The sequence below is a fragment of the Schistocerca piceifrons genome, chromosome 1 (genome assembly GCF_021461385.2).
Source record: "Schistocerca piceifrons isolate TAMUIC-IGC-003096 chromosome 1, iqSchPice1.1, whole genome shotgun sequence".
NCBI lineage: Eukaryota > Metazoa > Arthropoda > Insecta > Orthoptera > Acrididae > Schistocerca > Schistocerca piceifrons.
The window spans coordinates 1,056,045,496-1,056,117,584 of NC_060138.1; the positions used below are offsets into that span (position 1 = coordinate 1,056,045,496).

At 44.7% G+C, this 72,089-nt stretch overlaps 1 protein-coding gene across 1 annotated transcript; it reads right to left on the reverse strand.

Annotated features, from left to right (window-relative positions):
* Positions 1-789: 789 nt before the first annotated feature.
* On the reverse strand, positions 790-46,887 carry LOC124743364 (early growth response protein 4). Its single transcript, XM_047248840.1, has 2 exons — positions 45,549-46,887; positions 790-5,132 (listed from the first exon to the last, which is right to left on the reverse strand). The coding sequence occupies exons 1-2, from the start codon at positions 45,904-45,906 to the stop codon at positions 3,721-3,723; spliced, it is 1,770 nt and encodes a 589-aa protein (XP_047104796.1). The 5' UTR covers positions 45,907-46,887; the 3' UTR covers positions 790-3,720.
* Between the last annotated feature and the right edge of the window lie 25,202 nt (positions 46,888-72,089).

Sequence of the window (72,089 nt, forward strand, 5' to 3'; positions counted from 1 at the left end):
GACACAGTGCTGTTGAATGATACAGCTGTGGCTGTTGTCTCGCAACGCCTGGTATTACAGTGTGATGTTCGTATGGGAGAATAGAGGTTCAAAGTCCCGACCAAAAATACAGATTTACGTATTTTGTAGTTTCTCCGAATTGAGAAAGCTGAATGGTGCCACTGTTCTTTTGAAAAGAAGACTGCCGGTTCATTTCTCTCAGCTTGAGTCATCCATACTTGTGTTTCGACTCTAATGATCTTAACGTCAATTGGATGTAAAAGTGTAATCTTCCTTCCACTAACAGCTAATAATCATTACTTACTGATTCTTGATGGATAATTTAATGTTAATTATTTTCTCCTAACGTGTCCTGCACATGTTGGCTATTGAGTCGCTACCATACGCTCTGTGTGTGTGTGTGTGTGTGTGTGTGTGTGTGTGTGTGTGTGTGTGTGTGTGTGTGTGTGTATGTGTGTGTGTAGCCACCGAGTGAAACACTATTTTATCTTACGCCTGTCTATAGCAATAAAGTAAACATTTTTTAATGAAATGTGATCCGTTTTTTGATCAGGTACGTCGCAGCTTTTACTGTGATATGTGAGTTTAAATCAATGAGTACAAATTATGTTATATCTGAGATGTTTACTTGTATGTTTCTCGACAGTTTTTAACGTACCCTATTTATTTTGATTCACTCTTTTTTTGCCACAGTTCTCATTGTTGTTCCATGTAATGTTGCTAATCAGAACTTTTTAACTTTTACTGAGAGGTTTAGGAAGTTAAGGGGTATTAAGAATACAAGGAAAATATTTTTAGTTCAGCATTTATATTCATTTTTTTTAAATTTGACAACATATTCTCCCATCGCATTGTAACAACACATTACAGCCATTTAAAGTGATCATATAGAAAACATCAACTTGTACATCTAATGCTCAGAGACAGGAGAATGTACAAATAAATATTTTGAGTGAGTGTTTCACTATTTATAATAGATACATGTTCATTTTAAATTCATCAATTCTTTCGTTTCCAAATATCACATTTATAAAAACAGCCTCACGAGAGATTTCAATAACCTGCATAGATTGTGACGAGTAACAGAATTATTTGACAAGGAGGATCGAGGTTTCTGCAGCATAAATTTTTCGGTGTGTTGTGACAATAAAACACTGTTCACATTTAAAATATTAAGTTTCACAATTTCTTTCACGAAAATACATCATCTTCACTAAGCACATGTTAACAATTAAACCACGTAACGCGGAATTAATATATGATTTTTTCTGTACAACAGTTAGAAACACGGGTAGTGGAGGCCAAGTGTGGCAATAGTAACAGCAGTCAGAAGAAATAGGTCAACAATATTACACTTTTAAAGAGATAATTTATTTACAGTTCAGTTTTAGTATATGTATATATATATATACACATTTCGACGATTTTAATCCCTTTTATTTGGCTACTATGGCATTTTAGGCCTAAAATTTGTACACTTCTTTTTTTTCGGGTGGTTAAAGTTCCACCATAACAACTGCAACACGATACGAAAAACTTTCTTTTCTATCTAACCTTCTATCCTGTACTCTTTTTAATAGCCAGTCTGCTTAGCATCGTTGTGTTTGGGATGAGAAGAAGCAGAGATCCATCGCGACTTTGGTTAAAGCTTCATCAACACACACATGAGCTTGTGAAGGGGTGCAAATTGACATGAAACTGTTTACACGCATGACGCACATTCGTACAAGTATGAATTAATCCAGAAACCACACGGGGCAAGTTAAAGCTCGCTATTGCCAACCTACGGCAGTCTTTAGAAAGGGAAATAGAGTGTAAGAATTTCAGCTACAATTTGTTGTCAGAGTGGAAACAGAAAGTTATTCATCTCGAACATGTATTGTGAGACTGGGGCAGATGGAGCAAGCTAGTTCACACACACTTATGCACGACTCTCTCAGGTTTGATGCACTAACTAAACGAGATCGGAAATATTTTGCAGTGCACGTCCGTGACCACAGAACGGTAACTAGCCACTGTAGCTGAGAGGCACCATGAAGACTTTCCAATAGGTGACGCTCAGACACGGAAGAAGGATCGGTACCGCACTAATTACATAGCGTAAGAATGGGTTAAGGGTGATAAATTGATCATTAACACTTAACGTTACCTGCACAGCTAAATGAAGTGAATGAATGTATTTTACAACAGTGAATAGCCCAATGTACTGGAGCCAAACTACTAACGGTATGCATGGAACCTGTAGGTGTTTTCTCTACAAGATCAGTAACTCTCGTGGAATGGTAAATTCTGATAGAAACACAGAGAGCCTTTCCTAGTTACAACATTGACAGCGCTAGTTGAAAATCTCTGTGGCCACGGACTGGGGACAGTTTGGCTCGCTACTGATGCTAAACACTCTGGATATGAATGCAGAATTTTAATAAGGCAAGTTCCCGGCTACGCCGGCCTGTTCGCAAAAAACAATGCGTCTTTCTCCACCATCTGTGCGTGTATGACTGTAGCTAGTAAAAACGACCACATCAACATTAATTTAGACTTTTAAAAAATTTACAACCACAGGTAATTTGAACAACCTCTTTTTTTATACACACTTAGCCAACTGTTTCTTTAAAATAAAAAAGGACACTAATTTCCTTTTGTGTAAAAAAATCTAATTTACGGAATGTTGTTTTGTGATAAAACATTTGTTATTTGGCAACACTTCAAGTATGTAACAGTTACAAAAATGTAAATACAACAGCTTATTCTTCTTTTTCTTACTTGTTCACCTTACTCAATTAATTAAAGCCATTTTGTTATTTTGTTTCTCTCTCTCTCTATACATGTTAAAGCCGCAAACCGGCTGGCATTAAAACAACTTAAAGCACGGATTATTACACACGGCATGTCAGAAACTGTAAAGATCCGATTAGCAAATGAAACTTGTACAAAAATAGGACTGCCGTGGCAGGGCGCGATTTTTGCACACACACACAGCCACAGGGTTCTTCCGAGAAGGAAAAGAAAAAAAAAATGCAGCACAGCGCCTTCCGTCGAGCCCATCTCTCTCTGTTTTCGTCGAAGAAGGGGGAAACTTCTCCACAGTCATCGAGTCTCTTGTATAGACATTACATATATGAAACGACAACAATAATAGTTTACACGTACACACACATTTACAACAACATCAATTCAGATATATTTTCTTCTCTCCAAATTGACGAAAAGAAGCGAGTGAACTGTTTGTTACACACGGAATTTCCGGAGTAGCGTAGTTCGCTCCATTACAACGCGGTAAAGTGTTTGTATGGTTCCGACACTTTCGGGGGGCGCTTAAGGGGTGGGAAAAGATTCTCGCGTTTATTTTTAAGCGTCTGCGGCGCCGTTTGCGTCCTCAGTCTCATTTCCGTTGTCGTCGGCCGCCAAGTCGACGACGAGAACGATGAGAATGACGCTCCTGAACCTGTACACCCACAAGTGGTTGACGGAGTCGGAGAAGAGGTGGATCACGGACGCAGAGGGCGAAGAGACGAGACGAGGGGCGGGGGTGTCGGTGGGAACCGGCGACAGGCGGGCGGCGGGCTCCGCCCTCGGTTCGGGGTCGCCTTCGGTTTCGGCTCCGGGTTCGGATTCGTGTTCGGGTTCGGAGTCGATCTCGGCCTCGGCCTCGACTTCGCCGTCGGCTCGTGATGGTGGCGGTGGTGGTGGTGGCCCGGCTGCAGAGCCGGCAGGTGGGGCTCAAAGTGACGTCGTGACCGGCAGCGCCAGAGCGTCCTCCACCTGCTGCATGCCGCTCGTCGACGCGTGGCCGTGTGCGTGGGGGTGGTGGCCGTGCGGGTGGCCGTGGTGGTGGTGCGACAGGTGGTGGTGGTGGTGCAGCGCCTGCTGCTGCTGCTGCTGCTGCTGCTGCTGTTGCTGTTGCTGCTGCTGCTGCTGCGCCGTCGACGTGCTCGTCACCAGCTTGCTCTCCTTCTTCATGCGCTGCTTGAGGTGCACCTTGGCGTGCCGCTTCTTCTCGTCGGAGCGCGCGAACTTGCGGCCGCAGACGTCGCAGCTGAAGGGCTTCTCCCCCGTGTGCGTGCGGATGTGCGTCGTGAGGTGGTCGGAGCGCGAGAAGGAGCGCATGCAGATGCGGCACTGGAACGGCTTCTGCCCCGTGTGGATGCGGATGTGCCTCGTCAGCTCGTCGGACCGCGAGAAGCGTCGGTCGCAGTTCTCGACGGGGCATGCGTACGGCCGCTCGTGCACCGGCGTTTTGCTCGGCCGGTTGGGGTACTTCCTCGGCTTCACCGGCACCAGCTTGAGCGGTACGTTCGACTGCTGGTACACCTGCGACAGGATCTCGTGGCCCTTGCTGGTGGACGGGTTGTACTCGGCGAGCTGCACCTGAGGGGAATACGCCTGCGACGGGCGCTGCGTCTGCTCGCCGCCGTTGCCCTGCGCCGACGGCGGCTGTTGGACGTCGCCGCCGAAGACGGCGGCCGCGGCGGCGGCGACCACCGCGGCGGCGGCGGAGGTGGGCGGCTCCTGCTTGGGGACGAGCCCGGAGGGTCCCGCCGCCGCTGCCGCCGCGGCGTACTCCTGCTGCTCCAGCCAGGGGTACTTGCCCGACGGCCGGCCGTACAGCTCGGGCTGCTGCGAGACGTCGCTGACGCAGCTGGGGTAGCCGGGCGGCTGCTTCAGCGGTAGGTTGTCCATGGACAGCCCCAGCAGCTCCGCTTGCTGCTGCTGCTGGGTCCGCACATCTTCGTACGCGCCGCTGGCCGGGCTGCCGGGGTACGACTGCGGCGGCGCCAGGCCGAAGAACTGCTGCTGCTGCTGCTGTTGTTGCTGCTGTTGCTGCTGCTGCTGCGCCAGCTTGTCGGTCAGCCACTGGTCGCTCGCGGTGGCCGTGAAGATGCCCCTGTAGCTGACCCTGCCCTGTGATCCGGGGTACATGGTGCTGCCGGCGGTGTTGCTCGACTCTTCGTCCGGCGTGGCGGCGGAGGCGGAGGCGGGGGCGGAGGAGGGCGCGGGGGCGGCGCTCGTGCCCGGCTCCGGGCTGAGGCGCGCCTCCGGCTTGGCGTCGACGAGGGCGGGACTCGCGGTCGCGGCTGACGGCGTTCCAGCAGCGGAGGGTTCCAGCGACAGCTCCTCGGGGTCCAACGAACCTGCAACAGCACAACGGTGACGCGCCATTAGCTTACTGCCTCTCTTGCCGTCGCCATTATTAACATTCGGCGATATCTTTTCGTTCAGTACTGTAACCGATACTGCTGTCTTTAGAAAAAGGAAGAAGGTTTAACGTAAAGTCGACGACGAGTTTCGGAAAACAGCATTGAATTGGAGAAGAAAAACTGCGAACATTGATCATAAATAAAGATGTTAAGTGGCAGGCAATGTGCAGGTTTAAGAACTAGTCTACAGCAACGTATGATGAAAGGAATACTGTTGTAGAGTGGACGACGAGTTGTTTACATTCCGTCCTGAGATGTCGTGCGAGCGTCATAAATGTGATTGGGTAGCTGTACATGTCTCGGTTGCTATAACGGAACCGTAATGTTTTACTAGAAAGTAAATAACGCGTTTCTTCACTGTTGAAATATTCCCTCACTGGTTCCTTAGTGTATTCCTTTCTGTGAAGTAAAATTAGTTTTTCTGTGTAAAGTTTCCCCTCTGCCACCGATCTCTTTTCACTATAATATATTGAAAATTTCTTGGGTATTCAGCAGGGTAGCGTCGTCCAAAAGGTGCGATATTTCGGCAAGACGACTTCTTGCCATCTTCAGACGATCAGGCCACTTCGTCAGAAAAATTAATTAAGTCGTGGAAATCGAAACTGGTAACATATCTAATGACTACCGAGCGAGGTGGTGCAGTGATTACGGCACTGGCCACGCTTTCGGGAGGACAGGATTTTGAATTTTGACTTCAGTTCTCCATTGTTTCCCTAATTCCGTTATCGCTGAACGCTGGATACTTCATTTCGATGAAAGACGGCCGGTTTTCGCCTTCACTCTTCCACAGTGAGAATTGACGCTCAGTCTCTAAGGATCTCGTCATCGACGGGACTCAACATCCTACTCATCCATTTTAGTGCTGTCCCAGTGATGTACGAGTGAACGCCATTAGGTCTTAGGCCTGTTCCGACTGACCAGCTGCTGTCTACAAGGTGGTACTTGAGGCGATCTGTGATCGTGGGAAATTTGATAAGTATGTTGCCAGTCCTTCCATCCAATATTACCAGTAGTTGAATCCAGATGATGTCGCGGATTTTATTACTCAAACAGCTCCTCATTTGGCCCGACAAGTCTGAGTAGACTTCGTCCCAGACCTCCCTGTACCAGAAAAATCCGAGTAGGTACCGAGAATCGAACCCGGTGGTTTCCGCGCCATTCGGTTACGGAGGTGGTCTCCATATCAAAACAAAACTGTGGTTCCAGGAGAAGAAAATATCGGGTCAGCACCTCTGCTGTTGGTTAGGAGCCCAAGCGTCTTAGTTCCGACCTGTGGCACATGTGAACGTCCGTCACTGGTGGTGTCTCGAAAACAGAGTGCCAACCAGCCAGACGGTCGGGCTGCCGGTAAGCGGGTGAAGGGGATGCGGAACTGGGCCGCGGGCCGCAGCCACCAGCCGTGACGCGCCGACCTTGGCGTCAGATCCGCGAGTGACGCGGCGCGGGACGCTGAGCCGCCAGGCTGCTCGGCTACCGGGCTCTGCCCTCCAGGATCACTGACCGTCCTCGCCCCAGAAGCGCTCCGGGGACTACAAGAGTGCAACAGTGGTGTAGAAAGCCGGTCACTGCGTTGCGAGAAATAGTGTGCTTTAGATATGTCGGAGCCCGGTACCTGCACTGACCACTGGAATTGGGTAACAGTTATCTCCTAGGGGTCTGGTGAATTTAATCAATATTTATTCCTTACGCTGCTCTTGTTGCTAGGTGACTCGTCAGGCTCGATTACTCACTGAACCCTAAAATAAAAATAAAATACCTCAACTCCGATGTTGTTTCTATATAAAACGAAAAGATTTAGTACAGAAAAGGCGATATTTTGTGAATACGTAAATTTGGAAAAAGTGAAAGCTGGACACTGTTGTAAACGGAGAGCGCTTAGAAGAGACGGAAATTTGGCTTTGGAGATGGCAATCGAGGACCGCCCGGATAGAATCGGAATCGAATGAGATGTTTTGAAAGAGATTAACCAGCGAAGAAACATCATACCAAATATTAAAAAGAAAGAAAAGAAACTATTCAGACGTTTAGTCAGACAAATTAAGTTTTTAAGTAATATGCTAGACAGCAAAAATATTTGGGAAATAAATACAAGGTGAGGCAAAGAAACAAAATAGAATTTACTGACGGAAAAAATAATTCATAAATTAACGAGAACTGATGACAGCATAAATCAAAGAAAAGTGGTTGCAGTGAAGGACGCACAAGCTGATAATCATCATGATGATGCTTCGAAAATATGTGGAAAGCCTGCAGACGATTAAACGATTACCTTGTGGACTCCAGAGGACAGTCTGTTAGCGGCCGGCCGCTGTGGCCAAGCGGTTCTAGGCGCTTCAGTCTGGAACAGCGCGACGGCTACGGTTGCAGGTTCGAATCCTGCCTCAGGCTTGGATGTGTGTGATGTCCTTAGGTTAGTTAGGTTTAAGTAGTTCTAAGTTCTAGGGGACTGATGACCACAGATGTTAAGTCCCATAGTGCTCAGAGCCATTTTTGAACAGTCTGTTAGCAATATTTTGCCCCTAATCAAAAACGAAAGCCGAGTGTCAGCTGGACTTTACGATTCTTTTTGTTTACTATTGCTTTTTTCACATCTCCTGATGTTCTACGACAGTCGGAAAGTAATAATCTTTCGACACATTACAGCCATAGTGTGTTAACAAAAGAACTTCCTAACTTCCTGCCTTCAGTATTGGAAAAATAAATTAGCTTTAAAGAGTGATGATGAAAATGGGTGCCCAATAATTGAGAAATTTCTTCCCATAATGAGAGTATTTAGAAGTTAAAAAATGTGTGCTGTCTAGGGACTGGAACCATGGCTTTCGCCTCTCCATGAGAACGCTCGTACTAGCCGAACCTTCCGAAAATGAGTCTTCGTCAAACAAAACTGTAATGTGGGAATACGTCTCACACTTCGCAGGAACTCTTACAAATGATATGGAAGAGGACGGCTCAGCCACAGCTCGAGGGGTTTCACATAAAATTAATCTTTCCCTCTTCAGCAAAGTGTATGCAGCAATAAAACTTCCAGAGCTGGATTCGAACCCGGACCTTCCCCTGTAATGTCTGCTGCACGCCGACTTTGTAACGAACGTGTGTCACTGGTGTTATTATCTCCAGGCCGTGCTGTGATTCCTAAGCGATGAAATGGCGTGTGCATGTGTGCACCTTCCATAAGGTGAATACAACAAGCGCACTTGCTGAATAGCCATTCCTGTTGAATGTAGCATCGGTTTATTGTATTCGCTCGTCGGTCGTACCCACACATTACAGTTTATGCAACCTGGAAGCATTCATATGCAAATCCCCGGCGTGTTAGCTGCGCGTGCCGGGACATAACCACTACGGAAGGCGATTTATGCAGGGTCTCATTAATTTTCGACCCAGCAGGTACACAAAGCGCAGTTTGAGGCGGGTGCTGTCTTGTTCAGCCGGCATGTCCCATCTCTGCGCCTGCACGCCTCTGGGACGCGCCTTATAGCTCAGCCTTGGGTCATAAAGTGCCTTAATTTGAAGTCAGAGGTCAACAGTAGTTAGTCTGGCGCAACGGCCAGGCCATTCCTCCATTCGGAGACACTTATTGGAAGGCTCTTAGCATTCTTTCACAGGGATACACAAACTGAGCAGCTGAACATGACACGTCGCATCACTTAAGCGTAACGGGCAGCCTACGAAATACATTAGCAAGACTTTTTGAGAAACTCGGTCAGTCAAAAACCTTACGTGCTGCACTTTTTCTGTGACTTTACAGAGTGATGACCATAAAATAATGAGATACTTTTTTTAGAAATGTCTTCACGTGCAGTATGAACTCTTCACAGGGAGAGTGGGTGACGCAAAATCGAGGTAAATATCTCATCAATAAGTCATCTGTGACATGATGGCAAAATGAATACCAGGTCACAAATTGAAAGGTTCTGGTTCAGTTGTGAGTCAGACGTAGTATATTTTCTGTTGTATAGCGATTTTACCTCCGAAAACGATTTGTATAAGTGAAAACATTCAATATTCGGGGTGTTCGTTAAACGGTAGATTCCTCTATAACTAGTGTGAAGCCGTTCAAATGTCACAGTTGACCAAGGTCCAAGGATAGTAAAGTACAGAGGTGTTTACAACATTCTCCGGACTGAGGGCATCTTTACCTTTGCCATCAACTAATACACTAAATCAGTCATGAGGGATGATCTGATTTCGAGAAGACAAAGTGACTAAAATTGCTTCAGAAGTCACTGTTCAGTGTGCAGAAGATTTTGTCATAAGTTCTCATTGTTGTTTAGTACGGATTTCTGAATTCAAAATAATGAAGCTCGGGGTAGTTTTTATGTCTCTTACTCGAACACCCGCTTTCCTAGACACGAAATCCGCGGTAAATAGGAATTTACATACATACGATAATAGAAGCGATCTTCTTTAAGAAGCGTGGTACTACACTATATCACATTAGATCCGCCAAGCAAATGATGGTGGAATGACGCATGTGAGATTCAATTACTTTCTTCACACTGCAAATCAGAGTACTCACACTCGACATAAATGTATTCGTGCCTAGAGGCACTAAGAAGTGCATTTATTTCTGTGCTGCTCGATCTGGTACGCCCACCATTGCAATAAAAATAAAGACAAATAATATTAAGGAAGATACTCGCGGTGTTTGTCACTGAGAAGAAAGTCCTTGTACTATAAATAAAATACACTCGTGTGTTAGTAATAAATGCACATACCGACAAATCATCTACCAAAGAAATAGCGAATTTGAAGACCTGTAACTCAGGAATAACTTGACGCCACATAACTCACCATATAGTTGAATTCGAAAGCTTGAAGTAGCATTCTGACGAGAAAAACCAGAAACACTTCTTCGGTACTATCCTTGTAGTGTAATCCCTTTATCACGACAAGGAGATTCCTGGACGTAGCTATCTTATCACCACATCTTACCTTGAGATGTAGATTATAGTTTACGCGATGTGAACGAAATTTTCTTTTGGCCATGCTCCACAGTGTATCAGTATCTTTTCGGCAGTTGTGTCCAGAAAAAGAAATGTGTTAGCTGCATGTTAAAATTTTAAAAATATCTGACATCTGTGAGTAAATACTTTATCAGCTTAAGGCAACGGTGATGCATATTTAAGAAGTTCTATATGACTGCGAATCCTAGTGACGAAAAATTTGTCATTTGGAAAAGAAGCATCGGCTGCCAAATTCGGAGAGCTGAGAACGGCGGATTAGCATTATTACACCAATATGCTCCTGATAAGTCATCCAGTCGACTTGGCTTATGTGACACGGTAGCGGGTAGGCATCGCGTAGTCTTTAGGGCCTAATCGCAACGTTTCTTTTTCTACTGCGAAGAAACGAGAACAGTTCCTACATTCTGTATTTTGCATAAGACCCGAGAAGAAACAATAGCGATCATCAGTGTGCACATAAAAGTGTACCGACTCTCCCGCTCCGTTATGCTATCGATTAGAATAGATGCAACTGATTAACAAATGCCACGAAGTAGCCTTCCCTCTGCTCTGTAGAGGGGCCTGCCGTAGACGGACACACTCGCGAGTGACCTAGCTGGTCGGCAGATTGTTCCGCGAACTCGCGCCTCGCTGGGATTTCGGCTCGTCTTCCCGCGCGAACGATAATGGGCGTTGGTTATGAAACAGCGTGACGTCGCCGCTCTGGCGGCTCTGAGGAAACGCTGATGACTAAGGCTGCCTCTGGCGGGCCAACGGTTCGCGCTCCGCAGCGCCGTCAGTCCAGGTGGCCCGCACAAACCAGAGGAAAGCTGCAAAGGCCACAGCTACACAGCCTTCCTTCTCTTTACGTTCCCTACATGGCCTGTGCCCCGCTGTCGATATCACGATCTCACAGATACCTCATATAGCACAGCTTTCCCTTTCACTGGAGAAAATCGTGCAGCAAATTCATGTGTATTAGGAGAAAACATATTTTATTTCGACACCTTGTTACAATGAACCCCATTACGTGTTTATACCGTGCACGTGTTGCCCCGAAACTCGTAAATATTTCAAGAACTTTATTTTTATACAACACCAAGAGCTAATAATAAAACAAGCCACCGGTTTCTGTCGCACTGATTCCCGGCGGGGTCAGGGATTTTCTCTGCCTCGTGATGACTGGGTGTTGTGTGATGTCCTTAGGTTAGTTAGGTTGAAGTAGTTCTAAGTTCTAGGGGACTTATGACCATAGATGTTAAGTCCCATAATGCTCAGAGCCATCTGTCGCACTGATCGCTTTCAAGTAACACAAAATCGTTATAGCAGCCTGTTTGCCATCACATTTTTTTATTTACGCCACAACGGAAGTAATGCCATATAAGCTGCTATAACAGTTTTATGTTGCCTGCGCCGATCGTTTCGATCGAAACTAGCGGGCTAGCATATAATGGTTTCATTTATTAGGGCCTCTTACTGTTACGTGAAAAATACTTTCTTTAAACATCTATTACCTGTTACTCTACAACCTTTCGCTCCCCACGGGGCACTTAAAAGGCTTATCTCTGCATTCGTAGATCAAATCTATCTTTTCGTTGCATAACCCGTCCTACGACTACGGCATTTTTGCCTTACTTGTTAACTCGCCCGTCGTACCATCCCAAAACTGTGAAAGTGATCGTCACACACACACACACACACACACACACACACACACACACACACACACACTCAGGCGCGCGCGGTCTCCTTCCAAAGAAGGAAAGAGGGGCGTTCGATACTCATCAAGGCAAGTAAAGCACAGCTTTTTGTCGCAACACAATGTCGAACCGACAGTTGATATGAGACTTTCATAATTTTCCGCGCGTAACGAAATAAACAAGGAGCGAGTATCCCTTATATAACCACTCGTTGAATCACTTTCGTGTGCAGTACTGGCTTACCAAAAAAAAAAAAAAAAAGGATACGCAAGGAATTTCTCACTTTCACTGCCAGCTGTATCAAGATGTATTTCTTAAGGCGCCACTGACGGCTAAAGAAAGTGTATCTGAAACTGGCTGAAATTATGGGAAGCAATATCTTCGTTATTCATTTTTGCAACAAATCTGTGTATTCACTCACAGTCTGCTGTAACATATTGTATAGAAGAGTCGAACTTAAAAATTGGCGTAAAATTCGCCGGAAGAGAACGCTAATCAACGTATACAAAGATAAACTAGAAATTGTGCCTCGGCCTGTTTGAGGTGACCATCACAGAATTCGACGGAGGAGATCAAGGGTAGGTACGTTTTCAGACACATTGGCTTATATTAGTCGCCTAAACTTGTCAGAGGAAGGTCTCGAACTTCCTGCGGTAGAACCAACGCCCGCGAGATCTCGGGGAAGAGTAGTGATCCACGGTTTCTTGAGACGCCCCGTTGTCGCTCAGATAACTACTGGCACGGGTGTCCTTGGCGTGACATTAGAACAGCTCAACGTTCCTCTCTCTTATCTCCTCCGGCTGACTTCTTGCGGCTTCGCCAAGAATAGTGACGTAAACCGCTACGTAACTTTTTATCAGTGAACTCTGTGCCTGTATGTGTGTGTGCTTTAATTGCATCACGGATCCAAAATAGTTTCCCTTCCCCCTACCTCGCAGTGACACGGCAGGACTGAGGCAGGGTTATCGCAGCTGGCGGATATCATGACCTAGGCGTGTAGCGTGCTATTGCAGGCAAACGGTGAGTGCTGTTTCGCGACTATGAAACCGCTTTTAGAAGCTTTTTTTACGACCCATCAGCGGCTGTAGGTTACTTGAAGGCTATGAACATTTCAGCAGAAGTTCCTTTACAAGCAGTAGAACTGGCCGCAGCTTTGAGGATGGCAAAGTACAGGATTTCACGCTAAGATGGTAAATAAGATTCCATGGCTCATAATGATGTAGAAACTTTGTATTTCCTGAATACACATGATTCCTATTTGTGGCGTCTACTTAGTTCCGTCTTGCTATACATATACACAAACTGTACATCTTCGAGCTATTAGACTTCTTCTTTTGCCAATCTGTTTAGTCTTGCCTCCCATTTTATAGCACTACAGTTTTCCCAGCTCCATTTCAACCATTCTAATGCTCCCTGTGACTGGTGCAAAAACTAGACCCAAGCTGTTTGTTGTTTATCCGCTCTAGAGAAGATCTACTCTCTCCTATTATTCTGTTTCTTGACGCTTCATCCTTCTCTAGCTACTGAAATGCGCAATAAAAACAGTACAGACAAGTATTTTTCCTTGGTGCACTCGATTCATGATCTCGTTTATCGAGAAGGCTCTTGAACGAGAAGTAGCGGTTACTAGATCGAGATGTGACAACGTTTGGTAGAACAGTGTCCTGCTTTATTGTAAGACTCTAACACTTTTTGTTCCTTTGAACTGTCTTAGTGTGATACAGTCTGCCACGATTTTCTCTCGTGGGCCAACCTCTTCATCTCGGAGAAGCATTTCCACCCAACTTCTTCAATTATTTATTGGATATATTCTAATCTCTGCCTTCTCTTACACATTACTCTCTACAACTTCCTATAGTACCACAGAAATTATTGGTTCAAATGGCTCTAAGCACTATGGGACTTAACATCTGAGGTCACCAGGCCCGCAGTCTTAGAACTACTTAAACCTAACTAACCTAAGGACATCACACACACCGATGCCCGAGGCAGGATTCGAACCTGCGACCGTAGTAGCCGTGTGGTTCCGGACTGAAGCGCCTCGAACCTCTCGACCACAGCGGACGGCTCAGAAATTATTTCCTAATGTCTTAGCGCATGTCCTACCATGTGAAATGTCAGCGTTTCAAAATTAATGGAAGTACAGTTTCATACATGAATTCACGTTGCAGTACCAAACATTGCAAGTCATTAAAAGTTAACTGACCGCCTGCCGTGTGTTGTTCTACCTACGGCGTTTGTGGACACAATGTAGAGAGGTATGTGGTCAGCATACCACTCTTTCGGACTCCCCACCTAGCGTCCGCTACTCTTCATTCAAGAAACTTCACTATTAACGAGGTCGTGCATCCCGTTCTAGTCCAACAAGGAAAGATACTTGACAGTACCTGGAATCAAACACAAGAACTCCGCATGCAATTGCACTAATAGTAGTAGCATTTTATAACGTAGGAGGTGAAATACTGGCTGAATTAAGCTTTGATTGGGCTGAGCACGGTGCCATACGAGCTCAGTCCTTTGCCAACGAAAGAAGAAGAGTGCAGGCATGAATGCCGAACCAGAACTCTGCTTTAGTTTGTGTTCTGTTTCTTAGCGCATTTCAGTAGCTAGCGGAGGATAAGCGTCGAGATATAGAATACTGACAGAGACTAGGTTTCCATTACTCTTGATCAGTAAACCCTCACGGCAGATTCTTTAAAGAATCGATCTCCCACGTAGAAAACGCCATATCTACCGAACTATGTGCCTTATAATAATATAAGTCTGCAGGCACATTCATTGGTATATGTGGATACTGTCTGAAAACTGTGTTGCGAATAAAATTAGTAATCAATTAGAACGTCGTGTCTTAAGCCGAAGTTTTACCGCACGAATAGCTAAAATGAAGCAAGAAATAATCGTTTTTCCTTTCATTATTTAGTGGGGATGTCAGCGTGAAATATTTGCTTCAATCGCTAAGTGCCCTCATTCTCAAATAACGGACGAATATAGTCTGGGTAGTTTGCGCGCCATGTGTTATGCTTTATCAGGAAATATACATAGTTTCTCCGTAATATTTGAAATTCACTGTGGTTTTGTTGTTGTTGTTGTGGTCTTCAGTCCGAAGACTGGTTTTCTGCAGCTCTCCATGCTGCTCTATCCTGTGCAAACCTCTTCATCTCCCAGTACCTGCTGCAACCTACATCCTTCTGAATCTGCTTAGTGTATTCATCTCTTGGTCTCCCTCTCAGATTTTTACCCTCCGCGCTGCCCTCCAATACTAAATTTACTAAATTGGTGCTCCCTTGATGCCTCAGAATATGTCCTACCAACCGATCTCTTCTCCTAGTCAAGTTATGACACAAATTTCTCTTCTCCCCAGTTCTATTCAATACCTCGTCATTAGTTATGTGATCTACCCATCTAATCTTCAGCATTCTTCTGTAGCACCACATTTCGAAAGCTTCTTTTCTCTTTTTGTCTAAACTATTTATTGCCCACGTTTCACTTCAATACATGGCTACACTCCATACAAATACTTTCAGAAAAGACTTCCTGATACTTAAATCTATACTAGATGTTAACAATTTTCTCTTCTTCAGAAAGGCTTCCTTGCCACTGTTAGTCTACATTTTATATCCTCTCTACGTCGACTATTATCAGTTATTTTGCTCCCCAAATAGCAAAACTCATTTATTACTTTAAGCGTCTCATTTCCTAATCTAATTCCCGCAGCATCACCCGATTTAATTCGACTACATTCCATTATCCTCGTTTTGATTTTGTTGATGTTCATCTTATATTCTCCTTTCAAGACACTTCCATTCCGTTCAGCTGCTCTTCCAGGTCCTTTGCTGTCTCTGACCGAATTACAGTGTCATCGGCGAACCTAAAAGTTTTTATTTCTTCTCCATGGAGTTTAATTACTACTCCGAATTTTTCTTATGTTTCCTTTACTGCTTGCTCAATATACAGTTTGAGTAGCATCGGGGATAGGCTACAACCCTGTCTCACTCCCTTCCCAACCACTGCTTCCCTTCCATGCCCCTCGACTCTTATAACTGCCATCTGCACAAATTGTAAATAGCCTTTCGCTCCCTGTATTTTACCACTGCCACCTGTATGTTGTATGAGATATTAAAAAGCTAATTATTATGGCCCATAGAGGCCTTTTGTAAACGAACTTGTAACTGGGATCGTACCCTGGGTTAGCTCTTTAGTAATATAGATAAGCAAAAAACGGCATAAACTGAGCTGTTGCTTAAGTCAGAGGGAGTATTAGAGTTGTTTGAAGAGGGATGAGAAAGTTGTAGTTCGAGGATGTAGAAATTAGCAGCGGAATGAGAGGGAGAGGCTTTACGGAGCGTTGCGGGGGCGGCTCGGCTGGTGGCGGGGTTAGGGCAGCGAGGGACATCGACCCCTATCGACCGGTGGCTCATCTGGGCCGAGGGTCGACCTTCAGCCCAGGCGGCGCGTCGCTACCCTCACAACAGTCGCCGCCTTCACCCCTCACACTGGTTGCTGGGTGCGGCCTGTAGCGCTTAGGTCGCTAGAAACACGTGTTTGCAGGGTGAGCAAATTTACTGTACACATGACATATTAAGTCTCAGCTCGTATTACACTATACCACCCTTCGTAAGTCCAGATTTAAGATCGTGATAGTTGCACCGAAGGTACCACTGAGCCACTGACTCAATTCGGAAAGGGAGGTATTTAATTCTGCCTCGAGCATTCAGTGCTTCCGACAAACAGCTACGCACAAAAATAGGAATTACAACAATCAAAGAAAGTAAAATAAGGATTAGGGAATGGCAATGCTGAGGGAATTATATCAGAAAAAGAAACACTATAAGTAATAGATGGTTTTTTCCTATCTAGCAGCAAGAAGAGTGACGATGACCGAAATGGAGAGCATTCGAAAGGCAGACTGGCTACAGCGAGAAATTTTTTTTAATCGGATATTAATTAAAATGCTAGGTAGTCATTTCTGATAGTGACCTGGAGTGCAGTCTTGTACGGAAGAAAAAAAATGGCTCTGAGCACTATGGGACTTAACATCTATGGTCATCAGTCCCCTAGAACTTAGAACTACTTAAACCTAACTAATCTAAGGACAGCACACAACACCCAGCCATCACGAGGCAGAGAAAATCCCTGACCCCGCCGGGAATCGAACCCGGGAACCCGGACGTGGGAAGCGAGAACGCTACCGCACGACCACGAGGTGCGGGCTGTACGGAAGAGAAACATTGACGATTAACAGTGGAGGTAAGAAGAGGGTGGAAACTTGAATACAGTAAGTAGATTCCAATAAATGTAGATTGCGGTATATATGCAGAGATGAAGAGATCTGCATAGGACATAGTGGTGTGCAGAGCTGCAGCAAACCAGTCTTTGGACTAAAGACCACAACAACAACAACAAAGTCATAGTCCGTTTCTTCTTCCATCAACTTCCTCCAGCGCTACAATTCAGTACTGATGGGAAATTGCAGCATTCCAAAAGCACAACCCCCAAAACTCTGTTCAGTAAAAGGCAAAGCTGATGAGGCAACTTAGTATATTCGCTTTGTAGGAACATTAAGAGAGATATTTGAAAAGTGTCCTTACGAAAACCGAATCGGTTGATATTTGCTAACTGGATAAGTATATCTTTTCTTCGTGCTCGATCTGTTACATCGACATCAATGCGTCGATAAACTCTGAGCCTCTCTCCTTCCTTCAACATTTTAATTGGTAAATAAGACAATGTTATTCACTTTTGATGAAAACTGACTTTACTTGTTAGACTAATTTTCTCATGCAATTAATAGCATTGCAGAAATTTTCGATAATTAGCTTGAAATACCAGAAATGGTGTTATTAATCAGCTCCAGATGATTCTAGATTACTCCAGTATTACCGGAGCTCGATACACGTACATGCACTTAAAATATACGGATTTCTGTTGGAGTACAGCTATTCACGAAGATTGATATTTACGATCAAATTGGAGGTATATCCTTTGCCTTTCTTCTACCTGAGAAGTGGTTCATCCAACCAGCGCCGTTACAGTTTATTTTGGAAAAGGGGCGAAGATGTAACTTTTTTTTCCTTACTGAATGTGTTAGCAGATGTAAAAGTCGTTCACCTACTAGATATATCTCGCTAGTACCAACAAGGAAGCGAATTGCGGACTTTTCAGTTCACGGATTGACGGTACAGAACGAGTGAGATAACGCGATTGCAGCCGAATGGACTCGCATTTGAGAGAAAATTAGTATCCCATTCCGTGGTTTTTCTAAAACGATCTGGGGAATGTCTGGATGGTTCTTTTGAACACACAAAGCGTGTGCATCAACTCCAATTACCTCTTCGTCGTCGGGATTCTACAGGGAAGTCTTCCTTCAGTGCAGTGCTGTTAAGTGATATGGAAACTCAAGAAATGTGGCATCTGTGTTATTCCTTTCAGGTTTTAGTTCATTATTCACGTGAGAGAGTTACGAAAGGCGCAAAAAGTCCAGAGGAGAACACGTTGACTTAGAGTTGATCACACGTCCACTCGGACCACCTTTGGGAGTGAGAGATCTAGCGCGGGGCGCCCAACGCACGTGCTCGCTGGATGACATTAGGTGTCGACCTACAGAGCGTATCCGCGTGCGCGGCTCGTGTGAATGGCTGGTAAGCGCAGCGCCTTTATGCGCCATTGTTCACGGCCTTGGGCCCGTCGAGCGCCGGAATGTGAGCGCGGACCCCGGAGCGTGCGGCTCCTCCGTGCCCGACACATCTCTGTTAACGGCGACCCGCAGCACGGTCGCGGTGTACCGTCTCGGGTTTCCCAGAATGCAGTATCGACCTTGTCTTTCTCCTCCACGCTGGACGCGGACGTGGAGTTTGACATTTTATCAGTGTGTCCAGCTCTCAGAGGCCGTTCCGGAAACCTGAATGACGCTCCGCAACAGGACAATGACATTCACGTTTATTGATGATTCGTGTTTCTCCTCTGCTTCGGCTTTCACACGTAGTGACTCTTTAGCGTGAATGACTGGCAGTAATCAGTAGTGGCAGGCGTAGCTGCTGAGTTGAAGGGGAACTATTCAGGGATGTGTGCGCGCTAGTGGTGACATTGTCGTTAGTATATATATATATATATATATATATATATATATATATATATATATATATATGTATATGTATATATATATATATTGTAGTAGGGCCACTGTAGTCAACAACGCTGTTGCTGCAACTAAAGAGAAAATGCTCTTATAATTCCCCTTCTACAGGTGTCCTTTGGTCGTGTCGTGTAATGTACATGCAAAAGTGACTCGCCATTGCTCAGCGAGACTGATTTCTTCGCCTGTTGTGAAGCATGAGGAAGTCTAAAACCCTGACTACATATAATGAAACTGCAGGCTGAAAATGTAGATCTGAGGCAACTGGATAGGGAAATAGGAAGGGGGTGGGGCGCGGGGGTGCGGAGAGCGGTAAGTCAGTAGGGAGAATGGGTGGTGACAGAAGACGGCTATACCCATCTATTCGTTACTCTGTCATTCAAAACACGATTATGATAATATATCTAGTAAACGACAAGTTGTTAGCGGCTACGGAGCGCCCTGGTAATTGTGCTTTCCGCTGTGCAGCAGTACGTTGCTGTAATCCGTTGTGGGATGAAATGGTGAGCAAGATGTTGGAGAAGTGAGTTGTAAAGACATTTATTTACCTCTTAAGTGCAGCTGCATTCCAGTGACAAGGTACCTGAGCTGCTACAGAGAGAGTTGTTGCAAACATCCTCATTACAGATCCTGCACTAGCTTACGGAGGCTACAGAGAATAACACATCCCTTTGTGATCGCCGGCATATACTATTAATTTCCTAGTGGCATTTTATAAAGGGGGGCTACCTTTGGGAAGCCTTGCACCAGATTTCTATGAGGTCTGCTTGTTAGTGCAGATATAGTGCTTGATACAGAAAGGTCAGACTATCAATGTTCAGATCCATATAAACGCTCGTGTGCCCTATACGGAGTGGTTCATCTGCCCCTGTCTGCGGGTGTTTTGCAACCCACAACGCAATCTGATACCATGAGCAAGATTTCCAGATTCTATCTCTAGCTAAATGCAAACTATTAGACCTACAGAAAGCCGGCCGGTGTGGCCGAGCGGTTCTAGGCGCTTCAGTCTGGATTCGAATTCTGCCTCGGGCACGGATGTGTGTGATGTCCTTAGGTTAGTTAGGTTAGTTAGTTAGTTAGTTAGGTTAGTTAGTTAGTTAGGTTAGTTAGGTTAGTTAGACCTACAGAAAGCCGGCCGGTGTGGCCGAGCGGTTCTAGGCGCTTCAGTCTGGATTCGAATTCTGCCTCGGGCACGGATGTGTGTGATGTCCTTAGGTTAGTTAGGTCTAAGTAGTTCTAAGTTCTAGGGCACTGATGAGCTCAGATGTTAAGTCCCATAGTGCTCAGAGCCACCTACAGAAAAATGAACGGGCTCTTTTTGTAGTAAACTTGATGTAGCCACATTTTTTACCAGGATATGTTTTCGCTAGAGGCCGTAAATTTAGAATTATTCAAGGAAAATGTACAAAAGCGTCCTTCAAACGCGTTTTTCTTGAATAACTCGAAAACAGTGGCCTCCATCGGAAACATATTACATTACAAAATTTAACTATCTTAAATATATTATAAAATGGTCATGTTCATTTCTTTCTGTAGGACTAGTAGTCTGCACACAGCGCGGGAGAGAATATGAAAATGTCACATGAGTTTTTGACGGAATTTCGGGTTGCATAAAACCAATAGGTAGGGGTGGCTGAACCACCTTCAATACCAAAAGACGAGCTGCATATAACCAGACATGGCCACCGGAGAAGTCTCAAACCAGGGGTAAGTATGTAGTTTTGTGATGTAGATGAGCTAACCAGCTCAGTGAAGCAGCAGCAGGAAACGACAGGTTATTGCTGAAGACGTTTCACAAGACGAGAAAGTCCATCCGGTCGCAGTAGAGCTCAAGGCCCCCGCAAGCCTTACGGCTCTGCCGGCTGGCTGCGCGCTATTGCCCTCTCAGGGAAAGCCCGAATCACGCGGCGGCGCCCGGTGAAAACTGTTGCGACGCTCGGACACTGGCGTCATGCTGCTGAATGGACAAGTGGCACCTGGGATAACCAGTGACGCGTTTTCCCTGTGGGAATAGTTTTACCAATGAGCCGCGAAATTTCTCAGTGTGGTCTGCAGGAGGAAGGCGGCGTTCGAGCAAGTGCCGATAATGGTGGGGATGCCACTTTGTCTCTTAGAGGCGCAGAACGGAATCATTGGCGGCTGAACAAAAGTACGTTTGCAGTGTTCTGAAAATGCCATGAAAGATACACCTCAATGAAGAAACTGAAACGTAAATCATGTATTGTAGAAAGCAGTCATAGAACTTCCTACAAATTCTGGGAGTTACCAAGAATAATTTGCTGAAGCGAATAAAGTTAAATAATGGACTGCAAGATTGCTGTAAGTAATGTATCCCAACAGGCAGCTACGGTGTAAACTACGACCGAAATACTTGAGGAGTAATTTTGTTTGCCGGCCGGTGTGGTCGAGCGGTTCTAGGCACTTCAGTCTGGAACTGCGCGACCGCTACGGTCGCAGGTTCGAATCCTGCCTCGGGCATGGATGTATGTGATGTCTTTAGGTTAGTTAGGTTTACGTAGTTCAAAGTTTTAGGGGACTGATGACCTCAGCAGTTAAGTCCCATAGTGCTCAGAGCCATTTAGTAATTTTGTTTGCTTAAGATGCATTTCTCAAGAAATTTTCAGATAACTTGTGTTGGCCAAGTTTTGGCAGAACTTCAACGATGAAATCATTTCTTTTGTTTAAAGACTTACACGCAACGAGTCACAGAAAAATAAACAAAAAATAAAAAAAACGAAAACATTCCCATTACTATGAATGCACTTGTTGCAACGTGTTTTTGCGCGGCTGGTACTCGGCTTTGGGTAGTGTCCTTGAGAACAATCAGCTCACAGGCAGTTGTAGCAGACGAGCAGTTTAGTATAGACGTGTCCATGAGCTATGATGGAATGCAAAATCGGTGGAGCTCTTGCGCAGTTTCAGAAAACTTGGCAGCAAGAAATAATCTGAGCAGCGCAAGGAACAAATGATAACATTTTGTGGACTAAAATTGGCCACAGTGCCGAAGAACGAATTTGCTTGTTTGCTACGGTGGCTGCATAGAGGCATTATCTATGTATCCGAGTCAAATAAACAACTACTTTCTAAATAGACCGCATCTTCATTCCTCGACCCGTAAGAAAATCTCGTTCCTTGGATGAAATGTTACGAAACGCTACTATATTCCTTCACGTCACAGGAATTCGGTTCGCCGGCCGCGGTGGCCGAGCGGTTCTAGGCGCTTCAGTCTGGAACCGAGCGACTCCTACGGTCGCAGGTTCGAATCCTGCCTCGGGCATGGATGTGTGTGATGTCCTTAGGTTAGTTAGGTTTAAGTAGTTCTAAGTTCTAGGGGACTGATGACCTCAGATGTTAAGTCCCATAGTGCTCAGAGCCAGCCAGCCAGCCAGGAATTCGGTTTCCTCTATCTCTCTCCAAATCTACAGGTTTTCAGAGAAAAAAAAATCACTTTGTTCTACAGTCTTGTATTTAGGTAGTGGCGTAACTAGAGTAGTTGGAGCGAAGGTAAACTACAACTTCGTGCACCGCGGTTCCCCCCCCCCCCTTCCCACCCTATTGAAATGGCCCTTTTTTTCTAAGTTCACATCGCTGCTAAGCCTGTTCATTCGTTTACTGCGACTAACAAGACTTAAAAATAAGGTGAAAAGTTTACATTCCAATAATTCTTTTTTTATCATACAACACACACACTAACTCACCCTCCAATGTAGCACTTCTTAGAAGAATACTGCTATCTTTTCTCATTGTTCCACTGAAACAACAAACGCATTATATACTCTTTATACTTTCGTTACGTTGGTTCGCTTGGCCGAACGACAAGGGTTCCTCTAGACAAGAAGAAACAAGCATCTCCTTACTAGGGAAATGAAAGTTTGGTGGAACTATTACGCAACGCAGTCCAGTCCAAATCTCCACAGGACTCATATATCTCCAGCTTTCCAGTCCATTCTTTTCTTCTTATTTCTGTTTAATTTTTCCTTCTTCTTCCTGCTCCTACTTCGTTCTTTCTCTTCCTCTTTTCCTCTGCTCTTCCTCATTTTCTCGCCTGTCACAAAAACGCACCTCTATGGAACTGCCACTGAGAACACGCTTTACGGCTGCCGTCCCCTACTTATGCCATTGTGTTTAAGACTCACTGAAATGACTTACGGAACTGATACGTCAGTATATATCTTTGAGGTATTCGAGATCGTAAAAGCTGATACACAGATAAACATGTTTTCGTGCGAATATCAGTGACGTCACAGATGCAGCCGAACTCCACTGTTGGAGGAGAGATACCAGAGGGGAAACAGATAATTTGACACACTGTCAGGAGCTGTCTTATCTCCAAACAGCTTGCAAGGGGGAGACGGGGCCTGTGGCACTGCCGAGCAGGTAGCCCGAGCTGATTGCCAGATGTTGCTGAGAAGGAAGTGGCGCTTCCACTCCTGTGACGCCTTTCTGTCTTAGCGCCAGAGATGAACTTGCCAGCTGCGCAGAAATTTGGCGGTGTACCACTAGCCTAAGTGGCGGAGGCTCCTAACGGCTTACACCGAATGTTTAAATGTTCATTCCCAATAACGATCTCTAGACTAAATTTTATGGAAACAGGAACAGTAGTCCGCAGCTCGTGGTCGTGCGGTAGCGTTCTCGCTTCCCACGCCCGGGTTCCCGGGTTCGATTCCCGGCGGGGTCAGGGATTTTCTCTGCCTCGTGATGACTGGGTGTTGTGTGATGTCCTTAGGTTAGTTAGGTTTAAGTAGTTCTAAGTTCCAGGGGACTGATGATCATAGCTGTTAAGTCCCATAGTGCTCCGAGCCAGCCAGGAACAGTAAATATAAGCGATAAAATGCTTTCCGCTTTGAATGTATTTTGTAGCAGCGACATCGTTTACTATTACCCACAAAGGATAAATTACAGCTGAAGAGTTTTCATAGAGGCGCTTGGAAACATACGTAACTATCAGAAGAAAGAAGATAATATTCTCCTGCCGAAATTCTTTGAGTTTCATTAGCAAAGCAAAGCTGTCGTCAAGCCGAATGTTGGTCTGAAGACTAAAGTGTTTTACTAGGCATCGTCGTGCAGAAAGTGCGATGCTTTTGTCTTCCTCCTACCTTTAAACTGACTTACCTAGCAGCTACACAAGGGCCTACAGTTTAGAGTGGACTCCGAACTAGAGTGCAACTTAGCTTTCTTCACATTAACGAGCCAAGGGCAGAGGTGAAAGAGACGACGTGTGACAGAAAAACATTGATGTACCTTTGGACAAGTAATATGGCATTTTTCCACATTGCCACAAAGCTATTATTACTTGACAGCCGGCCGGTGTGGCCGTGCGGTTAAAGGCGCTTCAGTCTGGAACCGCGTGACCGCTACGGTCGCAGGTTCGAATCCTGCCTCGGGCATGGATGTGTGTGATGTCCTTAGGTTAGTTAGGTTTAATTAGTTCTAAGTTCTAGGCGACTGATGACCTCCGAAGTTAAGTCGCATAGTGCTCAGAGCCATTTGAACCATTACTTGACAGAGGGTGCAAACATATTATCATTCGTCAATGGAGTATCTTGCTAAGCTACCACAAGTGCTAAATTAAGTGGACTGGAGATCCTTCGAGAAGAATAGAGATAGTTATTTGTCTTTATTTCCATTCACAAAAGATACAGGAGTAATATAACTTTACTGCACAGCGTCAGTTTTGGACCGCTCAGAGAGTTAGTGCATTTTGGTCACCGTTAGCCATTGTGGTGACGTTGTAGGTCCCTGTTTTGTTGCAAGCGTGAGATATCAGAAAAGTGACGAATATTAGCCTACGAAGGTTAATACCTATTACGTTCTTCAGTATTGCGTTTCGAGTCTATCTTCGCAAGGTAGCTTTGCTTCGCCGCTACATTTGTTAAGTGGGTTTGTCGTATGAATATCAGTACCATCCTACATTCCCCTTTCCAGTCGTGTAATACTCTAAAATAAGCAAGAAACACCCATTAATAAAAGGGGCTTCCTTATGCTAGTACAGCAACATGGATGCGTGGGATGTTTGTTGACATTCTCTCTCCCTCTCCTCCTCCCCCCCCTCTCCCCCTCTCTCTCGCTACCTCTCTTCTCTATCTCTCTCTCTCTCTCTCTCTCTCTCTCTCTCTCTCTGTATCCCATTCGATCATCACTTGGCTATACCGTCACAGGCCACTGTAGGAAAACTTATAGTTTAGGTACTGTTTTAAGGCGGTTGTTTTCTCCAGACCAGTTTACTTATCAAACTAATGAGTACCCAGTTTTTAATGGCATTCACACTATAAGCAGCTAGCAAAATTTCAGTCAAAAGTACAACAATTTATCTTCTCACCCATTCTGATCACGAAAATGTTGCTGTTACTTTCTGTCTTTTTCCATTTCGTATCCGTGACAACTAGTGAACTCAGAGTGTGGAGATATTGCAGTTCCTTCAGTGAATAGATCCTCCAGCGAACTGCAAAGTAGTGTGCTAACATCTCCAAAGACTATACTTGAGCGTCCTTCGCATGTATTAGACAAACGAACTGATTCATCTGTAGGTAATACTGAGAACACACATATTACCCACTCCACAGTTACGCACGGTGGGGCCGACGCCGTACCCCTATTGCCTTTTCACGCTTCGCCCGAAGCGCGCACGACGCGAGACGCGGAATAATTGGCAGGCAAATATTACAGCCGCTCCTTCGCGGTACGGTCGTTTTTTGCCCGTGACTCAGGAGTTCGGCAGGCGCCTTGCGCCTTGCCGACGGACCTGGGCCCAGAAGCTCTCCCGCGTGACTAACGGCGGACGCCGTGACATCAGCGGCGTGTCTTTCTCGGGACACTGATGTAAGGAACGCTCCAGGCGCCCGGCGGCATTCCGTATGCCGTCCGCGCAGCCGTGCGCCAGTACACTACGCGGCGAGCGAGCCCAGCTGGTCTAGGTGACGTCACGGCTGCGGCCTTGACCCTGCAGGAGCGTGGGACGTCGACAGCGACCGGTCAGTAGCAAACACCCTGACATTCGTCTTGCCATCACCTGGCCGACCCCTGCTCGTCTCTACGGTGAAGGGCGGCTGTGCCGGAATGAAAGTACGCACACGGAGCACGAACTGTGTCATCTGCTAATGCTGCAGTCACGTACGGTAGTGAATGTAACATCTACGTCGAGTCTGTAGAGTTGGTGATAAACTTCTGGAACTGCAAGAGCAACGTGAAACACTGCTTAAGACATCAGACTTTCCACTCGAAAGACGTCGGTCTTAGATCCTTGACTGGACTAACTATTCTGATGTTGCTTCGTCAAGATTCTTCAGAATCGCTACAGACAATATCATGACGCTCCTGGAAAGATATTCCTGCTTTTCTAGTCAATAGACATCGACAGTACCTTAAAGTGCGAAGAAAGTAGGAATGGCGAAAACGGCAATAAAAAGTGTTAACGAAATTGAGAAGTATTGTGAATGTCCATCTTTCTCGGAAACGTGAGACAACAGCTGATGATATAAATAAAGAAAACGAAACACGACGGACGTCTCATGAAACAAATTTATATCAAACGACTAGTCCCTGCGTAGCCCTTACACCATCTTCAGGTCCACTATAAACCAAAATAGTACTTTCATTCCGTGGCCCATGTATAGTAAAAGCCATATAATACCAGTTGCGAATTGCATACATTAAGTGTGTATACCTTACATGGACATCATGTCCATGTGATTACAGTAGTGACAACACGTTGTAGACTAATACTCCTTATGTATACAGTCAACGATAATTGGCTTATATGGGTTCTACGACAGATGGGCTAAGGAATAAAAGTACCATTTTGATTCATAGCGCACTTGAATATGCCGTAAGTGTTGCGCCCAAACTAGTCACTTCACAAATTTCTTTGATGATACGGCTGTAGTGGTGCGTTTCCTTATTTTAAATGAAGAAGAATGCTTAAAATCTACTTTAGTTAGTGCTCGACAGATTTATAAAAGACATTTTTATGTATATCGCAACAAAGCTGCTAAAACATTATGCTGCAACTTGTTTCTGCTATTTATGTCATCACCTAACACACTTAAGATTTTAAAATTATGTATACTACCGGAGCGTTATTGTAAAATAGGATATCATATCCTCTGGAACACAACACAAAAGTTGTGTTGTTTCAGTGGCGAGGCGGATAGCTCTATAACGATGTGGAGTTATTGCGATTGGCGTTGTTGCGAAGACCCAAAACGCTTACTTCAAAAGATGTAGGGCAGCTCTCAAACTGGGTACTTCAGCATACGAGTCACTCGTTCCACAGCTACTAACCTTAGCAGATAATTAAACGAGTGACACTGCTGAAAGTGTCATTATCTGAATCTACAATCGTTCATTTTATACGTATCTTCCACCCTGTTGTTAATCCTAGCCCCTTACATGTTGAGATGTCCACTGAGTGTAACCACTAACTGATTATTGTACAGTTCACTGGTTTTCGTTAGTGACCCTATCGTAGGGACCTCGATATAACAGAAGGAGGAAAGGAAATGATCAGACAAACTTCTGCTTAACACTTAAGCGTACTGGGAAATACGTTTGACCGACGATGCAGTACGACTTCCTGCTGTGTCGTCGCCACAGTGCTAGTCTCTACGGTCATTTATTTTTCGTGGGAAAGGCAACAGCTCGATGTGACGAACGTACTGTGAAAGGCGGACGGTTTTCCTATAGCTCTCTGCAGACCAAAAGCTTCCGAGGTGTAATTTCGAAGTGCTTCCAGTTCACACAACCACACCGACGAGGCTAACGAATCAAGCTGGACGTAAAGCTTAATTTTATCGCATGACAAAGTTCTTACGTGTATAAAAATCCCCCAGAAGCATCATGTTCCAAAAATTAGCCACCGTTGGACTTGCGATTCTTAAACTTCTCGCGGCGAAATTCGTGACGAAATAATTCACGTCTTAACAATAGGATGTTAATGTCCAAAGGACACAATATTTCAGCAAGCTATCCTGCTGATATCGTCTGTAGAGCTGATGAAATGTTCGTCAGAGCGCCATGTGATGGCAATGAGGTCGCACGCCTAAATATAATGCTCCTTGGTCACTGAAATCTGGCTGTTCACACCTGAACTATGTCGTCACTATATGACTTAGCCGCAGCGCTTTGTATTCATCAGTACTAACTTCTCTTACTGCGGGGTTTGGGTAAGAATCTGCTCCGCTTTCCTTCAAAAAATGTCAAGTGCTTTCGTTTTTGTGTAAATAAATCCATCTATATAGCTTAACACGAGGGCGTGCTGAAAAGTAATACCTCTTGAATTTTTTTGTGTGAAAACTCTTAAAGCGTTTTACATAAAGCAGACGTTGTTAGAGTTCTCCATCTTTATCCTTCATGTCTACATAGTTATTTGCGAACTTAGTAACTGGATTCTCCCAACGAGAATCCAGTTTGTTGATACCACCATTGTAGGATGTATGTGTTTGTTGACAGAGCCGCAGACTCACCTCTGCTTGCAACGCTTCATCTCTATCGAAGTGATCACCTCAAAGAAATTCTTTAAATTTGGGAAGTAGAAGAAAATGGAATGAGCCCAAGACGGAACTGTATGGAGAATGATCGATGACGGTTAACCGAAGGTGTCGGATTGTTGCAGATGTCTGAGCGCACGTTTGGGGTCTGCCATGAAGGTGAGAGCGCTGTGTGTGTGGGCGAACTTTTCGAATTCGAAACTCGATTACAGCGCGCTGTTTCTCACGCACCGACACCCGTTACATACCACCATGTTACACGCTGCAATTTCCAGTGCTCAAGCGGCAGAAGGCTGCAAGTACATAGACATGAAGAGTAAATATGCAGAATGTTAATAACGTTTGTTTTATTTAAAAAGCTTTAAGAGATTTCACTTGAGAAATTCGGAGGCATTATTTTCCAGCACGCTGCCGTATATTTCTTTATTCGTAATACGTTATCTAGACAGCTTTATTTCCAGAAATTCACAATGATCGCTAAGGAAATTTATTTACTTTATTGGCACATTCCCTTCAAGCTTACTTTGAGAGGAGCCCCGATGAAACTTTTGTACATACCATACAAACAATAGAGGAAGGAAGTCAAGCTTAGTTGGGCAGGTATAAGAAACGCAAACGGCCATGTTTGCGGAGGAAATCCCCCCCACCCGGAATATGTAGAATAATTCATTCTGTCAAACGATAAAATCTTATTTTCCATAGCCAGACAAGGATATATACCCCGTTCCCTCGATGTACCAGTCAAGTACGGTTAACAATTGCGCCACCTCCAGCAGTACAAACACTCAAGAGGACTAGAATGAAATTTTCACTCTACAGCGGAGTGTGCGCTGATATGACACTTCCTGGCAGATTAAAACTGTGTGCCGGACCGAGACTCGAACTCGGCACCTTTGCCTTTCGCGGGCAAGTGCTCTACTAACTGAGCTACCCAAGCACGACTGACGCCCCGTCCTCACAGTTTTAATTCCGCCAGTACCTCGCCTCCTACCTTCCAAACTTCACAGAAGCTCTCCTGTGAACCTTGCAGAACTAGCACTCCTGGAAGAAAGGATATTGCGGAGACATGACTTAGCCACAGCCTGGGGGATGTTTCTAGAATGAAATTTTCGCTCTACAGCGGAGTGTGCGCTGACATGGAAAGGTCCCGAGTTCGATTCTCGGTCCGGCACACAGTTTTAATCTGCCAGGAAGTTTCACTCGAGAGGACTGGTAATGTAGATTCAAATGGTTCAAATGTCTCTGAGCACTATGGGACTTAACTTCTGAGGCCATCACTCCCCCAGAACTTAGAACTACTTAAACCTAACTAACCTAAGGACATCACACACATCCATGCCCGTGGCAGGATTCGAACCTGCGACCATAGCAGTTGCGCGGGTCCAGACTGACACGCCTAGAACCGCTCGGCCACAGCGGCCGGCGGTAATGTAGGTATTACTGAAAGTGCGATGAGGGGTATTCGGGCAGCAAATTTGCAGGTATACCTTGAAACTGGTGTTCAGTGGTAGGCTTTTAGATTAGCACAGCGACGCGGGCAGAACAGATCATTGGAGTGAGCAGGGCTGGAGGAGTCCCATAGTTGGTGGAGGGTGTGGCGCGTGCTGTGGACTGAGGGCGCTGCGGCGCGCCGCCGGTGTGAGATGTTGGTTATGAGTAAGTAGACCAGCGATTAACGGTGCCCCCGCCGACAAGTCCTGTGAATCATGGCCCTGAATGTGGAGCGTGCGGCGATTTCGCTGAGATTCGGCGTGCCCCCGCGCGACCTCGCAGCCTCCTTGGGCCGCGGCGCTGGCGGTCCGTCGCTCTCGCCGTCTCGCTTCTCTGGCCGGCAACCGTAGTGCAGTCTGTATGGATGCGGCGTCAGCCAGTTTGGATCTATGACGCTCAGGGCGCACCAGATTGACGTTAGTGTCACACAGAAATTTATTGGTTCCACAGAGGTTGCACTGTCATTTTATCCCACGACAAAAAACAGTGTTTTGTTATTGCAGTTTCTTTGATACATGATTGCAGCTGTGTTACAGTTATCTGCGTTTACTAGAATAACTTTTCTATTAATCTGGGTGAGTACCAATAGTTCATTTTGGACTAGTTTTGAAAGTCTTTTCAAGACTTTTCTTTATGGAAGCTTGACTTCCTGTTAACTGGAGATAAATTCAATATAACAGAATTATTATATTCTTATTACAGCCTACCGTCGCATTTGTCTTTAAAAATGATAACAAGTTTCGTTTATATTCTGAACATTTACTCACAAGTCAAAACAAATAAAAGATACGCTAAGGTTCCGATCTTACGTTAGTAATTATACATATGTTTCAGATTACTTATATGAGATCAAAACTTGTAGTGCATTTAATATGTTTTAAGAGATCTGAAAACATTCAGAACACGAACGAGACCGGTTATTATTGATGCGACAACAGACTTTTAACAAACAATACTAAAATAACTTTTCTTTTTAAATCAATCGTATTTATGTGTTATAACTTTCTATGTATTGTGGCCTACTTTGGCAGCGATGCAGGAAATTTAAGGGATAATCTGCCGGAGGAATTCGCAACAAATTAGAAAACAGAGTTAAAAATCAAAGCAATGGGCTCTCAATAGAAGAACCATTGCAACAACTATCATCTTGACACATATAATATAATCCTCCAATGGAATCATCGAAACGTAACGCCACAGACTGACCGGGAGTGAGAAATGAGGGTGGTTCTTCACCACCTTTTTGTTCCAGTTTTTAAGAAAGAAACACTTTCCATTTTATGTTAAAAAAGCTACACGAAAACAAGCACTGGGGTTCCGCTTTTCACAACTATCAGAGCTCTTAATTCAAATAATTACAAATAACTCGATGTAATATACATCAATGTTAATAATCTTAGAAATGCAATTATACTGGTTCATAATGACAGAAACTCAACACAACGTGCATATTTTTCAGTAGAGTAGCACACAGAAAAAATTACTCCTTATTATTAAGTACATGATCAATTTATGAAAATATATTAAGGCTGAAATACGTCACTTCGCAAGTGATACAATTCAAAAAGGCACATATTTCCCCGAATAAACTATACGCGTAGTACAGGTAATTTTGTTTTCAGTCAAATGTTGTACTAAATGTAACTGGGAAATATTCCGGAAGAACGTAGTTTTTAGCTTGTTATGCAATGTTTGTCTGTCTTTTTTTAAATGCCCACACAGCCACCTCAAAAGTGAAATGTCGATAGGACAGTGTGTGTCGACATTCAGAACATTCATTAAGGTGAAGTCGTATCCTGGTATGAAGTTATATAGGCTTAGACTTGTCATGTGAAGCAATGCAGACGGCTATCATGTTAGTTATGACGATACGTAGATAAGGAGAACACAACTCCTAGTCCCAGAGCAGAGTAAATCTCAACCCGACCAGGAATCGAAGTGAGGACTCTTTGGGTAGCAATCTGCCGGGCTGACATCACAGCTACCGAAGGGCACTATTTAGGAGTTGAGGTGAAAGTTGCCGGCCGGTGTGGCCGAGCGGTTCTAGGCGCTACAGTCTGGAACCGCGTGACCGCTACGGTCGCAGGTTCGAATCCTGCCTCGGGCATGGATGTGTGTGATGTCCTTAGGTTAGTTAGGTTTACGTAGATCTAAGTTCTAGGGGACTGATGACCTCAGAAGTTAAGTCCCATAGTGCTTAGAGCCATTTGAACCATTTTTGAGGCGAAAGCTATGCATTCTATGCATCTATAGTGAAAAGAGTCACTGTTTACTTACTTTTTTTTTAAGAATGAAAGAATGTTGCATCTCTGTCGTATCAGTGTAATCCGGTTTCCATGTCTATTCCAGTTACGTTGAAAGGAAAAAAAAGAAAAAAAATTAATAAAATCAAAAAACCATTATTCCTCCAGGACGTCACTAGACTAAAAAATTTGCAGTTATGTACCATACAGAAATGCGTTTGTTATTTATACACTATCACTGAGTACCTTTTTACGATAGTAACAAGTCGGATGGTCATATAGCGCCCATTGTGGTCACTTACGAACTGATCGACGATTTAGGTTAGCACGATGGGCCCTGGTTGATCTTCTGACTTGTTGCTTTGGTAACTGTCATATAGGTCATAAAATGCCAAGAAGCACCTAAGTGTGAATTGCAGAGTAGTTTTATGTATAGAGAGATATTAACAATTTTGAATAAAAAACTATTTTTCAAAACGGATCAGGTGCTCAGATCACTGCCTCCGTGTGCAGAGTGTGACTGTTGAGAACTGGAGTCGATGTTGCTGGCTGCGGCAGCAGGAGCAGCAGCAGGGTTCAAGCGGCTGGATGCTGTGGCAGATTCTCCAGCAGAGCAGCGCGCGCCGAGGGGAACAAAGAGGTGCTCCGCGCTGGAGCCAACGGGGTCAGCCCGCGGTGACAACTGGCGCATATGGGTCAGGCGCCCCGCCTAACGCAGCTATGCGGTCGCGCCGGCTGCCGGGCCAGCTGCGAGCCCGCCGCGCCGCCTATTAACACGCTTTATTGTCCCGGCTTAACGGTCGCTGTCAGGAAGGTCACCGGTTCGAGACCCGACAAGCGCGAGAGCCGCGCGACCTCATTCCGGGCCAGCTTCGGCCGCGGCTCGCGCTCTTCCGGTACTGCACGCGAGGCATCTGCTCTCGGAGGCGCTTCGGGGGGCGTGGGCGAAACGTACTCCAAGCTTATGAGCGGCTGGTGATGGCCGGAGGGCTAGAGTTTCATGCCCCTTCGTTGATGACGTCATTAGGGACGAAACAGGCGCTGAGATTGGGGAAAGGAGATCGGGTATGCCCTTTGGAAGACTGCTGGAATACCTCGTCATGCCCCTTCGTTGATGACGTCATTAGGGACGAAACAGGCGCTCAGATTGGGGAAAGGAGATTGGGTATGCAATTTGGAAGACTGCTGGAATACCTCGTGGTTTGGTTCATGTGCGTAATTGGAAGATTCTTCTTCACCCACGCTCATGGGCTCCTTTCCTTTGGCCAAATGTGAATGCCTTACCTTAAAGGTAACCGTTCAACATACATCAGTACCATTCCTATCTAGTGTGCTGATGGCGGTGGGAAATGTGAGAGGGTAAAACACAGTACGATTACATAGCTTCTTTCTCCCCGATCAACAGTTTAGAGACACCTTTATTTAAAAGAATGTAGAATAATAACGGCTACCAGTCACAAAATAAGGTGATTTTATTTAACAAACGACCGATTCGGACTTGTGCCCATCTTCAGATGGTTTACATTCAGATGCATATTTACATAATGTTGGAGATCACTGTTTAGATTAAAAACAAATGATGTGATCATCATCAAATCATGAATGTAAACCAACTGAATAAGGGCACAACCCCCAAACCGGTTGGGTGTTCAATAAAATCATTTTCTATTATGACTGGTAGCCATTATTATTCTACACCCTATTAAGGAACAGTCCCGTAATTCAGCCCCATCCATTATGGATAAAATACATTTCCTCTGTATTTAATATTCTCTTTCCATGGACAGAAGAGAGGTGACACTTCCACGTTCAAGGCTTGGATAAAATACTTGAACACATGTGATAAGAGACAAATTCTGTATTAGTCCACTATCCCTCATCCCCTTCCATCTTTTTGCGGCAATTGCATCCTGGATTCCTCGTTTGATGAATAAATACAAGTCAAACAAAACAGCTAGAGGGATATGTAGCCAATCTACTACTGTTTATTCAGAAAGTCACACTGGAGAACAACTGTATAGTTGCAAAAATGGTTCAAACGGCTCTAAGCACTATGGGACTTAACATCTGAGGTCATCAGTCCCCTAGACTTAGAACTACTTAAACCTAACTAACCTATGCCCAAGGCAGGATTCGAACCTGCGACCGTAGCAGCAGCGCGGTTCCGGACTGAAGCGCCTAGAACCGCTAGGTCACAGCGGCCGGCTGTATAAGTTGCATTCGACAGCTAGTGATCAGAAGTGGGTGTTCGCTTGATGGTAAAACAACTAATTTGTTTGTACCTTCATCCAAACTATTTCATATTTGAATTATTTATTTATAAAATCTCCAATGTTTTTCGGTCTAAGTGGGAAAAATAAATTGCAGATGGAAACCCGTGTGCGAAACCGTCGTCCACCGAAGCAACAGAGCTTCGCATTCATAGTAGACAAGGGCTGTCTATACAGCAGCTAGCTCCAACTTTCTCCACTGGTGATCGTGGACAACATTGCTAGGCGTTCCGCCGGCGATACGTCATCGTGCAAAGTTAAGTTTACTGGCGAAGAGGTGGTCTGTAGCGTCACTGGATGACATTTCTGGACACGGGATCCTAACCTCGATTTGTTCCTCAAGACACCCTCGAAGTTTATCGCCTCATTTCTGGGACACCCTGCACTTCGGCTAGAGCTGGTCGTACGGAAGTGTCCCAAACACTACACGATATAGTTATGCAGAGTCTTACTCGTTAAAATCTAAGGTGGATACATCGTTAGTTGAAAGCAGCTGTCAGTTCGAAGGCTATTTCTCCTAGGCATGGTCGCACGAAATGTGATATTCCATACCTTTACTTCACCTCAAATCATATCTCTAAAAGTTTTTCCCTGGTGGTTCTGCCGGCCGGGGTGTCCGAGCGGTTCTAGGCGCTTCTGTCTGGAACCGCGCGACCGCTACGGTCGCAGGTTCGAATCCTGCCTCGGGAATGGATGTGTGTGATGTCCTTAGGTGAGTTAGGTTTAAGTAGTTCTAAGTTCTAGGGGACCGATGACCTCAGATGTTGACTCTCATAGTGCTCAGAGCCATTTGAACTATTTGAACCGGATGGTTCCTCCGAAAGCGATGCGTAGGTTTCCGTCCGCATTTTCTCTGAGCTTCAACTTCATCTCCAACGACCTCGCCATCGGCGCGAACTGAAACACTAATCCTCTACCATCTCAGCCAACTAGCAAGAGGGAGACCTATAATTTAAGATGGAATCGAAACTGTGGCTTATGTAGTCTTTTTAACATTGAAAAACGTGAAACTTCCTAGCTAGTTAAAACTGTTTGCCGGTCGGAGACTCGAACTCGGAAAATTTCCCTTTCGCGCCCAAGTGCTACACGTTTGATGAATAAATACAAGTCAACCAGAATAGTTACAGGGATACGTAGCCACTCCATTCTTGCTTATTGACAAAGTCTCACTGGAGGAAAAATGTATAGCTGTATTCGACAGATAGTGAATAGGATTGGGTGTTCGCTTGAAGGTAAAACATCTAATTTGTTTGTACCTTCATCCAAGGTATTTCATATTTGAATTATTTATTTCTGAAATCCGCCATGTTCTTCGGTGTACATGGGAAAAATAAATGGTTGGTGGAAACCCGTGCAGAAGCTGAGAGGTCGGGTTGTGAGTCGTGCTTATGTGGCTCAGTCGGTAGAGCAAGTGCCCACTAGAGGCAAAGTTCCCGAGTTCGAATCTCGGTCTGGCACACAGTTTTAAACTGCCAAGAAGTTTCATACCAGCGCACACTCCGCTTCAGAGTGAAAATTTTATTCTGGACTGAAAAACTTTCCTGGATCCACACAAGAGTCGAAATCTGGACCGATCCGAGTCAACGTGCTGCACGTATTTCAAATGTGAAATGTCTTTCAGGAATTTTAGCACCGTCTCTGGTAGGCGTGGTCCTTTCGCGAGATGAGGGAACTGCGTCACCGTGCAATCGCCATCCCGTCCACGGAGCGCCGCCACACTCGTTGCGCGCCTCGGCGGCTGGCGCTATTGATTTCTCGTACGGCGCCAACACCACAGCCTCCGTGGCGTCACTCCGCCGGAAGGCAGGCTGGTACTCGAGAGAAGAGCAAGTGTTTCAAACACGTTAAGGGAGCTCTTACCGAATCTTCTAGTACTCCAAATACTACAGTGCGTGTCTTTCCTTCGCAAGTGCATTAACGCTTCTCTCTTTAATAAGAATGTAGACAGACCTTTACAGGAAGCTGACACTGATGAAAAATGGAAAGGAACGTGGGATTTTTTTCACTATTCAACTTCTTATTCGGTCTGTGCTGTATTCAAAGAACGGCGTCGCGGAATAGTTGAGAACTGTTGTACCATTCACTACTCACGATCAAGTGATAATCTTCAAGTCACCGATTGACACTAAATCAATTTTAAGGAAGATTCTTTGGAGTAAAATTCATGATTGCTTTCAGTTTCAGCATCTGTGATACATATGTGCATCTGTGGGGTAGACGTAATGACTAAAAACAGTTATGTGTTTGACGCTAAGGGATTTTCCTTAAATTTGGCGTAGTGTTAATCCGTGACTTAAAGATGGCCACTTGATCGAAACTAATTGCCTATAAATAAATATTTTACAGTAGTTTTTGGTGGTTCCATAATGCCGTTCTTTAAATGCTTTGCAGCTGCACAGCTCTCCAAACAGAAAAAGTTTTATACTCTCTTCGTTCCTCAGAAGCTGCGCAACGAGAGCTATTGAGTTCCCAGCCAAGCACTTAAGGGACAGGTAGGAGTTCGATGAAACGAAGAACACGCCTATAATGAGTTGAAGTGTTCCATGTAGGTTTCAATGACAGAGGCTGTAGTACATAAAAATGCTACTCACTCTCTTAGTAGACAAAAAAAAAAAAAATGCTCTAATCCCGCTAACCCACACACTGGGGCTCGCTACTGCTGTAAGCTCTCCCAGCTGCTAATGCAGGCAACTGAAACCGCAGCTACTACTCGTCAAATAGCTATACAGTTGTCGTGGAGTGAATGAGTAGACATCGTTTCATTCCTCTCACTCGTCACGTCCTTCGTAGTACCTAGAATTGAACACAGTCCTCGATACCGTATTTACAAATGGTTCAAATGGCTCTGAGCACTATGGGACTTAACATCTGAGGTCATGAGTCCCTTAAACTACTTAAACCTAACTAACCTCAGGACATCACACACATCCATGCCCGAGGCAGGATTCGAACCTGCGACCGTAGCAGTCGCGCGGTTCCGGACTGAAGCGCCTAGAACCGTTCGGCCGCCACGGCTGGCAGCAATTACATAAGTAGCACTTAATTACGAAGGCAGCAACTCTTTTTGTGCACGTGAATTTCATTAAACCTATCTGCTTCGAATCTTGCTTAGCTTCCGCGCGATTGCTACGGTCGCAGGTTCGAATCCTGCCTCGGGTATGGATGTGTGTGATGTCCTTAGGTTAGTTAGGTTTAAGTAGTTCTAAGTTCTAGGGGACTGATGGCCACAGATGTTAAGTCCCATAGTGCTCAGAGCCATTTGAACTATTTTGCTTAGCTTCCGCAATTTACGCTCGCAGAGTGTGACCGTGTTTCGCATTTACTCAAGGGCTGATTTAGTAATTGACTGTATTCGACGATGGACCCATTCTTTGATTCCGTCCTCAAAATGTTTATGTTGACATACAAGTGTCACTAAAAGCAACTTGTTCGAATGGTTCAAATGGCTCTGAGCACTATGGGAGTTAACAGCTATGGTCATCAGTCCCCTAGAACTTAGAACTACTTAAACCTAACTAACCTAAGGACAGCACACAACACCCAGTCATCACGAGGCAGAGAAAATCCCTAACGCCGCCGGGAATCGAACCCGGGAACCCGGGCGTGAAAAGCAAATTGTACTGAAATCTTGTGCACCTCATCTTTGACGGGTGCAAAAGGTGAAAACCAGAATGGAATCACAGCATAGTTTCAGCAGCTTCCAGTCACACAAGTCTATGCCGAGAAAATGTTTATTTTTTCTGAAGCTGTCGTCAGGTGAAAAAAACACAAGAGCTCTCTTGATGCACCTTCTATGAGTGTCGGAAAGCGTGTCGGAAAGCTCTGGTAGAAGATGCAAAGCAGTTATCTTAACAACACAGGAACAAAATTTTTATAGCGACACTGTGAACGATGGAGAGGTTAATTTGTGTTTACTACGTGCACGTTACACTGACGGTATTTTTGGAGAAAAAGTTAAAACTTCCCCTGAGAGTCGACATTTTTAAAGGTTTTACCTGGCTCTCAGTCCTAAATCATGTCGCGAAAATGTCCCCGAAGAATGACTCGCAAGCCATCTGGTGCTTCCCTTGACAGCGAGTGCTCTCGAGCGCATAATTTTTCCTGTAGCTGCTTCAAGGAAAGACAGGGATTCTCGCAGACAGCCTGTGGCGTTGTTTCCTTCCTCATACGTAAGCGCCGGGATGACGCAGTTGGATGCTCGTTGAGAATCCCGGTGCAGCTTTCCTCGGGAAAACTGTTTTCCCAACGGCAGCAGCTGCTGTAGAATCGAAGTACCAGCAACGCACGGCTAAATATACTGGGAGGCCATTCGCTTGTTTTCTGCCTACGTGTCTTATTGATAGACAGTGTCTGTACGTACTGAAGGTTACTCTGGAGCAGACGTATTCTGAAACGTTACTTCAATGCTGACGTCTATATTACGTGTAAATGACATGGAATCACTGTTCGACTCTGTGATCATTGTCACTACTAAATATAACTGCCCACCTTCAATGTTTTTTTTTTTTTTCTTTTTTTCACGTCAACGTGTTTCGGCCGCAGCCATTCTCAAAATAACATTTAAATTTTCGAAGCACTGTATCTTGTATGAGAGATTATGTACTCTTGTACCATAGATTGGCGATCAAGACGGGCAGTTGTACTGATGTCTATATTATACTGCTTGTCCACTGCGGTGTACTTGCTCCATTCTGATAAAAGTTTAGGCACAGCTCAAGTTTGAAAAACAGTTGCACCAGTACGATATAACATATGGCACCTTAGTGAAGCGAGAAGACTCGTTCCATTTGAGTCGAGTCAGTATTTCGCCTCTCATCTTTGCAACTGCTTTTCAGATTTATACAGGAGCCCCTGCTGCAGGAAAAAAACGAAGCTGAACAGTAGCAGCTTGACCCAAGCCGGTCTGAAGACACCAAAACACTGACTTTTATGGTATAATCTGCTGCGTCCTTTTCAAAGGAACTAAGCCTTAGAAAAGATACATCTTGATGGCGGGCGAGGATTACATCCAGCATTCTCGATTGCGAGCTCTCACAGCGCTATAAATAACGGAAAATTCCATTATTCTCAGCAAGTCTGACAAAACGTTGCAATCTAAAGCAGTTACCGGGAACAGAACCCAGAGAATACGCTATAGTAGACATCAGAGGCAGCAAACAATGGAGACCGGAATCACTGGTGTTATTACTAATGCAAAGTAACGCCCAAATCCCCGCCCAGTCTGTGTCAAAATATCTAATGTCCTCGCTGTTCAACTTTGAAACAAAAGAAGTCGCAAGTCATGCCACCATGTTATTCGGAATAGACTTCAGGGGATCGATGCCGAAATCTTTCACACTCGATATACAAGGAAAGCTGCGCAGTGGATGAATCGTTCTGTAAAAAGTGAACAGAATTTAAGAAAAATAATTCAGGCCCAAAAGGCAACGTTGTCTTTTTCAGTTTTCATTCCCACGAATTTTAAATTCACGCACGACAAGTAAATAAATGAAGGATCTTCGGGCAAAGTGGGCAGAGGTGGTTGGGAAAGACGTTGACCACAACGACATTCAAGGCAGAGATCAGTACAGAACGCTCATCAGAACATCAGATCCTCTCCGGTCTCTAACAGAAGTAAACTGCATCCAGAAACTGGACTGAAATGAACCCAGGAACGGAAAAACACTCATAGCGGAAGGATAAGAGACTATTGGGCTAAGAGGAAAGCTCGCCAAAAGCAGTAAGTACGTGGTACGATGTAGTCCTAAACGGAATATACGAGAGCCGTTCAGTAACTAATGTAACACACTCTTTCTGGCTTTATTCAACATTCCAGTACACCATATTTTCCCATTCTTTTGGCTGCAAAAGCCTATTTTTCAACGTAATCTCCGTTCAGTGTGAAGACCTTAAGCAATCTTACTGGCCTGTATGCACACATGGTACCACTCTACAAGTGGGCGACCGAGTCAACGTCACGCTGCATCAATGACTTCCCAGTCTTCCAAGTAGTGCTTCATGCAGAGTGCATCCTTCTTTGAGGAAGAACAGTCCAATGGAGTTTCGTTAGCTCCTCTCGGATACGCAGACATTTTTTTGGTCTTGTGTTGTCATGGGGAAGAAGAAGTTCGTTTCCATCTATCGCCCACTTCCAACGAGAGTGTCCGTACGATCCAACACTGCAGAAACCAGAGCTGTGTGCGGCCAGCCGGTACGCGGGAGATAGGGCAGGTTTGCACAATCTTGTTGCGATGATGGCAGTCGTGTCACTCAACGACTCACCGCGCTTTTGTTCACTGCCCCGTCTCCGTAGACCAAGCATCTGTGAATCTGCGATGCTCTGGCTTCACTCCGAAAGAAACTCAATGATAGCACTTTGCTTGGAACGCACCTCTGTTGCAGACGCCATTTTGAGGCCTTCGTATAGCGCTGCTACCTGTTGGAACTTCATGTAACTAAAGGGGATGAAGCAGGAATATTCCACGATTCCCACAACGAATTCCGTATAGTTTTCAAACTGGCTGAGAAAAAAAAGTGTTGCATTACTTATTGAACGTGGATAGTAATAACAATAACAACACAAAATAAAATTTACGGTCGCTTTTACGAGTCAGTGAATAGACTCCTTTTCAGATTTATACAAGAGCCCCTGCTGCAGGAAAAAAGCGAACAGTAGCAGCTTGACCTAAGCCGGTCTGAAGACACCAAAACAATGACTTCTTTAGTATAATCTGCTCTGTCCTTTTCAAAGGAACACTCCTAGACTGAGCCTTAAATCCCCATCTCATGTATAAAACGTATTTCTCGAACTATGCGTCTCACGATGATACTATTTCGCAGGCACATTCAGCGATATATGTGAATACTGTCTACAAAATTTGTTGCGAGTATAACCAGTAGTGAAGAAATAATAAATGAATATGAATGTCTGATGCTGCAGTCTTACTGTAGGAACAGTGGAAACGTGTTAATCGATGAACTTATTTCTTTTCGTGATTTTATCGGGGTTGGGTGTGGTGGGGACCATCAGCGAGAAAAAGTTTCGTAAAGGTTAGAAATTATGTGTAAATCAGTTGGAAATTCCTAAGTGCTCACATTCTCAAATAATGAACGACTATAGTCTGGGTCACTTGCGCGCCATGCATCAAGAGTTATACACAGCTTCAGAGTGTAATACTTGACTTATCGCGTTAAACCTTTACCATAAGATCGTAACTCTTAATGGGTAGATTGTATCAGCATTTAAATTTTTATAAATTTGATCAATGTAATATAGATGGTTACTGGATCGGTTCACAAAAGTGAAAGACAGAATAACACCAGCATATTGACTCTGATTACATAAGCAACAGGAGACAAAACAAGACCTTGAATCGGCGCAGAATGTTGCAATACGATCGTAGCTCGCGCGGCACCGGCAAATAGGCGTTCTCTACGGAGTGTCGAGGGATGCAGGCTTTGTGAATGGGCGGACAGGGCTAGGTCAACGCGTGAAAGTTCTGGAGGGCGGCGCGCCGCTGCGACTTCATGAATGGACGTCGCGTATTGATCGGCCAGGCCCCGGGCGCCGGATCAGCTGACGGGGCGCCGCCGGTGCGTGGGCGGTGCTCCTGTACCTTCACCAATAATCGGCGGTAACCTGCGCGAAGTGAACTCAGCGTCCTGTACCGCATCCACAATGCAACATGAAAGTGTCATTTCTCCAGTTTCCATTTTATCATTCAAGTATGAGTAACGCTGGTATAGCTAGAACTTAGTACTAGAGAGTAATATTTAAGGGGAAAGTAAAAGTAAAACTACGGAAACCATTGATTAAGGACTAGTCTTTTCCTGGCAGATACTAAAGGTCCTCACTCAAAAACTGTGGCAGTCGACAGTCAGCTGCTCAAAATATGCTCGACATTACGTACAGCATCCACAACGATTGTAGCAGTAGCATTCTTCAGTTTTTACTTCGTCAGTGAGTCGGTTACTGTGAAGAACGCTGATGCCTCTAGAACTTATTAGTAAAGAGCAATACTGAAGGGAAAATTTAGAGCTTCTCTTCTTACTAAACTACATTTTATTTCAAACAAACTACAAAAATCATTCGTTAAATGGAAGTGGAATTCATTAAAATCTTGCAGATTGTGTTTGCAGCTTGTATGGATTTTTTAAGAGGTGTTATGTTCAACTTATGGCTGTAGAATTTTCTATTCTGCTACTCTCAATGATTGACAGTGGCATAACGCCAAAATTGCAAACAGCAGAATAAAACCTTCCACTGCCATAAATGACGTTCTTTAGCAAACATTCGTTTGAGCACATAACAAGGAAAAAAATTTCTCTAGCAGTGGTGCGCTGAACGGAATGAAGGAATAAAATAGGTGAAAAATGACCAAGACATCAATAACCATTTTAATATATTGATAGCACATGTTGTAATATCATTCCATCTCCCTGTCACGTGAATAATCTAAACTAATACATCGTCAAAACGTGTTAAAACGTTTTTAAATTTTTTTTAATTTCACTTTTGTCTAGTATGAGGCTGGGTATTTGAAATGTTGATTTAATATCGTGTTCTTACAGTGTCATTTTAGTATACAGTATCAATGAAGGTGTAGAAATCTTCCTTCTTTCAAAGATTCAAACGTGTGTGATTGTTCTCCGTTGGAACTGAATCAGCTTCTAGAAAATCAATACATCTGATAGTGATGGTAATACAAAAAATTCATACTGGATAACAAAGCAATCAAAACCACAGTTCTGTTAAAATTTGCTTATTATCAATATGTGGTTTCTCTGACGAACAAATTATACAATGTGACTGGATTTCGTTAAACGTATAAAATTCCTTGTGGCTGTAATGCTGTTGGCATATTGTCAGACACCACGATTCTAAACACAGCTGGAATGTGTATACATGTACAGCTTAATTCATAAATGCATGAAATGTCATTGGGAAATTGAATATTAGATGAAGCTATAAGTACTCATATTTACGATTTATTGGTAGCGTCCATTTGGGTGAAAGGGGGGGGGGGGGGAGTGTCAAGGAGGGAAGACAGGCGACAGAGGTGAAGGGTCGAAGTTGAGGAAACAATGGAGAGAAACACAATGCAAATGAGCTCTCTGATTAGGAAACTGAACAAGAGTATTTAACGCAAAATTCGAGTGTTCCGCTCCTCAGATGCCAGCAGGGGTAGGCTATCCGAGCGCCCTCGGCGTCTAGTGCAACTAGCGCTGCCTGTCGGCGCTTTAGCGAACTCTGTGGCTACTGAGCAGACGCTAGACTTCACAACACGATTAATAAAGCGGAAAAGGAGGGAGACGCATATGGTCCCTTCTTGATTATTGCAACTCGCACTGCTGATCCAGACATCTGTACCTGGGAAAGGGTTATTCTGTAAGGGTATATAGTTCTCATAATTTGTATTTCAATTCGCTAGAAAAGCAATTTGATGCAGCACTTGCTGAGAAGAATCAACGAGAAGCGTAAGACTTGAATCACTGTGTCCACTGTTTATGTTTTTTTCTGTTGCTTATCATCGCTGATTAAACGTTGTATTTACAACGTATTTGGCGTTATAAGCTCAAATCAGGAGAAGCTCCTAGAGCAGGAAGCGTCTCAAACTGCGCGACAGACAAACTCTCTTGAAACTGATAAATATTTTGATAGGAAAATAATAAATATTTAAATACAAAATAATTACTGGGCTGGACGATTTGCCTACGCTGAATAAAATACAGTAATACAATCGTGTCACATAAGAAAAAGCCAGGTAGTTTTGAAAGACAGACACGTTAGCTAAAAATTATACGATAATCGTGGTTCAATAAGCTAGTGGTCGGAATTTATCTTACGCCAGAAACATATGGGAAATCTCCTCAGTAAGTTTTATTTATAAACAAATCAGTATTTACTGAAGTCGTGTTGATTAACTACAAGACTGACAGTGCACTGTCAAATCATAAGGAAGGGGCACAGTAGTTACAGTCTGAGGAGTTCCAAAAGGCCAGAATCGAGACACACAGCGGTTGAAGAGTACATTTAGTTTTCGAACTCAGTGTACAACGGCGGTTGACACATCAGAGCGCAGCGTCCGCACAAGACGCATTTGCCGCTGGCACTGCCGGCTTGCGTTCTCGGCGCTCCTGAATCGCTCGCCGCGACGCTGCCAACGGCGCAGCAGGCACGTGCTTCTGAGCGCCAGCGGGACTCATTGCCCGGAGATGAGTCAGTGCTTGCCACACGCAACAAGTCACCAGCCGCTTGCCGGTTGTCGGCTGCGTCCGCTAGCGTTGCGCGCTCTTCGGCGTCGGCGAGACGTACAGTTTGCACAAAATTCTGCGCAAATAGCGGAATACCTGAGTGTAGTCTGGCCAGGTAGCTGTCTGCGTGACGGTATTTATTCTGAAATTTCGCAACGTATCGGTCGTTACTGTTGGTAACCACCGTCAGGGTGGCTACAATTAGACGGTATGAGAAGAACATACAACAACATAAAATGTGCAATTACATGTATTTTTTGATCGACTTCGAGTAACAGAATGAACATTCTGTACTGACGATGGCAGTGACCGGTGGCTTTTACGTGTCTCCAGCACAGCATTGTCTTCGTGGCCTAGTAGTTTTCGCCTTTCTCGACTTCAGTTCTCAGTAACCACCCTATTTTTGGGGGAGAAGAGACTGGAACCGAGTCCACTGAGCCTCGTGAGGCCAAAATGAGCAGCTGATTGAATAAATAAGAATACTGTATTTGTTCTAAAATAAAGCAACATTTCGATCATTATAGCAGATATCAGCAGGATCACGATGTTTACATGGCATAAGAAAAACATAAGCAACAACTTAAAAGGCAGAGGTGTGCTATTGGAGAGCGTCAGCTTGACGCTAACGCATTATAAACGAATGGAGAGATGTCACTCCATGAGCGTGTTTGGAAGCCAGGAGCGATAAGCGACAGTATATACAAGCGTAAAGCGGGCTATATTTCCGGTACTCGACTGCGTCTGGTGCGTGTGTGTTAGAGATGTGGGAGCCGCTGTTACACAGGGAGACGAAGCGAGTTGGCGCCGGTCGCGGGGCTTATTATCGCGAGTGAGAAGGGTGCCGCCCTACCTGTAATGGGAGGTGGCTCGACTACGGTGGACGGTCCGAAGAAGGACGGAATGTCCCCGGAGGTGGTGACGGGCGTGTTTAGGTCTCCGGGTTGCGGCTCGGGGGCGGCCGGCTCCGCCGCGAGCGGCGCGGGGACGGTGGAGGAGGCGGCGGCGGAGGCGGCGGTGGCCGGGCTGGAAGGCGAGCCGGCCGCGCCCGCGACCGCGTCTTTGCCGGAGTACAGGCAGTCGAAGCTGAGCACGTTGAAGTGGTGGGCGGCTGCGGCCACGGCGGCGGCGGCCGCGCTCTCGGCCGGCAGGAATAGCGGGTGCGGGTGCAGCAGGGGCGGGTGCGGCGCCAGCGTCTCGACGCCGTCCATGATCATTGTCGGCGGCGAGCAGGTGCTGGCGGGCGCGGTGGCGGCGCCTCCTCCTGTTGGACAGTCAGAGACCAGCGTGTCGGTGTCTGCAGGTCCGCCCGGCACGGCTAGCCCTGCCTGCTCCTCCTCCTGCTGCTGCTGCGAGGCTGGCGGAGTGGTCGGCGGTGGCGGTGCGTCAGTTCCTCTCGCCGAGTCGGACGTCGTCGAATCCGAGGCGGCGGCGAATAGGTGGCACGTCCAGGATGTGGGTGACTGGGGGAGGGGGAGCACCAACACGCAACCGGTAGCCGACAGGGTTGTTGTGTTGTTGTTGTTGTTGTTGTCGTCGCACGTCGCGTCCCTCCCACGCGAGGGGTCGAGGTACTCGCGTCACCTTCGGCTGTCAAAAGCCGCTTATCGGTCACCCGCGCAGGCACGCACGCAAACACACGCGCACTTAGTGTGACGGCCGTCCTCCCTCCTCGGCGTCTGCTCTAGCACTAGCGCGCCGCCGGGCTCCGTCACCAGTTTTATGAATGAAGCTCGTGTCCCATATTTGGAAGTCGCGACGGGGCCGGCCAGCCAATGAGAGTGCGGCGGCACGCGGCCCCTCCCTCCGCTTCCCCCCACCGAGCGCCATCCCCACCACGCGGCGGCGTCAGTCACTCGGCGGGCGCCGCCATCCCCTCCACGGCGCCGCGTAACGGTGACGTCAAGGTGACGTAATCGAACAGATATAGCAGCGCCGCTCTCGCGGCGGCGGACGCTCTGCGCTAGCGACGGCCGCGCCGCACATCTCGCCCAAGTCCTTTGCCTCTGCAACAATGCTGCGCACCGTGAGGAGTCTTCTGTAGTGCTGCGCAGCGGCGTCTCCTTTTAAGGTGATCGGAAAGGGCCGAACGCTGCCGAGAGCTCGCGAATTCGACGTCACGGGCGGAGGAATGCCAGCCGGACTCGGCACGTTTCGCCGACGCTCGGGAGGCGGCAGTGATACCAACACCGCCGCTTCGGCTTGCGCGAACAGTACAGCTGTTCTCGCGCGCATTCCCGCCAGAGCTCTCTCTTCCCCTCGCAGACGCGCGCCTCCTGCGACAGTCGCACTGCAGCGCTGCCACAATAGCGCCGCCGTTTCCTCGATAGCGGGGCTCCGAAGCATACGACGCCGGTTGGCAGAATGCGAGCCGGCGACGACCGCGATTCCATTTTTGAAGGGCGTCCAAGGCCCCAGCCGTGAGTCAAGCCTCAAATAAACCGGCCAGCAAGCGTGTGACGTGCTGTTATGTAAGCGGTCAGCCGGTGCGGCGGGCAGAGCGCGCGCTACCGTTACGTACCGATGACACCATCGGCGAGGAATTAGAAATAGGGGCGTCGTGTGCCAAGTGGACGCAAAGATAGCAGCGCGCGGTATATTTAGCCGGTGCGGCGGCATCGCGTAGGCGGCCGGGCCTCCTCCGCCCCCTTACAAGTACACGTAAACACGGCGAGCGACACGTCACGTCTCCACGTCACGGCCGCTGCCGCTGGCAGCGGTTCCTCGCCACTGCCGGCTGTCACATTCCTGCCGCACAGAAGTCGGCGAGATGTTCGGGCAGTTCAGTGCTGTTCGACTGGCCTGCCCGACGAAGGAGGCTAATCTGTTGCTGGACTCTGCCAGAAACTCTTTAGAAATCAGACTGTTTTCATTTCCGTAAAATCTTTTTAAGATTCTGCACTATAGATTAGTAAACAAACGCAGTATTTGTTTGCCAAATAGATCGTATTGACGGTTGGTTTGTTCATATGGCTCTGAGGACTATGGGACTTGACTTCTCAGGTCATCAGTCCCCTAGAACTTAAAACTACTTAAACCTATCTAACCTAAGGACATCACACACATCCAGCCCGAGGCATGATTCGAACCTGCGACCGTAGCGGTCGCGAGGTTCCAGACTGTAGCGCCTAGAACCGTATTGACGGTCTCCTAACGCCTTAATACCAAGAGTCGCTAATTCGCATCATACGAATGGGACGCTAATAAATGGAATGTTAACTGCGATTGAACACAAGTGTTGGTAGTGCAGATTCCACAAGCTGCTGTAAATGCTTCTGACGCGTGCTGCCATCTCCTGGGTGTCTTAGGTACTTCTAGAAGGGCATAATATTTTATTTTTTTCTTCCATGTAGTATTTTTTTCAGATATTAAAGGGCTAACAATAGTACTCCATTTTTTTCTGTTGGGATGTGATACCAGAAGAGCGTGCATCATTGGATGTATCTCAAAGTACGACAACACTATTACTCGCCTAGCTATTCACGAAAAGCACTAAACACAGACGGTAGTTGCCTGATACTCAGAAAGTAGTCAACTGCGCCGGCCGTTTACATTGCTCAAATAGTCCTTAGCTAAATGGCACTTTTTCTAAAAGTTGTTCCATTGAAACAGGCAGCTGTAAGTTACTAAACAGTATGTTACTTTGGAATATGACGTAACTGAAGAATTCCTAGTGGACAGAGTTTAATATGACATACCCGTGGACGTAATTAACTGATTCGTTTTACGAAGTTGGCAAGCCATTTGCTTTGACTGTCTTAAGAACTATTGATTTCTGGGCAATTTTTCTCCCAAAAATGAAAATTCAAGATTTGTAAAAAAAAAAAAAAAAAAAAAAAAAAAAAAAAAAAAAAAAAAAAAAAAGTTGTTGCCGGGATAAACGATCTTAATAATGTGTTCCATTTATCGTTATCAAGGAAATATTTTCGCTTTACAGTATGCGTAAAAGCCACAGTAAACTATCTCAGAATGTTTGCGGATATTAGTAATGAAGTACGTTAGCTTGCGATGTTCAGACAAAAATAATTTGAAACTTTGCAGTTTCCTTGTTTCCTTCCAAAAAGTCTACGATAAAGATGACACTATCATAAAATAAACAACGCATTTGTGTACGGAGCTCACTACCTGACAGGTTTTCATTACTGGTAGTGTTCTTAATGGTGTTTACATGTTTATAGTATGAAAAAATTACACGGTAAATGTTATCGGGAGCCTTTTGAGGCTGGTGTTGATAAAGTTTGGTATATTTAAGTAGTTTAGTGGGTATGTTTTTGCGATAAACGGGGAAACGTACGAGAAAACAAATCCTTGCTGAAGAGACAATCAGCAATGTAAACTATTACAACGGGAAGCTCGTACCTTAATAAGACATTGTTTCGTCGTTTGAACCAGACTTGGATACTATAATGTTTGGAGCCTTACAAAATTAGACTGAGTGGAGCGACAAAATATAATAATAACGATGTATGTACTTAGTTATAATACAAAGATAATGTGCATCTAATAGGATTAGAAATCCTTACAGCCTCGGAGGAGGCCACGAACGTATTATTAGCTTTAAACGCACGAGCGCGGTAAACACATACGCACTTACACACACGCACATACACACACACACACACACACACACACGCACACACACACACACACACACACACACACACACACATATACGGCTCATTTATAAATGGAATGGTTATAGATGTGCTCGGGTGATACCCTTAATATTTCAGCATGATGTTTCCAATAAGAGCGCTGAAGAGTATTTCTGCAGAAAAAAGGAAATGTGTAAACTTCGTGCACGCCTTCTTATTTAAATGATATAGCTACTGCACAACAGCTCTTCTGCTCTTGCGTGTAAGTCCCGACCGAAGTGTCTCAGTGGGTACTAAACCAGACTACTACGCTTCAAATCAGCTTCCTCTGATCCAGATTTAGATGGCCCGTGAGATCTATAAATCGCTCCGGCCAAATGCCGGGATGGTTCCTTTGAAAGAGCACAGCCTATTTCCTTCCCCATTCTTGAAACATTCCGCGCTTGTGGTCCGTCATTAGTGACACAGACGTCGACGGATCGTTAAACCCTAATAATCCTTCATTCTGTTTAATCCTGAAGGTTGTGTTATTGTTAATTAGAATCATCCAGTCGTAACAGCTGAAGAATTTCATTCTTTCTTTTGTTTTATTTTCCGTCATGAGCGATAGAACACGCTGTTTAAGAGTGCAACAATAAGTTGGTACTGAGATTTTTTATTGATTAGAATTGGTAATTTTAGACATAATGCAAAAACCCAAGCTGGGGCCCGAACAGCACAATAACCCTGGGTTCGGTGTCGGGCGGCGGTGGGGTGGGTGGACTGCTGTAGCCTCTTGTGGGGTCGTCAACCACTGAGAGCTACGGCGAGGACGAAGCCTCTCCGTCGTTTCTAGGTCCCCATTTCAATACAATACAATACAATCCATTACATATTGAAATATTTTTGTACGTCTTTCTTGCATTAACAGAGCGAGGTTAGCACCTGGTAGCCGAAAATTGGAACTAATTGTTTTGCAGCGTAAATCGATTTCGCATTAACGCATTAGAATATCTACTACGTTTCGCTGCCATACGATAATTTCAACTGGCACTGGACCTCGGTAAGTAACCGCACTTTAATTATAACCACCGGGAACTACAATCCCAATGTCTCGCTCCTGTAGCGACCGCGAAGCAAAGTACACAAATTACAGCAAAGACAGAGACATCTTTATTGCTCAACATACCGCGAATGGAAGAGAAGGAAACCTTAACACTTCGTACAATGATAAGTACTTTCTGCCATGTACTTCACAATAGTTTGAAATGTATATATCAGGACTCGCAGAAGCTCCGTATTGGTAGTCATCATTTGTTGGATGCTGTCGTGCTGCTGGGAAAGTCTGAGGTGGGAGGGAATTGTGTTTTTAGACGCTGTTAACATTCTTCATCTCTATTTTTGATGTCTACATATTTGCAGCCATCTGCGGCTATAGGGCTCCTAACTGTAGGGTGAAAAATGGCCGTATGTAACGTAATTTTGTCGGTGCGTGAGAAACGGTGTGCTGTAACTGAGTTCAGAATTTGAGGAGTTCGTCCAAACATGGGACAACCTCTCCTTCAGCACGACTTAGCCCCATCCGATTCTCTGTTCTAAACTTAAAGAACACCTTCAAGGAATTCATTTTGACATTGATGAAGCGGTGCAAACAGAGGTGACGTAGAGGTTCCGTCAACAAAGTCAAATATTCTACAGTCACAGTATCAACGAAGTGGTCTCTCGTTGGGAGAAATGTGTTCGTCGGCAAGGTGACTGTGGCGAGGAGTAACTATGTGGACAGAAGAGACGTAAAATGCTAATGAAGTTATTTTTATTTAAAAATCCTTAAGAGTTTCAAATAAAAATTTGGAGACATCACTTTTCAGCACATTCCCGTACGACCATTACTCCTTACAGAATGTGTAACTGATGTAGCGGAAGTTACACGAGGCTTTTCGCGGATAATGCTGTTGTATGCAGAGAAGCCGAGGTGGTAGAAAATTGTACCGAAACGCAGGAAGCTCTGAAGATGATCGGCGCTTGAAGGAGTGACTGGCAACTGGTGCTCAAAATATGCAATTGTGACCTGTTGTGCATAAATGGGAAGGAAGATCCATTATTGTACGATTACACGATTGCAGAAAAATCACTCCAAGCAAATGGTTCAAATGGCTCTGAGCACTATGGGACTTAACGTCTGAGGTCATAAGTCCCCTAGAACTTAGAACTACTTAAACGTAACTAACCAAAGGACATCACACACATCTATGCCCGAGGCAGGATTCGAACCTGCGATCATAGCGGTCTCGCGGTTCCAGAATGTAGCGCCTAGAACCGCTCGGCCACAACAGCCGGCTCACTCCAAGCAGTTACATGCTTAAAACGTCTACGTGTGTGGATACAGAGCGATTCTAAATCGAACGATCACGAAAAAATAAATGACAGGTAAGGCTCCCGTACAATATTTTATTTTGCAGGGGGGGGGGGGGAGGGGCCTGGACATGTGCGTAAGGAGTATTTTTTAACATTTTGGAGGGCGAACGGTGACTTTTAAGTAACCATAAAAAGGTTTCAGTTACGTGTCTGTTAAAAACGTGTGTAATTTCTACTCCTAAATAATTTTCATGAAAGAAAAGCACCGGACTACACAATAATTTTTTCTTTCCTAGAGGGGGATGGCCATCATCGCCCCCCCCCCCCTCCTTCCCCTCTTGCCACTAGGTATGAGCGCTCTTAATGGCAGGTAACGGAAATTCCATTCAGACTCATTGATAGAATCCTCTGGAAATGTAGCCCAATCACAAAGGAGGTAGCTTACAAAACCATCGTTTGCCCAGTACTTAAATATTGCTCATCAGTCTAGAGTCCGTATCATACAGGCTTCATAGAAAAAACCCTAAGAAAAAGAATGCAGTTTGTTACTTTTTCATTTAGTAAGCGCAGAAACGTCTCGGATATGCTCAGGAAAGTCCAGTGGAGACGCTACAAGAACGGCGTTGTGCATCACGCTGTGGTTTACTATGTAAATCGGCGACCTTCCATGGAAACAGTCAACTGATCTACTGCATCCCCTACGTATATGCTGTTAGAAGACCTCGAAGGTAAAATTAGAGGATAAAAGTAAGAGTAGGGTTTAACGTCCGGTCGACATCGAGGTCATTAGAGACGGAATTGGAGAGATTCATGCCCGTACGGAGATTTGCTAACAATCGTTCTTCTAGTGCACTGTTTCCATCTGCAACAGGATAAACGGAGGGTGGGGGAACTTGGGGGGGAGTGGCTACGAAATAAAAATTACACTCCGCCGCCCACCGTAATCTGGCTTGCCGAGTGCAGATGTAGACATATGGAAGTGTCTTGGAAAGAGACGATGAAGATGACGAGGACGTCGACTACACGCCGGACCCATCTGCGGGGCTCGGGCGTTATCGCGGCGCGCCGCACCGCGTCGGGCTGCGGTATTATTAGCCCAGCTGATAGCCGCACAGCGCGTGACGTCACGCTTCATTCACGGTGCGGCAGAGCGCGCAGGCCGTTCGATCGAGCGGCAGCGGCGGCGACCCCCGAGCGCAAGGTCACGGCCAGCCCACCCCCACCATACCCCCACCATCGGCCACCCCCCACCACCCGCCCCTACTCCCTGCCGCGACAGCAGCGCCCCAGTATGCCCGGTGGTTCCCAGCGTGGTCAGGGTGCGTCTCTGTTACGAGCAACGTTTTGGTACAACTACGCTACGTTGAATACCTTGCGAGGAAATCAGTATGCCGCTAATATTGAATACGTAGACAGGGGACACAGATAACGTACTATCTGTTCTTGGGGTCACATAGCATTGGAGGTGGAAGGGAAGAACTAGCCGCATATATGAGTGAGTTTTTGGAGCGCGCAAGAAATCTTGAGACCTGCAAAATCTCGTCGGTCACACCGATTTTATCTGACATCCATATTGAGATGCACACGGTTACTGGCAGCAGATTTAATTGCGAAGATGACGTGGAAGATGCATTGTTACTTATGCGAAGCAGTATATTTACAAAAACCAGTATTTTTTTCCTTCGAGTTCAGTTACGAAAGAAAGAGATACTAATACTTCACACTGAATTCTACGCCAGCACGCCGTTGGGGGATCCAAAGCTAAATGCGTGGTAAAGAAGCCACCGCACACAGCTGAAACATTTCTAAAGCTGCTGCCAATGAATCGCTGTACGATGCTACACTTTATGATTGAGCTCGTCCATTTTGTTTTGGATCCCGTAGCAGAGTGCCACGGTAATATGGTACGGGGATTTCAGCGCGTAGCACGACTGCTGACTTGTACCTGATACAAACAAAAATAATTAAATAATTTTGTTTTTTCGAGGTAATAATTAAAACTTTATGATTAACCTTCTTAAACATCATACGCAGTCACCTACAGTCAACTTATACACTGAACGACAGAACTATCAAACACCACGAAGATAGGTCGTATTAATCGGCTGACCTGCCCCACGAGGTCTCCAAGTCAACAATGTCATGAGACTCTAGCTTGTTTTCCTTTCCTACATAAATATCATTGAGCGATAGGTGTACACATTTCGATAGAGCAGCTAGAAACTCTAGGTTCTGGTTGTTTAGAAATCACCAAAAACGCAGCTGGCTCTATCACAAGCCAAAATAAAATATTTGATGAAGAGCAAGTTTGTTTGTAACAGACGTTCCGGACAGGCGCAACATGAGCCATTTCACAGTGGCATTACTCCCTGAAGAATTTCAAGCGTCTACAACGCATTCGACTTTAAACAACCTGTCAGTTATTGGAATCCATATCGTTAATTAGTTTCAGTTCTTCGTTGTCCCTTATCTCGGAAAGAAAGAAAATAAGTATTGCATTTCTATCTAATAATCATACGTTTGGTTCCGCAGCGAAGTTTGAGTCGAACGAGCGTTTCAATTTTGGGTTATCACCAATAGAGAACACGTTTCGTCGCTGGAAAGCACCTCACTCTAAAACAAATACCTAATTAAGCGAACTGGTGAGAACACGTTTCGTCGCTGGAAAGCACCTCACCCTAAAACAAATACCTAATTGGTTTGGTTTGGTTGTTTGGGGAAGGAGACCAGACAGCGTGGTCATCGGTCTCATCGGATTAGGGAAGGATGGGGAAGGATGTCGGCCGTGCCCTTTCAGAGGAACCATGCCGGCATTTGCCTGGAGTGATTTAGGGAAATCACGGAAAACCTAAATCAGGATGGCCGGATGCGGGATTGAACCGTCGTCCTCCCGAATGCGACAAATACCTAATTAAGCGAACTTCTTGCGCAGAAGCTATGTTCCCGTACAAAGGACAGATCCACATTACATTTAAGAGAAAACTACTAAAAATGTTGTTACATTTCCTTACCAAAACTGACAAATGTTCTGAAATGAAGCCATGGGCAGTCATTCGTTCAGCAGTCTGATGTGAAAACAGAATGCAGCGAAACGAAAGCTGAAGTATAAAATTTCGCGTTTTACACTCCACTACACGCTATGTATCTGACAGGTACATGCCTGAGTGTTTGATGACAGGTTTAGCCGCGCGAGGGAGACGTTGTATTCCTCTTTCCTATTCCTCAAGCACGTGGTTCCTCAACGGGTTAGTCGAACGTTGTCGCGCGTCCCACGCTCGTGATGCGATTAATTTATTTCTGTGTTTGCAGATACGCCACGTGTTTTAAAGTTAAGTTTTTTAAATGTTTCATTTTTTATTTTACTCTTCAATTTTAGTTTTAGCAAACGTTGTTATACCTTGCGATTATAATTATTTTTGTGAAAATGGATTTGCGTACGTAATACGTACTCATGTATCTCTCTTATACAACCCGTGCATTTATGTTAGTTTAACTGTTCCAAACCTTCTGAGTAACTTTATTTTGTCCAAGTTATTCGTACGTAATTTGTTTTCCCAAAACCCAGTATTTTTCAGTGATATGCTCAAAATGGCGACAAAAAAAGTACAAATTCACGACTTCTACTTGATGATTTTGACCAGAGTGATGACGAAGAAAGTGTGCTTTCATTAGCTTCAGCTGCTGAAGGAACGTCAAACTTCACCCAAGAGGCTCCGTAAGAGGAAGTTGACGCTGATGCAGAATAGGAGGTTCAAGAACGTGAAGAGAACACTGACACTGAACAAAGACATACCACCTGTTTGTGAAGACGACGACACCTCTTAAGTATGTCTCAAAATGCAAGAAAGAAAAACATTAGATTCAGTTTCATGAGAAAAACACCTTACCCACGTAAGAATAGGCGTAAACACAAACCCATCAGACAACTCCCAGGCCCAGTCGGAAGGGCAAAAGAGTCACAGGCAGTTCTGGAAAGTTGGCTCTGTTTATTTGATGGCAGTATGTTAGAAAAGAATGTAATGTTCACTTAACAATATAATGATAGCATCCAACATAATTATTCGCGTGTCAGAGCCGCTAAAAAGACCGACAAAACCGAGATAAAAGCGTTCACTGCCCTTCTCTGGATTGCTGGAACTTACAAAGCAGGAAAACGTAACCCTTCATATTTATGGGCTAATGATGGATTCGGGATTGAGATATTTCGTCTCGTTTCTTACTTCAAACTCCGAGATTTCATGACAGGCAAACCAGAGAAGAACAAAATGCTCTCGATTTTACATTTTTCAGTTAACTAAATCTGTATCTCACAGATGCCAGGCGTGTACCGATGTTCGATCGGATGACACATATAAAGGAGTGTTAAGAGATCACGTAGATCGTACAAACTTGTCTTCGATTGATCGTCACACAGATTCCCGTGTGGATCACACAGTAACAGACATCCTTGACGCAGAGAAGCAACTGAAAGAGATGAAACAAGTCGCTAGGTCGGGATTAACGGAAATGGACCCTTACTTCGCGAAACTATAGCCCAGCTCAAAGTCACAAGCGGCTGGAAAAGCGCGGGTGACTCCTGCATATGAGAAGGGTAAAGAAACGGACCCGCAAAATTACAGACCAAGATCCTTAACATTGGTTTGCTGCAGAATGCGTGAACATATTCTCAGTTCGAATATAAAGTTTTCTTGAGAGGGTAAAGCTTCCGCCCACAAATCAGCACAGATTTAGAAAACATAGCTCGTGAGAAACTCAGCCTGCCGTTTTCTCACATTATATACTGCGAAACATGCATGAAGCGAACAAGTAGATTCCGTATTCCCAGATTTCCGGAAAGTGTTGGAGATAGTGCCCAGTGCAGACTGTTAACAAAGATACGAGCATACGGAATCGGTTCCGAGGTATGGGAGTAAAAAAAAATGGCTCTGAGCACTATGGGACTCAACTGCTGTGGTCATAAGTCCCCTAGAACTTAGAACTACTTAAACCTAACTAACGTAAGGACATCACACACATCCATGACCGAGGCAGGATTCGAACCTGCGACCGTAGCGGTCGCGCGGTTCCAGACTGAAGCACCTTTAACCGCGCGGCCACTCCGGCCGGCAGGTATGGGAGTAGATCGATGATTTCTTAATAGAACTCAGTACGTTGTCCTCGTCGGCGAGTGTTCATCAGACACAAGGTTAGCGTTACGAGTGCCACAGGAAACTGTTACAGGGTCGCTCTTATGCTCCATACACTTAAATGATTTGACGGACAGCAGTTTGCGGCTGTCTGTTGATGACGATGAGGTGTCGCGACGTAGACAAAACTTCAGTTGGTGTGACGAATGGCAGTTAGCTCTAAACGTATAAAAATATGAGTTCATGCAGATGAGTAGGAAAAACAATCATGTAATGTTAGAGCACAGCATTAGTAGAGTGCTGCTCGGCACAGTCACGTCTGTTAAATATATAGGCGTAAAGTTGCAAAGCTATGTGAAATGGAACGGTTGCGAGAATTTTATGGAAGTGTGATTCAGCTGAAAAGGAGACCGTGAACAGAACACCAGTACGACCCATTCTTGAGTATTGCTCAAGTGTTTGGGATACCTGTCATGTCGGATTAAAGAAACCAATCGAGAAGCGAATTGCTAAAATTGTTACCGGTAGGTCCCGTCGACAGGCGAGTTTTACGCACATGTTTCGTAAACTCAAAAGGGAATCCCTGGACGGAATACCATTTTCGTTTCGCGGAACATGGTTGAGCAAATTTACAGAACCTTTTGTATGAGAAACTGGAAAGGAAGTTCTTAGTAGTGGGACCGCCCCCATGAACCATACAACGGCTTATGGAGTATGCATGTATGTAGATGTAAAATAAATCGACCGATAACCATGTAAAAAATTATTTCGCTTGAGCTGTGAGATAAATCGGGCCATTTTAACTCTAAAAAATGGCTCAAATGGCTCTGAGCACTATGGGACTTAACTTCTGAGGTCATCAGTCCCCTAGAACTTAGAACTACTTAAACCTTACTAACCTAAGGACATCACACACATCCATGCCCAAGGCAGGATTCGAACCTGCGACCGCAGCGGCCGCGCACGGTTTTTAACTCTAAGTTGGTTAGGATTCTAGTAGAGAAAAATTCTGCAAACAGGAAATTCGGAACATCTATATATAAAAACGGACACGCGCTACCCTTCAAGTTGTTCCTTCCTCATTTGAATATTCAAGATTTACTTTGTTGCTGAAGAGTCATTTTAGATCATTTTTGCTGCGCTTTGTAACTCACGGACTTACGTTTTGAATCGTTGTAAGCCATCAATGAGCAAATTATATTTTAGTAAAAGGTACAGAACTATTTGGAGGCATAGAGCAATCAAGCGGTTACTGAAATATATTGACAGCTTAAAATATTGCTGACGATAACGTAGTGTTAGCGTGAGCACTCATCGTATCATACGTGGTCGAGTACGCAATATTTATGGACACATGAACAATGGTAAAGAGCTTCAGCAAGTAGTGAAACAATGTAGTCTTTTGGGAATGCTTACGGAATGAAAGTCAACGCAAAGAAATCAACAGTTACACGAACAGGAGAAGCAAAACAAGTCAAAAACATTGTTGAATGGAGTAAAGCTGGTGTACGTTAAAGAGCCAAAATATTTATGAAGTAAAATAAAGATTGATTGAAAGGTGTGCTCATGAAATAAAAACACAAACAACAGAAATTAAGAAGAAAGAACAGGACGATATTTAGTAGGAATGTTGACGTCAACAAGGGAAGCGACTGATCAAACGTTTTCTATGGAGTGTTCTATTACACGGTGCATAAATTTGAATTCTGAGGAAAGAGGACACCAGATCGCTGAGGACATTCGAGATGTTGATGCTGCGAAGAATGGAAAAGATAAAGTGGATAGACAAGATGAAATATTAATAGGTAATAAGGTGACTGGAAGTAATCATGCAATAAATGCAGAAAAAAGAAAGGAAAAATTATTTGGGGGATGCTAAAGGAAAAGTTAAATCACAAATAAAGTTCTAGAGGGGTATGTGCAGAAAAAAAGAAAAGCAAAATGGAAAGGTTTCGGTTTCTGGATGACGCAAGAAAGTACAAGTACAGCGAATTGAAAAAGGAAGGAATGGATCACGATAAATTAAGATACGAATAAGGTGTACGCAGGACAGGCAGCTATATGACAGATGTCTATGAGGATAAATCCAACTGAATTTAGAGTTCAAAGAAATAATACAGATAAATAAATGGCTATCTCTGGTGTCATAAATTGAAATAAGATGTTCATTTAGCTACAGTAAGAATTAAGTTACTGTAACACCTACAAAAGATGAAAAAAAGAAAGTGAAATGTCAGACAGATAAAACAGTAAGACAGGAATGCAATTCATTGTTATTGCTGCTTAACTGAAATGCAATAAAAACAGCAAAAAAGGGAAGGAAAGTTCAGCACAGCAATTAACGAGTAAAGGGCACAGGTTATAATATTAAGGTGTATAAATTATATTCTTCTTAAGGCTGCAAAGAAAGGAATGTCAAATAGGAAGTATAGACGATAAACCTCAGAAATGGGAGTGAGATAGTGACAGTGAAAGATGATAAGAGGTTACATAAAGTCAAGTAATGGATATAAAAACTGGAGAAATTACATTATGAGAAGTGGAAGAATTGAGGTGTCCCCTGAGCAGGCAGTAGGTTAAGATAATACGAGGTAAGCAGAAAGGAACGACGTCGGCTCTAGGCGCTCAGTCCGGAACCGCGCGACTGCTACGGTCGCAGGTTCGAATCCTGCCTCGCGCATGGATGTGTGTGATGTCCTTAGGTTAGTCAGGTTTAAGTAGTTCTAAGGGACTGATGACCTCAGATGTTAAGTCCCATAGCGCTCAGAGCCATTTGAGCCATTGTTGTTGTTGTTGTTGTGGTCTTCAGTCCTGAGACTGGCTTGGTGCAGCTCTCCATGCTACTCTATCCTGTGCAACCATCTTCATCTCCCAGTACCTACTGCAGCCTACAGCCTTCTGAATCTGCTTAGTGTATTCATCTCTTGGCCTCCCTCTACGATTTTTATCCTCCACGCTGCCCTCCAATGCTAAATTGGTGATCCCTCGATGTCTCAGAACATGTCGTACCAACCGAACTCTTCTTCTAGTCAAGTTGTGCCACAAACTTCTCTTCTCCCCAATCCTATTCAATATCTCCTCATTAGTTATGTGATCTACCCATCTAATCTCTAGCATTCTTCTGTAGCACCACATTTCGAAAGCTTTTATTCTCTTCTTGTCCAAACTATTTATCGTCCATGTTTCACTTCCATACGTGGCTACACTCCACACAAATACTTTCAGAAACGACTTACTGACACTTAAATCTATACTCGATGTTAACAAATTTCTCTTCTTCAGAAATGCTTTCCTTGCCATTGCCAGTCTACATTTTATATCCTCTCTACTTCGACCATCATCAGCTATTCTGCTCCCCAAATAGCAAAACTCCTTTACTACTTTAAGTGTCTCATTTCCTATTCTAATTCCCTCAGCATCCCCCGACTTAATTCGACTACATTCCATTATCCTCGTTTTGCTTTTGTTGATGTTCATCTTATGCCCTCCTTTCAAGACACTGTCCATTCCGTTCACCTGCTCTTCCAAGTCCTTTGCTGTCTCTGACAGAATTACAATGTCATCCGCGAACCTCAAAGTTTGTATTTCTCTTTCCATGGATTTTAATACCTACTCCGAACTTTCCTTTTTTTCCTTTACTGCTTGCTCAATATAAAGATTGAATAACATCGGGTATAGGCTACAACCCTGTCGCACTCCCTTCCCAACCACTGCTTCCCTTTCATACCCTTCGACTCTTATAACTGCCATCTGGTTTCTGTACAAATTGTAAATAGCCTTTCGCTCCCTGTATTTTACCCGTGCCACCTTCAGAATTTGAAAGAGAGCATTCCAATTAACATTGTCAAAAGCTTTCTCTAAGTCCAGAAATGCTAGAAACGTAGGTTTGCCTTTCCTTAATCTTTCTTCTAAGATAAGTCGTAAGATCAGTATTGCCTCAGGTATTCCAACATTTCTACGGAATCCAAACTGATCTTACCCGAGGTCGGTGATGTACTTGAGGACAATATTATGGAGATGGAAGAGGATGTAGATGAAGATGAAATGGGAGATATGATACTGCGTGAAGAGTTTGACAGAGCACTGAAAGATCTAAGTCGAAACAAGGCCCCCGAAGTAGACAACATTCCATAGGAATTCAGAATAATGCTAGAAATTTAAGGGGTAGGTGGAATAATTATTGACGAACTGTGAGTAATAACGGGTGAGGAAAGCAGGCTATGCGATATCAAGGGTAGTAGAATTCATTAGCTTTTGGGTCAATAAGCTGTCTAGCTGAAACAAGAATTACTGAGAAGTGTGGAAACCTGAAGAGTCTTCCACCAGAGGAAAGCAGAGGTTGGTTTCAAATCTTTGAATAACTGGTCACACAGCCTCCCTCTTCCTATCCACATCCCCCGCCCCACCCGCCACCCAAACACGCACACAGTAGGAGAGAGAGAGAGCAACAAGGAACGGCAAGATTAGTGTGTTTTGCTTCAGTATTCTACACAGTGTCCGTTGTGAAAGATTAGATGGGAATCTCATTCTTCGAGGATGCTGATAAGAACCTAAGAGACGCAACGTGTCTCCTTTCTATTCTACATTTTCAGGCAAAAGGTGAGAGATATGCACCCTGGTACGGTGACGTAATGAACGTAATCAGTGCGCAGTCGCACATCTCACCAATACCTAACGCTCCAGATAACGGTCGACACCCCATGACGCAACGGCGACATCGTTGCGTATGTCCTCGGTACCGGTGCGTGCCGGGTCTATTCGCTGGATTTGGGCGCTTCCTGCCGTCTCGTTTATTCAACCGCGTCACCTCTCGTGTGAGTTCTGTTTGTTGACAGCTCCGACTCCCTTCGGATGACAAAATCTCTTTTCCATTGTTTCTCTGCGACAACAGAGCACTCTCTGACAGACTGTAGCAACATGAGGCGCTGCACAATCCTTGTTTTTCAGAGCAGACTAGCTTGCTAAGAGGTGTTGTAATCAGCATGAAAAGCGACAGTGAATCAGCATTTTCTGTAGACTGTGCAATCAGTTTTCTATGGCAATGATCTTTATTTCCAGAGCACTTCCTCCATTCGTGTTTCCGTAAGTTTAGCATCAACTCCGTATCTCTTCTTGTACCGCGCGAGCAACTGTCCCACTGCAGTCGAAAAGTTCGGGGGTTCAATCACATGGTGTTAACGATTTTTTTGTTTCGGTTAACATGACTTTAACTTCTTGCTGCTCATTATGCAGGTCTAAAAATCCAACCTTGCATTTTTCATATTCCCTGTTGAACTGTACATACCTCTATAACCTGCAAGCTACGTTGCTTCCAATTTAGAGTAAGGCGAAATCATAGTATACTGCCTGACAAAGCATGAAGTACCCAGAAGACATAGTCAGATTTCAATGTAACTTTGTACGCGTACACACACCATCAGTGGGTGTTTATAATTACAATTACAATATTCTTTGATAGGTGGAAAGGGTCAAAGGAGTATTGGCCCCCGAGCAGCCCGGATTTGAGCCCCCTCGGCTACTATGGCTCTGAGCACTATGGGACTTAACATCTGTGGTCATCAGTCCCCTAGAACTTAGAACTACTTAAACCTAACTAACCTAAGGACATCACACACATCCATGCCCGAGGCAGGATTCGAACCTGCGACCGTAGCAGTCGCGCGGTTCCGGACTGAGCGCCTAGAACCGCTAGACCACCGCGGTCGGCTCGGCTACTATGTTTGCAGTGTAATCGAAAGAGTTAACAATAACAAAGGGTGTTATTAGTACATAGTACATAGGTACAGGGTGCAGCGCTTAAATTTGGACAAATGAAACTTTTTTAAAGCAAATTTATTTAAACAATATACAAATGAAATTGCAAATGCTTTTACATATAAGTACTGGTATCTTACAAGAGGAACATTACTAGATATAACCCCCTTCAGCCGCAAAGACCGCCTCCAATCTCGTCCTGTAGCTGTCGCACGCACTCTTTAGAACAGCACTGCTCATATTCGCGAATGCTGTTTCTACGGCGGTGCGTGGAGATGCGACCGAGGGTGCCTCGTCTTATTGGTAACTCTTTCGATTACGCTCCAAACATAGTAGCCAAAGGGGCTCAAATCCGGGCTATTCGGGGGCCGGTACTCCTTTGACCAAAACATGTCAACGTCATCCGAGAGCCAGTTTTGGACTAAACGTCCTGTTCAAAAATATATAGTCTCCTCGAGGCCACACTTAGCATTCACGGTTTCACGACATTCGTCAAAACTTGCAGATAAACTTCTTTTGTGAGACTTCCTGGCAGATTAAAACTGTGTGCCGGACGGAGACTCGAACTCGGGACCTTTGCCTAACGCGAGCAATTGCTCTACCAACTGAGCTACCCAAGTACGACTCACGCCCCGTCCTCACAGCTTTACTTCCGCCAGTACTTCGTCTCCTACCTTCCAAACTTTACAGAAGCTCTCCTGCGAACCATTGCAGAACTAGCACTCCTGAAAGAAAGGATATTGCGGAGACATGGCTTAGCCAAGGTCCCGAGTTCGAGTCTCGGTCCGGCACACAGTTTTAATCTGCCAGGAAGTTTCATATAAGCGCACACTCCGCTGCAGAGCGAAAATTTCATTCTGGAAACTTCTTTTGTGACAGTTTGTCTCTTTTCAAAGAAGTGTTATGATGTCACCCTCACTGGACACAATATCTAGGACGCGAAAACCAGACTTCTCCGAAGCACTATACATGGCCAAAATATCGTAAACAGTTGATCTCGGATACTCTAAGGGTCGAACTATTTCAGTGGGCGAACGCCCAGCGCGAAGACCTTCGATAATCGCGGCTCTTCGATTTTACTCCGCACTTGGCCGTAACATCTAGGTCATTCTGAGGTTCTAACGATTTACTAGATGCCTATGGCTTTCAGGAACGCCAATCGCGACCTCCGGAAAAAGTACGATATGGTGGAAAATTCAAATTGAAATTTGCCTGGATTTAATCGCCGCACCCTGTACATAAGTAGCGTGAACAGCGTCAGATTTTGAGTCACCATTGCGAAAGACATAGAAATGCTGCGACTCGTGTAAGATAGCATTGTGAGCACCTCGCAGAGTTTGAAAGAGGCTTCATTGTGGGCCTCCATTTGGTCAGCTGGTCGAGTCGTGCAGTACCTAGAGTTGTGGAGCATTCGGATGTGACAGTGGGCCGATGTTGGACTGCATGGGAATGTGTAGGCAGGCAGGTTCATCATTGAGATTCTGATCACATTGTAACCACTGTCATACCCGTGCCTGACATCCGAGAACAAGTAATGGATTTCCTGTAACAAAATGGTTCAAATGATTCGGAGCACTATGGGGCCTAACATCTGAGGTCATCAATCCCCTAGACTTAGAACTACGTAAACCTAACTAACCTAAGGACATCACACACATCCATGCCCGAGGCAGGATTCGAATCTGCGACCGTAGAGGTCGCTTGGTTCCAGACTGAAGCGCCTAGAACCGCTCGGCCGCAGCGGCCGCCGGACTGCCTGTAACATTGTGTGTCATCCCGATCTTTTTTCTCTCTTTTTTTTTAATTTATTGGCTTTCGGAACGCGCCCATAACCGAAATGTTCAAATGACTGTGAAATCTTATGGGACTTAACTGCTAAGTTCATCAGTCCCTAAGCTGACACACTACTTAACCTAAATTATCCTAAGGACAAACACACACACCCATGTCCGAGGGAGGACTCGAACCTCCGCCGGGATCAGCCGCACAGTCCATGACTGCAGCGCCTCAGACCGCTCGGCTAATCCCGCCCGGCGCCTATAACCCAAATCACCAATGCAAAAGTTACACAATAGTTGGTATTGACAATTCATAGCATACATAAGTATAAATCATACCTTGGTACGAAGGTACATAGGCTTAACAAATCCCGCACTTTTGACTGGAGATCAGCTGCAGAGAATTACTGTCCCACTGGTAGGCTGCCGTTAACGGCTCAACAGAAACGCCTGCGAGTGGTGCAGCGACAGGGAAGCGTGTACTGCTGACGAATGGCGTCGCATTTGGCTCAGCAATGAATAACGGTTCTGCACCACTCTGAATGACCATAGGCGGCGTGTCTTCCAGGTGCCTGGGAAGCGGTTTTGTCCTTGCAGAGTTTCAGAGCGGCACAGAGATGATACTCCTGGCCCAATGGTGTGGAAAGATGGTAATGACTGAGACAACTTTGACGGTACAAAGGTGCGCCGTGGACATCCTGCATGCTCATGTCTTATCTCCCACGTTACAATATCGTGGTTCCATTTTTCAACAGGACAATTCTCGTCCACACATGACACGAGTCTCTATGAACTCTCTGCGTGATGTCGAGGTTCTTCCGTAGCCAACAAGATCCCCAGATATGCCCTCAACAGAACATACGTGGTGGGATCAGACTGGGCGCCAAATCTGTCTCAGTGCCACTATCCAGAACCAGCTACAGCCGGTGTGGACCAGTTTTCTTCATGAGAGGGTACAAAATCTCTATGACACCGTTCCCAACTGAGTCACGGCATGCATTTAGTCTAGATGGGGTGCAAAACATATTGATAAATGGCCTCTACTGCTAACTTCTTCGTAAATTTGACTCGATTTTTTAATCAGTGAGTTACATCAGGTAGCATCTCAACCCGTGAATTTTCATTCTGTTTCCTTCTCACCTTCTGGACGGGTCCCCTTCTTTTTTTTCCAGGCGATGTATTATCATCACGACCATACCTAATGAAACAGTGCAGTACTTGAATCAATACCTGTGGGCCGTATGGAAAGAATGCTACACAGTTACGTTCGCAGAGTATCCATTAACTACGGTGCTGGAATATCCAACTACATTGATTTAAACGTAAATGCAGAATTGAATTCTTATAAGATACACAAGAGGATCAAATGGAATCATTTTAAATGTGAACATTTTAGGTTAAGCTCTACCGTACTGTTATGGACATTAAATGACAAACAAGTTTACTGTTACCAGTCACTGTTTATTTATCTCCACGACACGTTTCGTGGTTTAAACCTCCATCATCAGGTTGACTTACATTTGTTAATATGACGTGTGTGTGTTACGATTTTTTGGAGAAACCATGGCACTGTCTAATGGGAGAAATAATGCACTATTTTAGAACATGGTTTTCGGTTTCTTTTTACAAGAAACTAAACGCATATCCAACGGTAAAAATAAAATAAGTAAAATAGATACCTCTATTGGCCACTGGAGGTACTCTATTTTACTTATTTTATTTTTACCGTTAGATATGCGTTTAGTTTTTTGTCAAAAGAAACCGAAAACCATGTTCTGAAACAGTGTTTTGTTTCTCCCACTAGTCAGTGCCAAATGTTCCTCCAAAAATCGTAACATAATACAACACACACACACAAACATACGTCGTACCAACAAATGTAAATCCACCTGACGATGGAGGTTACACCTCTGTAACGCGTCGTACAGAAAAATAAACAGTGACTGGCAACAGTAAACTTGTTGCTTTGTTCAATATGGAATAATGTTTGTACTTTGTTACTTAAATCTGACGTTAACTTATATCAGATTGTGAGAGCTGCTTCTTGCTAAGCGAAACAGGGTATTCTGGTCGCAGGTTCGAATCCTGCCTCGGGCATGGATGTGTGTGATGTCCTTAGGTTAGTTAGGTTTACGTAGTTCTAAGTCTAGGGGATTGATGACCTCAGATGTTAGGCCCCATAGTGCTCCGAATCATACCTACAGCCTACGTACCTCTACTAATATTCAAATTTTTTCTCTTTTCTCCGGAAATCTGTGAATTTCTTTGGGAACGACAAACGTTGTATAAGACAGAGGGACCGTTCGCAAGAGGCGTAATTTAAATTCCTGGTCTCCTGATTTAGGTTTCGCGTGATTTCTGTATGTCACTTCAGGTGAATGTGGCGATGTTTCCTTCGAGAAAACCACGGCCGGTTGATCTGCTATGCAGCTGCCTTAGACTTCATCACTAATAAGCTTGATGGCGATAGGGTACGAAATTGTAACCTCGCTTTAAAAAATTAAATAAAAACGTTTTAGTTATTTACATCCGGATCGCTTACTTGTCAAGGGTGCTCTTCACACAGAATTTAGTTTTATTTTAAAATAGTAGTTCCAGTAGGTAAGCCACTTGTTCTTCAATATTCTTTTCTTGTTTCTCCTGAAGTACTGACAACAGAAGCTTTGCATTATTCAACTTCCATGACAGTTAAGAATTCGTGCCAGTTCGGAATTCGAAAGGGAACAATCGGTTTAAACAGGTCGTCCACTCACGGTGGCAGGGCCGACCCAGTTTTGCAGTGCCGCTGATGTTATCTCCGTTCCGTTATTTCAGGACACAACAGGGATGAGTGAGGGTAGATCCATTTGTTCGAGGGTCTAGGTGATACGACAAACACATTATTGTTAATATATCTGCAAGACAGAGATCAGTTTTTACTTTCGATATTCTCACTTTTTACCAATGACAACAAATCACACTGTTTCGAATTCTTTTGATGTAGAACTTGTAATTCCGAAATTTAGAAATCAAATCAGCGGTTGAGCGTTATCAGTAACCAAATACTATGTAACTATGGAATATCTGAACCCAAAATTGCTTAGTAATAGGGGATGAGAGCAACATCCGAAGTGTCTTTAGGACTCTGAATCTTGCGTCTGGTTACATAGACCCTGCAGAGAGCTGTTAGACAACAGGTAGTAATATTAATCTCCGGCAAACACAGAGTCTCGCTGAGGGCTAATTCCTTTATCATTGAGTCCATAGTTCCATTTCACCGTTACTCAGCACTTTTTAAGTCAACAGGACGCACAATAACCTCTCTATGGTGGAAAAAAATGATTTTAGGTTGTATTTATAAGACATTACTTAATGTGGCTCATGTAAATAAATTGCGCTACTCACAATGGAAATGGAAATGCCGTGTGGCTAGGGCCTCCCGTCGGGTAATCCGCCTGGTGCAAGTCTTTCGAGTTGACGTCACTTCAGCGATTTGCGTGTCGATGTTGATGAAATGATGATGATTAGGACAACACAACACCCAGTCCCTGAGTGGAGAAATCTCCGAGCCAGCCGGGAATCGAACCCGGGCCGTTAGGTATGACATTCCGCCGCGCTGACCACTCAGCTTCCAGGGGCGGACAATGAATTTGCGATATCTACATCAAAAGCTACACTGATAAGCCATCTTACGGCGTTTAGTGGAGGCTCCTTGGTAGACCACTAACATTCTCCCTCTTTTACTGTTCGTTTGGAAAGTTGTACGTGAGGAAAACGACTGCGGATAGGTTCTCTAAAATTTCGAACTTTTCTGATTTTTCCGACATCATCAAATGGTACATGCGGGGTACTCTCAGTTCAATCTCGGGATTTTAACAATAATACTGCGTGCTTATGATTAAAGTGCAGCTACTCACAGAGGTCCATTGTGGGCCATAATTATCGTATAGCAGCGAAACATGGTGCGAAGCATATTCAGAAAGCAAGATCAGATTAGGCGCGAAATGGAAACCACTGTGGAAATCCGATGGAACTTTGCACAGATGAGTTGGGCAGTGTCTTTCGTGTGTCTGTCGATCGCTTCACGTCGCTCTTTCCTGTTCAGAGCGCAAAGTGATCACGTAGAAATGCCTACAACAACAGTGTCTCCCGCCAAGCAAATGGATCTGGTGAGAGATTTCGCCTGAATCTATGCAGCCCACATAACTTAAATGTCTTGCGTTTCTTTCTTCAAGACAATTTTCAGCCGCATTCTGCGGGGGCAATGAAGACGATCCTGCAGCGTTTTCCATGGGAAGCGTTTGATGATCCACAAAACAGCATTTAATTGGCTCCCTCCGCTGTTCCTCTCTGCTCACGTGAACCGCTCGCTATGGAGTCAACATTTTGGCACAAACAACGAAAGGCAGATCAGTGAAGACAATTGGTGGAAAGCACAGGCGGCTGCTTTCTGTGACGAGGGTAATGGAAAGTTAGTACAACGCCACGACAAATGTCTAAGTCGGAGCGGCGACTATTTAGAGAGGTAGCTGGAAGGTGTGGCTAACTGTTGTGAATAAAAAATTTTTGATTTTCACTGTGGTTTTCATTTCGTGGCTGACCGGACCATACTTTCTGAACAGCCCTCGTAATATACTAATGCGTTAATGCGGAACCGATTTACGATGGAAAAAAATTAGTTACAATTTTGGCCTCCAGGTCCAAATCTGGCTGTACAGCATCTCGTCGATGTCCTCACTGCTCATACTGGATAAACTGTGTAAGCGGCAGTTAATAATATCATCAAGATTGTGCCTTTATCACTCGTGTGACCATACCTGCCCTAGTACCGTTCCTGATCAGTTACATATGAAACATTTCTATACGTCTTCCTTGCATTCACAGCGTCAGTGGTGGCCAAAATTGGAACTAATCTTTTCCAGCGTGGACGCTTTAACGCATTACAATATCTACCATGTTACACTGCCATACAATAATTACAACCCAAATCGGACCTCATTGAGTAGTTGCACTTTAATTACACTGAAGCGCCTAAGAATCTAATATAGAAATGCGTATTCGAATACAGAGATAACGTAAACAGGCAGAATACAGCGCTGCGGTCGGCAACGCCTGTATGAGAGAACAAGTATCTGGCGCAGTTATTAGACCGGTTACCGTTACTACAATGGCAGGTTATCAAGATTTAAGTGAGTCTTAACGTGCAATTCTTGTCGGCGCACGAGCGATGGAACACAGCATCTGCGAGGTAGCGATGAAGTGGGGATCTTTCCGTACGACATTTTATGAGTGTACCGTGAATATCGGGAATCCGGTAAAACATCAAATCTCCCACATAGCTGCGACCGGGGAAAAAAACCCTGCAAGAATGGGACCATCAATGACGGGTGAGAATCGTTCAATGTGATGGAAGTGCAATCCTTCCGCAAATTGCTGCAGATTTCAGTGCTGGAACATCAACAATTGTCAGCGTGCGAACCATTGAAAGAAACATCATCGATATGGGCTTTCGGAGCCGAAGACCCACTCGCGTAACCTTGATGACTGCACGACACAAAGTTTTACTCCTCGCTTGAGACCGTCTGCGCCGACATTGAACTGTTGATGACTGGAAACACGTTGCCTGGTCGGAAGAGTTTCATTTCGATTTGTATCGAGCGGATGGAAGTGTACGTGTATGGAAACAACCTCATGAATCCATGGACCCTGCATGTCAGCAGGCTGATGGAGGCTCTGTGATGGTATAGGACGTGTGCAGTTGGAGTGATATGGGACACCTGATAGGTCTAGATACGAATCTGACAGGTGAGAAGCACGTAAGCATCCTGTGTGATCACCTGCATCCATTCATGTCCAGTGTGCATTCCGAATGACTTGAGCAATTTCAACAGGACAATGTGACACCCCACAAGTCTAGAATTGCTACAGAATGGATCCAGGAACACTCCTCTGAGTTTAAACAATCTTCTGACCATCAAACTCCCCAAACATGAATATTATTGAGCATACCTGCGATGCCTTGCAACTTGCTGTTCAGAGGAGAAGTCCACACCCTCGTACTGTTACGGATTTATGGACAGTCCTGAGGATTCGTGGTGTCAATTCCCTCCTGCACTGCTTCAGACATCAGTCGAGTCCATGCCACGTCGTACTGCGGCACTTTTACGTGCTCGCTGGGGCCCTGCACGATTTAGGCAGGTGTACCACTTTGGCTCTTCAGTGTATAACGACCCGGTGTCCTAAGAGGTAATGCTGTCGACAGTGGTATGGTGTAGCCACTCGTACCACTTACGAATCGCAGATTCTCTGAAGCATTCGGAGCCAAACACGCCTATTCCAGCAGGAGGCATTTCTTACCACTGCGTTCAACAATGCCCAATCGCTGCCGTCGACATGCCTTTAATGCGGCAGTTTGGGTTTCGCGTGCAACCGTTATAAGCAGTCGAGTCAGAACCGAACTGAAGAAATCCTGCTCTCCTGGCACAACTACCAAAGTAGCAAATCCGCCCCCCCCCCTCCTTCACCGCTCGCCTCCCCCCCCCCCCCTCGTAAAACCATCGTTTTTTTTCTGCTATCACATTCATCACATTTCTAATTTTGTAAGTAGGTTTAAAAATTGAATCATTATTGAAAAATATTACTTATAGTAACTATACTGATGAAAATATTACAGACAATAAAATTAAAGTATCATCAGAGTAAATGAATTATTAATTGTATAAACTTTCCAAACAATTGAAAATGAAAGAAAGGGTCTTAATTTGCATATCCTATCACAAAACGGCAGCTATCGTGTACAGCTTTCATTATGATGTTATTATGTTTTGCAGAACAAACATTTGTTCGCAGCAGCATCTCCCACAGTGAAAGCCAGCCAACTCTTCTCGTAGTTTGTAGTTTTCTCCTTCTTATATCCTTTTTAGAAGAACTAGCCCACGTCTTTGTGTGGCAAAGAGAGATACATCTCCAATTTGTAGATTTCCTTTCTTCGGTAGGTTAACAATAATGCCACGCCTTAAGTCTTCTGGAAGTTGCGTAGTTTGCCAAACGGTATTGCAAAGTTTAGTTTCAATTAAGAATCAACAATAGTTTAGTTTCAATTAAAAATCAACAAAATATAGGGAGGTTACAACTCTCTCCGCGATGCACAACTCTCTTGTAGCGTCTGCCAATGGAATGTACAACATCTCTATAACTCTCTCGCACATAATGAACGAACCCATGGCAAAACTCACTGAATTTCTCTGTCTACTAATATTATCTAGCAACGTTGTGTTTTGGACACTTACAAATAAATAAATAAAAATCCTATTTAGTAAGGGCCGATCGAACTGAAGGCTTACTGTTACGCTTACAATTCCACATTTGTTATCATCTACATTTTGCAGGAACATTGGAGTTCGTGAGTTGTTCACAAAATTTTCGCGAGTCTTTTAAATGAACCGGTTCGGAGGTAAGCTTCAACTACACATACCCTTTCATTAACGGAATACTGCATGCCTTACACGAATATCTGAGAAATTAACGAAACAACACTCGCAACACTATCAAGTAACAAGTAACATTGGCAACTACGGCATCATCATAAGGTAGGGCTAGCATGAATCAGTAAAATTACGCGTTGCTTACGAAGCGGAGTCGCTCTTAGCTGTATAGTATTGCACAATGTCAAGAAACAAAAAAACTGATGTACACCATCTACTACTGAATCCAACGTTTATACGACAACGTGGAAGCATAAAGCCGCAAAACTCTTGATAATCTACCTACAGAAATAAAAATCGTCTGACAGGCAATGGAAATTTACTTAAATGCAGTATAAAGTTAT

Excerpts from the sequence above, each read along its gene's own strand:
- LOC124743364 (XM_047248840.1), bottom strand. The coding sequence starts at position 45,906 with ATGGACGGCGTCGAGACGCTGGCGCCGCACCCGCCCCTGCTGCACCCG. Across the intron at positions 5,133-45,548 it reads CGAGCCACCTCCCATTACAG|GTTCGTTGGACCCCGAGGAG; the intron begins GTAGGGCGGCAC and ends GTGCTGTTGCAG.